The sequence below is a fragment of the Stegastes partitus genome, unplaced genomic scaffold (genome assembly GCF_000690725.1).
Source record: "Stegastes partitus isolate 25-593 unplaced genomic scaffold, Stegastes_partitus-1.0.2 Scaffold326, whole genome shotgun sequence".
Lineage (NCBI taxonomy): Eukaryota > Metazoa > Chordata > Actinopteri > Pomacentridae > Stegastes > Stegastes partitus.
The window spans coordinates 109043-171047 of NW_007578057.1; the positions used below are offsets into that span (position 1 = coordinate 109043).

General features: G+C 42.6%; 4 protein-coding genes across 6 annotated transcripts in view; 3 read left to right on the forward strand and 1 right to left on the reverse strand.

The window, feature by feature from the left end:
• Nucleotides 1–15174: 15174 nt before the first annotated feature.
• Nucleotides 15175–21078, forward strand: LOC103358683 (prostaglandin E2 receptor EP1 subtype-like). Its single transcript, XM_008283741.1, has 3 exons — nucleotides 15175–15372; nucleotides 17019–17938; nucleotides 19999–21078. Exons 2-3 carry the CDS (start codon nucleotides 17066–17068, stop codon nucleotides 20272–20274), a joined length of 1149 nt encoding a protein of 382 aa, XP_008281963.1. The 5' UTR covers nucleotides 15175–15372; nucleotides 17019–17065; the 3' UTR covers nucleotides 20275–21078.
• A 2494-nt stretch (nucleotides 21079–23572) lies between these two features.
• On the forward strand, nucleotides 23573–40893 carry LOC103358684 (interleukin enhancer-binding factor 3 homolog). Of its 3 annotated transcripts, none has more exons than XM_008283742.1 (18): nucleotides 23573–23648; nucleotides 25359–25456; nucleotides 26237–26451; nucleotides 26566–26740; nucleotides 28541–28688; nucleotides 30078–30169; nucleotides 31401–31496; nucleotides 31814–31925; nucleotides 32062–32159; nucleotides 32240–32351; nucleotides 32487–32600; nucleotides 33721–33926; nucleotides 34047–34220; nucleotides 34309–34590; nucleotides 36295–36427; nucleotides 36519–36566; nucleotides 38172–38591; nucleotides 40171–40893. In XM_008283742.1, the coding sequence occupies exons 2-18, from the start codon at nucleotides 25454–25456 to the stop codon at nucleotides 40308–40310; spliced, it is 2568 nt and encodes an 855-aa protein (XP_008281964.1). In that variant the 5' UTR covers nucleotides 23573–23648; nucleotides 25359–25453; the 3' UTR covers nucleotides 40311–40893. The 3 variants fall into 3 exon arrangements, with proteins under 3 accessions (XP_008281964.1, XP_008281966.1, XP_008281965.1); XM_008283743.1 differs by lacking the exon at nucleotides 23573–23648 and adding an exon at nucleotides 24484–24505; XM_008283744.1 differs by lacking the exons at nucleotides 38172–38591; nucleotides 40171–40893 and adding an exon at nucleotides 37093–38040.
• Nucleotides 40894–43365: 2472 nt separating this feature from the next.
• Nucleotides 43366–53635, forward strand: farsa (phenylalanyl-tRNA synthetase subunit alpha). Its single transcript, XM_008283745.1, has 13 exons — nucleotides 43366–43543; nucleotides 43715–43852; nucleotides 45719–45817; nucleotides 45923–46041; nucleotides 49671–49763; nucleotides 50491–50619; nucleotides 50705–50820; nucleotides 50907–50991; nucleotides 51076–51175; nucleotides 51533–51701; nucleotides 52015–52092; nucleotides 52434–52548; nucleotides 53183–53635. Exons 1-13 carry the CDS (start codon nucleotides 43397–43399, stop codon nucleotides 53286–53288), a joined length of 1494 nt encoding a protein of 497 aa, XP_008281967.1. The 5' UTR covers nucleotides 43366–43396; the 3' UTR covers nucleotides 53289–53635.
• Nucleotides 53636–61227: 7592 nt separating this feature from the next.
• The window catches only part of LOC103358695 (glutaryl-CoA dehydrogenase, mitochondrial-like), a 10994-nt gene continuing 10216 nt past the window's right edge, over nucleotides 61228–62005 (reverse strand). Inside the window, exon 11 of the mRNA XM_008283759.1 lies at nucleotides 61228–61238. The gene's annotated coding sequence lies outside the window, so the exon portion shown is untranslated. The remainder of the gene's footprint in view (nucleotides 61239–62005) is intronic.

Sequence of the window (62005 nt, forward strand, 5' to 3'; positions counted from 1 at the left end):
ACGGTTCACCTGGATCGGAAACCAGTCTGTCACAGGGCTACACTTAGAGACAGACAACCAAGCACACTCACATTCACACCTACGGACAATTTACAATCACCAATTAACCTCAACGTGTTTTTGGACCGTGTGGTAGGAAGCCGGAGAACCCGGAGAGAACCCACGCTGCACGAGGAGAACATGGAGACTCCACGCAGTAAGATCCTGGGTGTCCTCACCGGGACACGAACTGGCGACCTTCTAGCTACGAGGCAACGTTGCTAACCACTGCTCCACCTTGCAGCCAATTCAATGAAATTAAAAAAAAAAAAAAAGAAACCTTATACCTGAATGCTTTTTAATGCACGTTACTCCTCTGCAACCAACCAATCAGCTGTTAGATGAGACAGAAAACCCAGAAAATGGAGGATAAGCTTCAAACATGTTGTGAAAGGGTTCTATTTTAACCCAAATCATGTCATTTTCCCAAACTTAAGCACATAGTTTTGTCGTCTAAACCTAATTAAACAGTGAGTGAAAAGAAAACGTAAGTCGTAACCTAATGGTTCTACGTGGGACACGTGTAGAAAATGGAAAAATTGACTTTTTGAAGGAGGAAACATTTCGTACAACGACTCACTGATTGGTAAAATTACACTCCAGTCACTCCAACCAAACTCATTATGCAAGAAAATATTAAAAGTGCTAAACGCAGTATTTGAAATAACCAACATAAAGCATAAATCCAACATCTATGATACTTTTCCAAGCAACCAAACAGGATTATGCTGGAACTGTCAGGTTGTATTTAGTGTGGTTGCTGAAACTAGGTTGCAATCACAGTGCGACAGCTTTCAGCGCTGCATCATCTGTAGGAGATGCAATCTGGTTCACAGGATTTAGGAGCTAGCTTTAAACACAGACGGTTTTCAGCAAACTCGTGGAGCTAATTATAATTAGCTTGCTCGCTGCCAGCAGAAGTTGTCAGTGCCACGGACAAATTTAAAGATCCACCGCTTGAAGTGAAATGTCTTGAGAATGTGAGCGTCTGCCACTGCTCCCAATGGCATATGTGTTGTGCAACAAGTGGAAAGCTTTCCAAGCGTATAGCAAGAAGTTCCAACACACGGAGCAGACTGAGGCACCAGAGTTAGTAACCGCCGTAGTCACATTTTCACCTCAGCACACGGTATCTCCATCTATTTAACACTTCCAGAAATGTAAACGTTACTCCTGCCGTTCGCCTGCATCGGGAAGCGGCAGACGGAGCGTTGGGCCGATGTGCTGCCGAGGGAAGAATCTACGGCATCTGGTCTCAATCGAGGAGGCCGCAGGCAGGAGAGGCCATTACATTCTGGCTGGCACGTGGTGAATGAGGCCTTTATGAGAGGTTTGGACACAACGCTGTGAACCAAAAACAGCCAGTTCAAACCACATTTTGACATTTAAATTAGTTTTTGGCCATGAACATGTCATCCTACCGCACATACACAAACATTTTGGTAGGTGAGTAAGTGTGGCTTAAAAACAACATTCCACTACATACTTAGTGAAGAGCTTCTTGCCTCCGAGGGTTCATCTCAGTTAAACGGCCTCGGTCGCATTAGAACGTGTAAAAATCTGCTCAGGGGGCTGTTTTAACTGGTCGCTGTTGTGTTTTAGGTTTTAACGTGGAGGTGCATTTTTGTGTGCAGCCTGGTCTCGAATGATTATATTTAAGTATCAGCTTTTCTGTTTCTTTCCACATTCCTTGCTGTCTCAGCAAAGAATACTTGCTAAATGGTCTTTTTTTTTTTTTCTAAGGACCCTTCATGACCTTGACAAGCACATAATAAAATATCAATATCACAGATGTTATGCGTTTGTGCTGCAAAAAAAAAAAAGATGGAGGAAAGTTAGGAATGCTAAAAAATAGAGTTAGAATTCTGTGATATAAACCCTGTTCAGGACTTTCATGTTGCCGTAGAAGGTTTTTTGGGGTCCTTTGGACGAATATGTGCAAAATATTTGTTGGTATTCATTATAGACTTTTATACTGTTAAACAAATTTTCCTGATCCTGTAAGTTGATGTATTTTTGGTTCCAGATTCATGACAAATGTCCCTCTTTTTTCTTAAAAAACAAAAAACAATACCTGTCACCTAAACCAAATGGCCTGAGTAGGGTTAAGTACAACACATGACTTTCTAATTTCTAAATCATAATTGTCAGAGAGTTAAAAATGAGCTGTTATACCATCATTAGTTAAATCATTAATTCAAAAATAATAGCAAGTTATAAGCTTAGAAGTGTTGGTAAGTCCACTATGAAGGCTTTAAGGTTCCAGTACAGTCCTTTAGATATTGCAATAGTATGATTGCAAAATGTTTGGGCCACGATAACCGTGTAGTAAATGATTAAAGCAATATATGGACTTTAAAATCAAAGTTATGTAGTAATTCCCAATTTAGACTTTTTGCATCATCATTATTTTCTTACTTATTATTAGAAATAAAACACTTTAGTTCTGGTGTTTTATGTCGTAATTGTGCTTGAACAAGTCCTGACATATAATCAAATCATTTCAATGCGGTCGTGCACTATCTAATAGAATGTTCTATCTCATCTACTTACATACTTTTTGTCTGTTCTTTTCTTTTACTGACGAAAGCCAACCACCCACATCGTTCTGTATCATATCATGTTTTTAATAATAACAGGATTCTTCTCTGTGAGAATCAGACCGGTCGTATTTCTCAGAAACCACTCGGCTAAAATAGTTTCACACTCTAAAAAATAATGTTTTGAATCAACAACACAAATTGTATCAACACTTCTGATGAAATTATGTTCAACCAACAAACTACACTGAGTTACAGGGATTAGCTTTACCATATCCATCAGAGGTGTTTTCAGTTGCACCAACTTAATTATTGGCAGCAAAAACGCAATTATAAGTTAACCCATAAAATTAAGTTGTTCCATGTCGTAGTTACATGATGTTTAAAAGTTGTGTGCCTAATTACCATTATTTTGAATAAACATTTTTAAGATAGTAAATTGTAAAAAATTTGGTTTGCATCAAGGTGAAGAAAAATTAAATCATGTGGCCAATTTCAATCCAAGTTACCTCAACTTGGGTTTAGTTTTAAATCAACTAATGTAGAAATTTGAGTTTAAAATACACAAAATATTAAGCTGATGCAACATTAATTTGTCAACTTAACCAAAAATAATGTTTGGAACTTAAAAGATGATCTAAATCAGGGGTGGACAATCCTGGTCCTCGAGGGCCACAATCCTGCATGTTTTAGATGTGTCCCTCTTCCAAAACACCTGATTCTAATGATCAGGATCGTTATCAGGCTTCTGCAGAGCTTGATGATGAGCTGATCATTTGAATCAGGTGTGTTGGAAGAAGGGAAACATCTAAAACATGCAGGATTGTGACCCTCGAGGACCAGGATTGGACACCCCTGATCTAAATCATTACATTCTTTTTATCTTTTCTTATTGTTATTATCTTCCAACCAGGGCTGTAAGGTGTCTCGGTGGTTAGCACCGTTGCCTTGTAGTTAGAAGGTCGGTGAGGTCGGTGAGGACACCCGGGATCTTTCTGCGTGGAGTCTCCATGTTCTCCCCGTGCAGCGTGGGTTCTCTCCGGGTTCTCCGGCTTCCTCCCACAGTCCAAAAACATGCTGAGGTTAATTGGTGATTGTAAATTGTCCGTAGGTGTGAATGTGAGTGTGCTTGGTTGTCTGTCTCTAAGTGTAGCCCTGTGACAGACTGGTTACCTGTCCAGGTGAACCTGCCTTCACCCTGAGTCAGCTGGGATAGACTCCAGCCTCGTGAGGATTAAGCGGTGTATATGGAGATCTTCCAACCATGCATTTACCTAAATGGTGAGAGCAGCTCTTTTAAATTGCTTTTCTAGAGTGTAGTAAACCATGCGTCTCTCTTTGGGCATTCTCGGCTGATGTGTATTCGTGCAGCTTAGCGGTGAATTAGATTTTCGCTACTGACACAAAGGAGCAGAGGGAGGAGAAGAGGTGTGGCCGCCGACTTCCTGTGTGGTGGGAAAAGACATCCCTCAGGCTGATTATTGTAAATGCCTCCCGGCGATGCGACGCTGTGAGAAATTATGTAATCAAAGATCCTTTCAACGAGGACGCCGACACCATGCACATAGTAATGAAAGAATTTGAATGTATGTTTTTCTGCTGGACGTGTTGATAATTACCGGGGTATTTAATGGAGGGGCAGTAAACACATGAGCGAGTAATGTGGAATTTATGGACTCATTGTAAACTATATAATTACACAGAATTGACTTTATTAGCTCGAGGTATGCTGCACAGTGGACACATACTTGAGGTGAAATGTGCTCTGACTGTTAATCTGGTGTCGAACAACCTCAGAAAAGTGGAAAACTCATCAAAACCAGCTCATTTGCAGCCTTCCAGATCAAATATATTCGCTCCAAATGCAACAAACAACTGGTTAAAACGGCTTTCATCTTCCTATTTCAGTTCGTTGACAGCACCTCAGATGGTGTTACAGCTGCATGTTGTCTTCAGTGTGTTGCACAATTCTAAATTATGTCAGAGGTGGCAACTGCGGTGCAACAATCAACTCGAAAATGAGCCCTGCAAGCTAGTTTTTACTGAGCTGAGTGGAGGCCAAAGCAAACCGAGGAGGTAAGGCAGGAAAAGTTTAGAAAATCTGAAACGCGGAAATGTTTTGAAGATAGTTGGCAGGATTGTGTTTTGCGGACACCGGCGGTATAAACATGCAAAAACACTGAAAATATCCAGAAATCCTTGTGATTAACCAACTCAGACCTGAAGCATGTTATGTATATTTTTGTGGATGAAGCTTGTGATCTCACACAGCGGATGACAAAAAACAAAAGCAGCCGTGTGTTGTTACTGGAATCAGTTCATATCTCGGCCCGTTAAGTGCAATGATACGGAGCGAAGAGGAGGCAGTTTTGCAGTTTGTCAGCAGCCTTGATGTTTATTCAAAGCAAACTATTTGAGAGCCGATAAGTGGTTTAACCGTCTGAGCTGCAGTGTTCCCCCTCAGCCGGTGAGCTTTAATGCACAGGACCAGCTGAGTGTGTTTCCATCAAGACCGGTCTCAAGGCCAGATTTCAACAAATGGGCCTTTAGCTCACTGCTTCGTGTGGCAGAGCTCTGACAGAGTCCACTTCAGTGAATGTTTCTGAAGAAGCTATGTGCAGTTTTTACAGCTGCACTGTGAAACGCTCCTACAGTAACACAAAGCCAAACACAACCAAATATGAGAGAAAATGTTCGTTCTGAGACGTGATAGAGTGTGCAGCCATGCCAGTGGAAGTGTGCACTTGACTTGAACGCTACTAAATGGCCCATTAACATTGCATTTCATTCCCATAGATATTTGCCAGCAGAGACCTCCAACTTGTAATAGGTTTAGTAGGCATTTTATTATCCATTATGATCACTGGTAAACACAAAGTAGCTGCGATAACCTCTTGGCTTTGTGTGAATAGCAGCACGTCATCACCCTGGAAACTTCATAAATGTAGCGTCAGAGTATTTTTTAACCTAAATCATGACACTTTTTCTCAATTTAATCAAGTAATTTTGGTACCTAGACTTAACAAACACAGAGTGAAAAACATCTAATAGGAGCAAAAGGAAAAACAAATCTCAGGTCAAAACATAATACTGTAGGACTAGTCCAAGATGGGACTAGAACCTTCAAATTTGAACTTTTCTTCCTCTTTGTAGGTGCAAAAATGTGGATCCACCACTATTAACTGGAGTGATAACAGCCAACTGAGAATATTAGAAGGTGGAAAAGGTTCCTACTGGTCCATATGTGTGATAACTTCCATTTAAGGGGCTGATGACATCTTAAAAGGAAAGAACTTTGAGCATTTTCACACTGACTCACCAAACACACTGAAGTACATTTGTGAAGTATCATAAACACAAATAACAGCTGAGACTGATGGGGATTTAGAGGCCAATCTCCTCCCCAACTCACACTGAATCTCAAAAATAGACACCATTAGACCATTAGACCATAGCATTGTCTCCGTCATTTTGCCCTTTTCAGGTGGAGCCATGTAACATGTGGTTTATGTGGTGAAAGGATTTTTTTTCAACTCAAACCTTATAAAAAGCTTAACCAAGTAGTGTTGTTGCCAATGTGTGACCAAACAGTGGATCAAAATTAAACTTAGGTCACAAAATTTAACAAAACTAAATGGAAAACGAATGGTCCAACGTTGGACATGAACCTCTTGGGTGATAATCTTAAGAGTTAGACTTTGCCACCAACCCCACTCGTTAACAATGGTGGTGAATTCAAAACTGAAAAAAATCTTCTTGGTCTGTTGGTGTCAGATATTGACGCAGTTGGCAATGATGTCAAGGGAAACCTTCTGTGCAGCTTAGATACACCAGCAGCTTTGACAAAACTGCCGCATTTGACATCTCGAGAATGAGAACGTGTGATGGCGCTTGATGAAAACACTCAAGATCATCTAAGTTACTAAAAGTCACCCTGTTGGGGGCAAAAATGCCTCTTGCCAAATTTGATGGCAATCCATCCATTTGACTAAAAACCACCAATGAAATCCTCATGACTGAGCTGACAGAAAAGTCAGGCGATCATCTCGGGGGACCATGGATACCCAATGGATGCTCAACCTTAGAACAATCCAGTCAATAGTTGTTGCATTTCAGTCCGAACCAAAGTGGTGAACTGACCAACAGACATTGCTGTTCCAACCACCATGACTAAAGATTTATGGTTCTTTAAATGTTTTCCTGCAAAACAATCAGTCCTCTCTGGATGAATTTGTTAGCAATTAGGTGTCATGTTCTTGACGCACAACTGACAAGAAATGATGCAATGAGCTGAACGTGCACCAAACACATTTGTGAGTCATTGTTGACTTTGCATTGGAGCGCTGTTTGTTTGTTGAAGTCAGAATCCAACTGGTTAACTTTGCTTGTTGATGGATTTACTTTTGGATTAGAAACGAACAGCATTACGAGTCGATTAGCTCCGAACACGTTTGGGGACCGCAGATGACCTTTGGGTGTTGCGTAACGTAGCACCTGGACCAATGAGACCTGTCTGCAAAAGTTTCCACAGCCAGTGTTTGGCAGCGCTTTGTGATTAGCAGTGTTTGCTCTGCTAGCATGCTTTGCTGCTGTGTTTGACTTGTGTTGACAAGCATTAAGGCTCTGCACACCACGAGTCTCGCATCTGCACTGCGGAAAAACTGAGAACGGAAATAAAGAAATTGTAATTGCACAGGACAGTTTTGGACTTCACACTCGAATTAGAGTCTTCCCATGATTTCCTAAAGGTCACTTTTATATTAAACTTGATGAGAAGTGCCAGCATAATTACAGAAACCTGTATAAACTATTATACGTGTATTACTTGGTGTTTTGTCATTTGTTTCCCTTTTTAATGTAATGTGGCACTTTTCAAATGCGTAGAACTTTAAGCCAAAAAACTTCCCCAAACAGGAAAAGAAAAAGAGGTTTGGTTTTGTAAGCAGTTTTATGGATAAAGCTGACGTTTGTCTACTTCCTTTGGGGGAACGTTAAAGCTCCTTTTATGTACGACCAATGGATCCATTGGCTGTATGATGCTCATATCATCTGATTTTGCAGAATTTTTTAGTGTTTCTGTGATGGAATGATTGAAACACGTCGTTGAAAAACAATCGCACATTGTGATTTTTTTCATTAATTTATTGGCGGTCTCTATATAGGTCGAAATTAGAGGTCAGAAGTATACATACAGCAACATTAATATCTCGGTTATTGTCTCTGGGCCATTTTCACCTCAGTTAGACATTTCTGGTAGCCGTCCACAAACTTCTGGTTCCGTCTTTGAACATTCCTCTTGACAGAAATGGTCCAGTTCAACTAAATTTGTTGGTTTTCTGCCACAGACTTGCTTCTTCAGCACAGTCCACAGGGTCGTAGTGGGGTTTAAGTCAGGACTTTTGGGGAGACCAGTCTAAAATCTGAATTCTATCATCCACAACAGATAGTGACATATATGCCACCTGCCCAGAGCCAAGCAGTAGACAGATAAAGCATCTGGGGGTCATTACTGGAGCAGATTTTCATAGATTATCCATAACATTTTGTTTTTTCAACTTGTACATCAGCCTCCTTGACTGATAATAATCAGTACTGGAATCGGTCCTGAGAAAACATTTTGCTAGTGAAGCATCATGGACCATTGAGCTGCTCAAAGGTGGTGGAGACCAAAAACAAAGCTAAAAGAGAGGCACAAACAGGACTTTTATTTCCCAGGTGGCCAGAAGCAATGCATTAACTGAAGTGGTGTGTTTATGGCTTGTTGCACTGCCCCACAGTGGCTTTAAGAATCAGCTAAAGCAGCTTTAATTAAAAACTGCTGTTGCCAACTTCCCTTCAAGGGCAAGGGCAAGTAGGAACAAGCTTAAAGTTACTGCCTTGGGTAGAGACGGAGGTTGGAGTTTAAAATAACCCCAACTTCCCACGTGTTAGAATGAGAAAACAAGCTGTGAAAAAAAACAGTGTTGCCCCACTTCCAAGGAACAAAGAGCTGTTAAAGAGTGAAATTCATCAGTAAACTTGTGTCCTGGAAACACTGAATGATAATAAAAATGACTTAGATATAAAAAAAAATCCTTTAAAGGAGATATTTTTAGATCGCTGACCAGGCGCTTGAACTTTGAGTGTCTGATCAGGACATTTTGCAGCAAACGCATCCGTCGGCCTTTGATGATGCGCTGCGCCCTGCAGGTCCGCCATTACATAATCACACATTACACATCACGAGCCTCATAAACCAGCAGTGTTTCTTAACTGCAGACGGACTGAGCTGAGCTGAGACTCGACTTGTGTTGTGCATCGAGGTCCTCTGCAGCGGCGACTTCTCTCTTTCTGCCGCCGACCTTTTCAGACCGAGGCAGTCGCTCTCGCACATTTCGTATTCACTAATGGACTTTTCATTAGATTTTTACAGTAACTAAATGATAAGTGGTGTCTGCTCTCGTGCTGCCGTTATTTCACACTTCACCGAGTCCAGGAAGTGGCGGTTCATTAAGTGCGCCGAGTGAGAGACAGGAATGATAATGTGGGCAGTTCGGTGACGAGGGCTGATTATGCAGGCAGGGCCGGGCATGCACAGTGGACAGCAGGCAGAGTGTGAGTGTGTCCGAACATGTGCAACGCTTTAACATCAGAACCATATTTAGAGGAGAGTGCGTCAGCGGTTAGCAGCGGAGGTCTGACTCTGCAGTGGCCGTCACATGTGACACCCTGAGGATCCTGATGAAAAGGTCGTCTGAGGCGTTACAGATCCTCACCAATTGACACCTCCTGCACTTGCATTTGAAAAGGGATAGAAGCTGCATTTTGTCTTGACTTGAGTGAAAATGTAGAATTAACATCTCTAGTACCTACAGTCTTCAGTCAGTGGCTCACTACACCCTGTATAGTGCACTATGTAGGGTGTTGCAGTGCTGTCTGAATGTTAAGTGACAATTGTTGCACCCTATGTAGTGCATTCAAAATATCCCACAATGCACTGTGAACAGTATCTAAGCACCATGCATTGCCCGAATGAGACGGACGAGAGCGCCAAAGCTTGTCATTAAGAAATTTCCCGTTTCGAATTTGATGCATTTGCACTACGCTGCACAAATCGCAGCTAGCGAGCGACTTAATTAATACCAAGTAGTGTCCAAAATGTTGCTTTGCCGAGGTGCCCCCTACATAGTTCACTGTATAGTGGTCCCTAGAGCAGGAGTAGGGAGTGAGTGGAGGAGTTCGGACACAGCCAATGTCATTCAAACACACTTCAAGTTCAGTAACTGTGAATAAGACAGAGTGCATACTGGTGGGGGGTTTCTGAAAGCTTTCAGACCCCTTGACTTTTTCTGCATACAGCATAGATTTAATTTAAATGGATAAAACTGAAAACTTTGAGTCTTCTTGAGTAATTGTCTACATATGTTGAACATCTGGATTTCAGTGATCCTCTCCGGTCATCAAGTCAGATTGGGTGGAGGCACCTGTGAGCTGCGATCTTTCTCCGTAGACGTTCTGTGGAATAAAACTCTGGCTGGGAGGAAGTCAGAGGTTTGCCCTGAAGCCACCCCAGTGTCGTCTTGGCTGTATGCTCAGGTTCCCGTGGGACCGACAGCAGCAAGGAAACTGTGGTTTCCTGGTCACTCATCGAGGCCATCTTGGATATCCCTTGTGTTTGAGTCAACTCTCCAGGTGTCTGAGAAAGACCTTTAGGATTTTGGAGGGTTTTCTCTCGAGCCTCAGACCCCTAGATGACCCGTCTTCTGCAGCTTTGTTGCTTCACGTCTTTCAGAGGAAGTCTAGAATAATTTTCCTGTTTTGTCTATGTGGTTTCAGTACGTGCAGGGATGCACTGTAACAGAATCAGCAGGAATTTATTTAAGTTGGAACTTTAGAAGTTGGATGATTTCAAGATCAGAACAGTTAATTTGTAAGGACAGATCCTCATTAGGGATTTACAAAACGAGTCAGGAAAAAAAAAAAAGATTAGAAAACAGGTAAGACAGTAGCCTAGACAACGCATTGGTTATGTGATGAGCAGTTAAACATACAAGGTTTAATAAAAAGTAGAAAGACTTGAGACACACAGCTCCCAGTGCTCCTGCTACATTCTCTGGGAGTCTTATTGGGACTATTTGGAGGTGCACATTTGCAGTTTCACCATGGACCCCGAAAGAGAGCAAAGACAAATTCTGTCAGACTGACCTGACCATCATGTCAAAGATCATCACTGGTGATGTGAGTCTTCAGTGAAAGAGCTTCATATCGTAGGCGGGTAGTGCCACAGTTTCCCTACATCATATCTGTTCCCTGTAGCTTCTTCCTCTTGCCTAAACTGTTGTGACACGGTGAAGGTGATCCAGCGTGGCCAGCGGATGATTCACTCACAGAATGGGACTTCCAGGGAGTATCTCTGCACAAGGAGAGTATTTTGAAGGAGATTGTGGCTGAATTTGAATTAATAGATGCAGTCTTGGATGTTCTTAATTGCACCTTGCATAATTTATGTTATGCATAAACTGTAAAGTCATTAGGAGCTTTATATATATATTTATAAAGTTCCAGTTCCCATAATTGCTCACGTAAACATTTTGTTTTTAAGTTGTAATTTGAGACACACCATTAAACAACAAATACCAGTTCCATATTATTAAGAAACTTTGCTTTTTCAAACACAAGTTTAATCTTCACTCCCACCGAAGTAATTTTTAGTCACTTCCGTATCAACTGACAGAGATTATTTTTTTTGTTATTGCAGATATTTATTCTGAAGCAAGTTAAAAGACGTACTCCTTTCTAGAAGTATTTGTGAGTCACTGACTTTTCAGTCTCAAAGTTGTTTGTATTGCAAAGAAATTCTGTCATAGTTTGACCTAAAAAAACTAAACAAAAAAGCCAACCTAATAATAGCGACAGCTTTGTAATGTGATAAGCAGATCTGATTGATTTGTTCTGGTAATCTAAATACAAAAGAAGTGATTTACCAAAACTAGCCTTTTTCGTCAGACACAGAGCAGTTCTGTGGAAGACTCCCTGATTTAACAATGCTCCTCAGAGACTTTAAACTCCATATTCTGTGTCCCCAAAATCCCACAACCACACCGCTGGGTAGGACGGACGGATACGCTGACAAGCTCCGTGGAGACGTGGTTAGGATGAGATCTACTGCTCAGGCAGGACACTTATTAGAACACATGACTTTATTTTTTTGAGACATACAAGTATTGAGACTGGAGCAAGTATTCAGATCTTTCAATACGTCCTCATGTTGAAAGGATTCATATCAACGCAGAATATTACTCGTGAGAAATAAATCCTGAGCGGTAATGATAACAAAAGTGAGCTTGTTTTGTTTAAAGTCTCACACATTTTCATGGTTAGCCCAAGTGTTTTTTTTTTTTTCAGTACACTTTCTTTAAAACAGTGAACAACTGATTGTGTATAAAAACCAACGAGCGTGACATGCATAATTACAGAAAAATGTCCGCAGTGATTATGATATCCTCTGCAAATAAATTCAGGAAGTTTTTGTGGCTGTGTTTTCTTGCAGTAAGTCAAAGAGTGGTTTGACAAGCAGACTGCAGCCAGGAGTATCTGCATGCTGCCATATTCTTCTTCTTCTGCTGCTGCTGTGGATTATTTGAAACTGAAGAAGCGCCTGTCACAAAATGAGTCTTAGGTTAGACCAACAGTGTGAGGCGGTCGAGTGAAACATGTAACTGTAGAAATCAGTCCCATATTTTGCCCCTTTTTCAGCAAATTAGTTAAAATACATGTCCTCAAAATGTGCTTTTCAGTTTTTCCAATTCAAAATACTGCAAAAGTAGTTCATGACACAATGACTGTACAACCCCTGGTTTTACCAAATTTCTCCTCAGGCATTATTTTTATTCTATTCTGTTCTATTCTGTTCTATAGCTGTATCACCACCGCTGTCCCCGCCCCCTTCAGGAAGAAAACCCACTCTGTGTACGTGATTGACAGCGAGCAACGAAACAGTAGCTGACACAGACATTAAGGAGTGTGTGAGACCCGGACTTTCTATCCGAGTGATCATTTTACAGAACAGCTGTTGTGTTACTGGTCATTTGTCTGTATTTCCAGCACTTGTAGGCAAATACTTGGACTTTTCATCTATTAATATCTTTTTGCACATCAACAACTCTCACTACAGACACACAACTCTCGATGCACATTTACAAATAGTTTTGCCACGATAATACCCCCATAAATGTCCCTCAGCTTTACAGCTTCCACAGAGTTCTGACCTGTGAGCATGTGGTCAAAGCTAATGTTAACATTAGCGGCACCACTAAGGATTCTCCTATTGTTGGGGGGTACACTAAGCAATTCATTGGATTTTCAGTTCTGTAGATGCTGGGAGTGCATAAAGCCTTTTGTGTTCACTCTCGCAGCCAACAGCAGAACATTTGGTGCATTTAGAGTTCACAGAAGCAGCTCTAGGAAGTAAATGGTTCGACTATGAGGCAGCTGTTCATAATGAAAGGCTGACCTGGAAGCATTCTGAGGAGTGACTAAAAGTCTTCATAAACTTTTAGTTTGCACCTTTAATCTTCTAAACACAATTGAAACAGATTTTCACTGTGTGGGATCTTTACGCAAACGTGATGACTCTGCAGGAACACAACTTTTTCTGCAAAGGCCAGTGTTTCTGGGGGATTTTAATAGATCCTGAGCTGTGCAATTCAGCCAGGAGAGTTTTTTTCAGGAGCACCCAAGGTCCAAAACATAACCGTCAACAGCATAACTCAGTCAGGTACAGCTGGTTGTCGGAAAGGTTCGAATTATTGCTGACTTGATGTCTGTTGTCGTCCATTTCAGTGTGCAACACAAAACCACCCATAAGACAGCTTTTTTTTCTTTTTCTTGTGGTTTCCTGTCTGCCTGCCTGCGGACAGACAAAGACACACACCCAGAGGTGGAACAAAAACCCTTAAAGCTAAGTGAGTCAGACATGTTATTGTGCTTTGATTTAAACTAGTTAGTTTTGCAAATTTAAGGAAGCTTCCCTTTAAAAATGTTATTTTTCTTACATCCGATCTGAATTGAACACCATTTTGTGGCTAAATAAAACCTTTTTTTTTGTGTGTTGTAACCGTCGTGGGTTATTCAGAAAGCCTTTAAAGGAAAACATGTTTTTGACTTAATGACTGGCAGCACAAACACTGTTTTTACAGCGCTGTTGTTGCAGAGCTTAAATAGATTTTGCGTTGCTACCTCGTCTCACCTTTCTGCCTCCTCTGCTGTCACTGCATTAACATGGAATGGGCCTTTGACTGACATGTTGCACACTTTGTTTTGCAGAGCAGACTGACTGCCTGTCTCCGTCTCCTAATGGCTCATCCTCCCCTCTCTGCTCCCGACTCCATTCCATTCACCAACATGGAATTCTTCCATTTCGCCACGTCAGGTTTAATAGCACGGCGGATTGACAGACTGCATTAACCCGGGCTAATGGCGCTGCGGCTGCACCTGTCTCCAGTGGCATGCTGGGTAACTCTTTGACAGGCTTTGCATTCATACTTGCAAAAGCAAAACTTAGATTTTAATGTGCACCTTTTTAAAGCAGCATTTTTCTCTGGCGGCACACACACACACACACACACCAGGCCTTGCTTCGCTGCACTGCCAGTCAAAGAGGACATTTTTCCACACACACAGCTGCAGTGTGTGTACGAACAAAGAGCCGTATTGTGTACATTAGCATCTTACAGCAGGTCTCTGTTTTGACAGAAGATGACAGTGAAATAAGACGACCTTTCACCGGAGGAGGAATGTCAGATGAGTGCTCAGATATGGCTGATTTGGGGACGATGAGACTCTGAGCAGCTCCAGACTTTTTGTCATAGTTTTACCCTGCAGCACTTTGTGTATTTAATCCATCTGAAACGAGCGCCGGTGCTTCTTCTCGCTGAGGTCAAGGCTGGAGCGTTACATCCTAATGTCCCCCCGTCAGTGGGAGTCTGGCTGCTCTTCTGGAGAATCGGAAAATCGTTCGCAGTCACAGCTCCAGAGTGATGCTCGTAGCTGCACAGCTGGTTTGCATTGATGGGAGCTCGAGGCTGTGGAGGGTTACTCAGACGAGTGTTCTAATTTCTAAAGAATTAGCAGATAAGACAAGTCTCTTGAGCAGGAAAAATAAATATAACCTGCAGACAAGTTGGAAAAACCTGACATACACCAGCATGTTCAAGCTTGTTATCGTCCAAGCTGCTACGCATGAGGTCACGTTTATTCCAGTTAAAACGCCATCGCTGCCCATTAAAAGCGATATCTGAAGGGCCTGGTGGAGGTCTGCCCTCAGATTTTAAATATGGCACGTCATTACAGGCTTAACACTTGAGCCCTTGATTGTTTGGTGAGGAGGAGTCAGAGCAGATTCTAAATATTCATCCTTCTTTGGGATTTCTCTGAGTGTCTCCTTCACTCTGTATACTCCAGAGACTCTCTACTCCGAGGATAGTACTGGTTCTCAGTGACGGAGACACCCAGAGGCGATGCGAGCGCGGTGCAGCTCTGGAGTATAAAAGCAGCCACTCAGGCTCAGAGTAACAGAGAACATGCTTGTGCAGTGTAACAGGGAGGCTGCTTGTGTTGAGAGAGGAGTTAGTCGCTGCATCGTCTTAGTTGCATAATGTGGAAACACCTCAGGTGAAGGAGACTTCCCACCACGGACAGACCCGAGACGACATCGAGAACAAGCTGGATTAATTTATTTGAAGAGGCGTCAGCTATGACTACATTTCAAAATCAAAGTGTTTCTGAGCATCTCCATGGATTCATTATTTCAAAGGTGGGTAGAATATATTTTATTCAGTCATGAGTTCAAGGACAAAATGTTTCACGTGAGGCTGTTTTTCCAAACTCATTTGTTTTTTTTTTTAAGTTTTAATCTAGTAAAATGTTAACATTGGTCAACAAAAAGTGGATTTTTTAAACTTGTTCTGACAAAAGTCAAGAGCGAATGTTGACTTTAAAGCATATTTGGAGATATTTAACAGAAAAATTACAATATGCTCTCTTTTTAACTATACTAAAGTACAAATTGAAGGATAAATGCTTTTTTTAATTGTATAAACACAGATTACGTGCATTATTATGTGTGTATCATTATCCATTATTATCATTCTGTAATTTTGTTCAATTTGTTGGGATTTTATCATGTTCATAATGAGATATTAAGAAGTTTTCCTTAAAAAAAAGAAACTAAATGTTCCAGAAACTAAAAACCTGGAACTAAAACATAAATTCTAATAAAGAAAATGAACTTTGGTGAAGAAAAAATAACTAAAATGCAAAAACTAGGAAACTATGCAACACAATTATAGTGTATAATCAAAAAAAATAAAATTTACAGTTTTCTTTACTGGATATGAATTCCATTATGCACCTTACTATATGGGAGCCTGGTGGGTTTGACTCTTCACAGATGATCAACAGGTCATAGTCAGCCTCTCCAGGTATACGTGATGCATTAGTTGATCTCCTGCATGTAAATAAATACTCAGTGTATCCCAGCAGTTGGCACGTCTACATGTATTATTTGATTTATCGCGGTGACAGTTTTGTTGCTGCTGCAGGACTGTAACTGCGTTTTAAAGGAATGTTTGCAGAGTCAACAGAAACTGTCAGAACTTGTTCAGACTCCCTCTCGCTGCCTTGTATAAAGAGAAAACAGCAGAGTGCTGGGAACTGTTTTAAAAAGGAGTCCAGAGCAGCTTTGCTCGCCCAGAAACAGAAGTTATTCCCCTGTGAGAGGGTGATACCAGCCTAGGTAGAAGTGATTAGGGTGAAGTGGTGGATGAGGAGAGGAGAAGGTTATTTAAAGTCTAATTTTGACCACAGGGAGGGTAGTTGTCTGCCAGGTGGGGTGTGGATCCTGGATGTTTTTTTCCTCTCCTGGATTTAAAAATAGCTCCATCGGGGGGTGATGTGACTCAGTTGTTTTGTGGGTAACATGATGTACAGTCACACATACGGGACACTGCTTGACTTAGATGCATTAGATTGTAATTTATTTGATATTTATCTTCAAACTGTTAAATCTGGGCGTGGTGCAAATTCCACAGCTTCTATTCTTACCTAATGATCAGTAGTTTGCCATGAATCTGTCAATTTTGACATCTAATGGCTTGTTTTTTACTAAACAAAAAGAAAGAAAGCACAAAAAGCACAGCGGATGTATTGAAACAAGGATGAAGTCGTCATAATGATTCCAACTATGATAGTAAAATCTGTTAAATGCATGAAATGTATTTTTATTATTTGATATATTTTCAAATGTGTTTTACTTTTGTTTTAAAGATAATTATGTGCAAATCAGGGACAGGTGCTTCTTTCTCCACATTATAAATATGCTGCAGAAGGTGTTGCGTTGCCACAAAGAAGATTCAGCTCATTAATCGTCCACATGATAACTGGTCCTTTTTTCCTTCTCAGGTTTCTCTCGGCTAGAGGAACCACATCCGGCCCACAGCCCGGCGGTGATGCTGGCCATGCAGCGCTCCAACTCCTCGGGCATCATTGCCTCCTTTTCCCTCTCCAACCACACCGCCATGGTGCAGGAGCCGGAGGTGGAGGCCGTAGTGGCTCGTAACGCCACCCGTTCGCCCAGCAACCCCACGCCGGCGGGCCTCACCATGACTCTGGGCATCCTGTTCAACGTGGTGGCCCTCATCATCCTCGCCAAGGCTTACAATCGCTTCCGGCGGCGGTCCAAGGCCACTTTTCTGCTCTTCGCCAGCTCCCTGGTGGCCACGGATCTGGCTGGACATGTGATCCCCGGTGCTCTGGTGCTGAGCAGATACTCAACAAACACCACACCCGACCCCATCTCCAGCTTTCGGGCAGATTCTGCAGATCCCGACGCCTCGTGTCTGTTTCTGGGAGGATGCATGGTGTTCTTCGGCCTGTGCCCGCTCTTTCTGGGCTGTGCCATGGCCGCCGAGCGCTGCATGGGCGTCACCAGGCCTTTGCTGCACGCCCGCCTGGTGACCACAGCACGGACTAAGATGGCCCTGACCCTGATCTGGCTCCTGGCTTTATGTGTGGCCGTTCTGCCCTTCTTCAACCTGGGGGCCTACACCAACCAGTACCCGGGGACGTGGTGCTTTATCAGGGTGATGGAGGGCACGACGGCCACAGATCTGGCCTTCGTGACGCTGTTCACTGGACTGGCTTTGAGCTCTCTGGGCCTGGCCTTCGTGTGCAACACCATCAGTGGGATCACGTTAGTGAGAGCTCGGCTAAAGAAGAGGTCGTGCTCCCAGCGCTGCTCGGCCAGGTCTCACGACACCGAGATGGTGGTCCAGCTGGTCGGCATCATGATCACCTCCTGCATCTGCTGGAGCCCTCTGCTGGTGAGTGTGGGGGAGAATCCAACCACATTTAAAAGAGGAACGTTTCAGTAACTGGTCCAAGATTTGATTTGTGTCTGCTTTCTAAAACCGCACATCGGTGTTGCATGAGGATGGGAAACACTCTGAGTTAGGGAAGTGTAAATAACTTTGATTATCAGCACTCACATGATGGGAAATGTATGTTTCTTTAAATGCAGATAAGCAAGTCAAAACCTCACAATAAATATCTGATTACTTTCATGAGCAGAGCAGATTTATGTCAGTAAAATACCTAAAGTCAATGCACATCCTCCTAAAACACAGTGTTGGGGGGCCTATATTATATATTGTGACTTATTGGTGTATTTGCTGAGGACAGATAGAACGATATGGTGATCAGAAAGGTACAATATCTCCATTTTCATTAATGACAAGCTGCTGTTTTGCCACAAAACTGAACTTTTGTGGATTTGTACAAATATCTGCTCCTACCAGCAGACATTTGAAACCATCAGTGATTCCTGTCAGGCATCAGTACACCGTGCAGCTGGAGGTTAAAAGCTAAAAAAGAGACTTTAAATTACAGCAAGCTGTTCAGTACAGCAGGAGAACAGGGAAGCTCGCAGTCATACTAACAGACATAAATTTCCGTTAGAGAAGCCGCTGTCTTTAATATCGCTTCAGTTGATCTGCACACGAGCAAAGGTAAAAACATCACACACTAATATCTACGTTTGTCTCTCATACTCCTCCCAGCAAAGGAAAAAACAAAACGGTTGTTCTCTTGAGGTTTTGTCTGGCTGTTAGATCCACTAATAAAACACTCCAAGGTCTCTCCAGAGTTATTTGAGTGGACCTTGAAGATAAGACTTCTCGTTCACTCAGGGTCAGACTGACCGAGACCCAAACAAGAGTGGATGAGAGGCAGAGCTTCCCATGAGAGGAAACGCAGCTAAAATGTGAAATATGCTAAAAAAAAAAAAATCCAAACATTTACAAACCATTTCAAGTTCAGTCACTCAAAGCAGGAACAGATCTTATTTAAATTCATATCACTGAGAGCCGACAGACTGTTCTGTCTATAACAATATTAACACTGAGGAGGTTTATTGCCCTAAAATAATTTAACGTTCCTCGTACAGTTTCTCCTTTTTGATAAAGTATCTGCAATGCAAAGGCAAGTAAGAACAAGTACAACTTTAGTACTTTACAGATTTAAAAAACAAAACAACGGCAGGCTACATAATCAACAAATAAGTAATGATGTAATAATATAAGTTAAAGCTTTGCCTTTACCAACCTGAACACATTAATGCCTCCATATTAATAACCCACTAATATGTCTTATTCTGAAATATGCCATTCTGCATAATGGTTCTGTTTTACTTTTTAAGTACATCTTGATGCTCACATTTCATATCTTTACTTCATTTAAATGCACTACTGTTATTGTTAACAGAGTATTTCTACACCATGGTGTCGGTACTTTTACTTAAGTACAAGATCTGAGTACTTCTGCAACTTTAGCTGTCAAGTTGGAAAACTCGTCTGACTCTCAACTCCCTCACAAGAATCAGATTTATATACCGTGTGTCAGCATCTAGGATTTGCATTTAATGCTGCACTGGATTCTACATTCATAAATGCACTATATTATACACATGGCAAATTTAAGACTAACATATCTTTGGAAACTTTGGGATCTTTAGCAACATTTAAAATAAAGTTCTGAGTGTTTGAACAATGCTTGGCTGCACAGCTTGGCTTCGTGATGCCAAACCCACCCTAGATTTCTCCAGATTAGTGAGATTAAAGGTGGAGAACAATAGCTGTTGCTGTTTGAACTTGTGTAAGAGATTCGCTTTTGCTTGCAAAGGAAAGAAGCTGAATAAAATTGAATCAAACTGATGAGCAGCACAGTTAGTTTCCATGATTTGGTCATAGTTATTGAGCTCATAATCATATCTCTTTCTTCAGGAAGTGAGCTCAACATTATCACAACCAAAAACCAAACATCTATTTGCTCTGGATCCATCAGACGATACAGGATGAGCCTAAAGCTGTTTTTTTTTTTCTTTCAGATCTTTGGACTGACGTCGGCCATGCGCTCCTACAACGGCTCCCTCCACAGTGACTTAGACACTTACAGAGGCCTCATGGTGACGGGGGTCCGAATGGCCACCTGTAACCAGATCCTGGACCCGTGGGTCTACATCCTGCTGCGACGCGCCATCCTCAGAAAAATCTACCGCATCACTAAAAAGCAGGCCAGCTTCAAGGGGAGCACGTTCCGCTCCGTCCGCTGGGACGTCAGCCCCTTTCAGAACTCTGAGAAAAACTCTGTTAATAAGATTTAAGGAAAGAAGGGAAGACTGGATACGTGGCATGAGTCTCTTTTTGAGGGATGATCTTTCACCTGTCAGTGCTGAATGCAGCTTTCAATCATCTGGATGTGAATTCAGTATTAAAAAGCCTTTCTGTCTTGACTGATGGGAATACGAGACACCCGGTTTCTGTAAATGAAGTATTATGAGAGTGGATCCAATGTTCCAGATCTGAAATATCAAGCTGAGGATGACCTCTGAGGTGGTTCGACGGAGTGCATGAGCCAATGTGACACTAAGAAAGTGGACTCATCCTAAACTGCTACTAGCGTACATGAGAGTGCAATGACAGTCTGTCCTCTGTGAGAGCAGATGTAAATAAAAACGATTTTGTCAGTCGGACTACGATGTGTTAACCTCCTGACAAAGCGGAGACTCCATCTCGTCTTAAAGCAAACATCTCAGCTCGAAAGCTTTGTCTTTAAATGCTCTGTTCTCACACAATGTAAAAGTCAATGACTTGTGTAAATGCTCACCTGAGCACAAAAAGAAAAAGGCTGTGCTTTTACCTCAGCATGAAGATGTGAAAAACGCTGTGTGTGTGTGTGTGTGTGTGTGTGTGTGTGTGTGTGTGTGTGTGTGTGTGTGTGTGTCCAGCGTGGCGCTACGACATGAATGTGAGTCTTTATTGCGTGTTAGTGAATGTATCTACAGTGTATGTATCCTCCCCGAGTGTCTGGGGACCGAAGTGAAGCTACGTGTCGCAAAAGCTAACTCAATGTGATGTTGTTGAGAAAAAGGGAATGTAGGATTATAGAATAAATGGCTGTCGATGAATGTTTCGTGTCCCTCTGGTTTATATTTGATATAACAACTTCACACTACCAACATATTAAACACACAACTAGATGCCAAGAATGAACGGCTAAAAGAAGCAAAATATGAACAAATTTCTCATCAAAATATTCTTAATTATGTTAATTTTATCACCTGAAAAGAAAGATGGCTACAGGTAATATACATGTTGTGTAAAATTAAGATTTTAATATAAATTTCAGCTTTTATCCCAAAAATAATCCACAATATTACTTTAAACCTGTGATTCTGGTTTCATTTTTCATTTTCAGTAACATCAAGTAAACTTTACTTGTGTTATATTTATATATATATATCAAAACTTCTTGCCATTGCTGCTTAAAAATCCAACAACATGCCATCTGAAACTATGTTGTAAAGCTGGGGAAAGATGTATTATAGGCTGATTACAACAATAAACTCTATAGAGCTCTCAGATACAGAGAAAACCTCCTCAAACCTTTCTACTTACAGACTCCATCGTCTCTCCCACTACCTCTGAAGCCTCAGAAATACTTCCCTTTGTGCTTTTTAAAAAAATTCTAATTACATGACGACATGTCAGCCATATGCATGACACACTGTTTTAATCTGATGTTGTAAAACAGAACAAAAACATCCATGTTCATTGTCAGAAAACATTTTATCGTTAAACTATGTTTTGTATTTTTAAGTTCGATCACCCGTGTGTCGACCGAGCACATGAGGAGATTTATGTCTGTCTCATTCTAAATGACTAGAAAAAAAAAGATAGAATAAAGCACCTGTGAGATATGACCGTAGGTTGAAGATTAAACAAAGCAGCTGCTGGTGCTTCAGCTCCTCTTTAATTGTCCAGATGGAGCCATAAAACTGACTCCGGACTGTATTCAGCTCGGTCTTCTTACAGAATGAATGTCAATATTTATGTTTTTGACACGTAGCCAAGTCTGAAAGCAGCTCAAAGCTCATGTTGGTTGTCTTGCGGTGTAAGCTTCATTTTTTTCTCTTTTATAAATCCTCGGGGTCAGCTGGCGTTACGTGAGCACACCTGGAGGTTTGAACTGCAGCATACAGCTATTCATAGTTTAGCTCAATGTGACTTGTGGAGACATGTTCACATTTGTGATACAAAGTCTGTCAAAATCTCAGACAGATAAGCTAACAAACATTATAACCACACATTTTTTTTTAACCTTTTCAACGTGTCCATACAGTGTTTTTGTGTGCCTGAAAGACACATAATGAGCAAAATAAGCAGTCGATGCTGTGGCCTTCCTGCCTTAGAGCTTGTGGTGGCACTTTCTGTTGAATAAAGCGCAAAAAAAATTTATTTAAAGTTTAATTTAGCATCTGCAGATGGACTCACAAATGACTTTTATACAACCGACAGTGATGAAGGTCAGCGGAGGCGTAGCTTACACATTCTGCTCAGCTGATAACCAAACCAGCGTAGTGGAAGATGATACGACTGTGTCCTTGCACAGAGTGGCACAGAGGTGAAGAGACTAACGCCTGTTGTACACAAAGATGCAAAAAGAGTTTCTCTGTATCTTCTGTTGTGACGCGTTAACAAAGTTTATAAATGCTAACAGTAGTCACCATGGATGGTTAATAGGAAACATGCATGGAAGTATAATGTGATTGCAATTGTAGATTCAAGTATAATCTGAATATTAACGGTGTCTAATCTTTTTTTCAGTCTGGTTTAACAGTAGCGTGTGTAGACTGAATAGGAGGGCCAAACAGCCAAATATCTGACCTGTAAATTACACACGGAGATAATAGTTTTGCAAGTAACACCTAAACCAAAGAATGGGAATGATGGGTGGATTTTTCACTTCACATCCCTGTTAAATATTCCAGTGCTTTTGTTATTCAATAAATAAGCTGCCTCATTGCATGAACTGCACAGTTTTGTTCCAGCAGTTAAATTACTCCTGTGAAATAAAGTTATTCAATCTAAAGTCACAATAAAGAAACTGATTATAACTTTTAATCTCATCTTCTAAACCTTCAAGTTTATGTCAATCCCACGCAGCTCCTAGTCATATTGTTATATCTTTGCTTTATCAGTCAGCACAAGAATGTAAGTCTTTTCTTTCTCTGAACATATGTTATATAAGTCACCACACATTTTTTCTTTATGCAGCATTTTCTAAGCCAGCGGCCTCTGGCACTGCACTAAACTGTGTCAGTGTTCTTGGAGGTAAACAACAGATTTGTCACACAAGCGCTCATGCGTTGAAACTAAATAAGATAAGTCTGATGTAATATAGTAATTATTACTACACTGTTGTGTTATTAATTGATACGATAAGGAATACTGCCTCCACACGCTGGATGAATCAGCCAGCTGTTGACTGGAGACAAATCCACTCAACTCCACCATTAATAACCACGCCCCTGGTTCGGTACCCCTGTCCTCCAATTGGCTAGAATCGCAGTCACGTGGACAATCTGTCCAATGAGCGTCCTCACTTTTCAGATCGTGGGCGTGGCTCTTTGCACTCCTGCTGCTGAGACCGGGAGCTAGCGTGCAAGCTCGGTCCATTAGCAGTAACGCCACAACGGTAAGTAATGGGAAAATATCTACATTTAGCGAATAAAATATTCAAGCTTGAGCGGAAGGAAGCACGTTAGCACCACGACGACTATCGAAGCTTGTATTTGTGTTCTAGTGTGGCCCCGTGTTCCCGAGAAGTTGATATAATTGCCTTTGTTCGGCAAAGCTAACCTGCTAATGCTAACTGTGGCTGAGGTCTGTGGTCTCGGTCTTGTCTCCTCGACCATTTTGGTGTCTGATAAGCAACAGACCAGTATCTAAATTAAAAGCCGGGCATCTGTGGAGTGACGAATTTTAAACGGAGTTCCGCGGTGGACAGAAATAACAGGTGGCGTTCGCGTTTTTTGCGGTTTGGTACGCATGCCGGCTCGGCGCGGCTTTAAACGAGAGGTGAACGGCTCTTCTTTTTTTCTTCTTTTTTTTGCCGTCGGAGCCGTTAGCTAGCCGTCGCCAGACAGAAGCTCTGCAACGAATTAAAATGGCGTCTGTTTTTAAATTCCCCCCTCGATGGAGCTGTGGGGTTCGGGTCCAGCTGCGTTTTTAAAACTCGCTCATCGTCCTGAAATAACGACTTCGCTGCGGTGCCAGATTTAACAGGTGTATCGGGAGGTGTTTGACGACAACAGGAGGCTCGGTGCCACGCTTCGCTAACTTGTTGACAGTGCATGTGTTTATGCTCCAACTTCATCCTCCTACCTGGATGCTCTATGTGAGTTTACCTATAAACAAAAACAGGGTGTGTGAGCATTGTGGGTGTGACAGGATAAATGAATGAAAGTCCTTCCCGCCCCCTAACGCCACTGCTTCATCTTGTAATTGCACAGTAGCCAGACAACACAGAGCAACAGCCAGTCAGCCGTGAAGGTAATGTGTATGACCTCTGCTCAGATCCACCGTTTCTCATAAGTACTGCCTTTTAAATCAATTTGTTTGCTTTTTTCTAATGGCATATTCTCACATCCAGCTGTCTCAGACCTGTGTGTGTGTTGGAGGGGGATCACTTCTAGCTTAAGAAAGAAAGCTTCCTGAGAAACAAGGATCTTCCAGCCTTGTCTGGTTCTAACACAGTTTCGAAGATGAATGTCTGCAGCTTGTCGACACAACATAGCCAGTTGGAGTGTGCTTTTATTTATCACTGTGAACCACATTCCTGCCTGTGAAAGTAGGCCTGTGTTTATTGCCTGAGGCATTTGTTGCCGTGCCAACTATGCCGCTGCACCTGGTGACCAAGTTATTTCACCCTGAGATCTACAGCGACGGAGTGTGAATTGTTTTACTGTATTAGGTGTTTGTGGTATCAGGAGTATTTATTGTATCTGCAAGACAATTTTTCTGAAATCAAATATGTGCGCCATCTGTTCTTTGTTGATGCAGCCAGTTTTCCCTTGGCTTTGATTCTGCCCACAGAAGGGCTGAAACTAATGATCGTTTTAATTGTCGATTAACCCTCGATTATTTTCTCAGTGAAGGTGACTTCACATGTCTTATTTCGCCACATGAACCAGAGACGCTCAGTCTGTTGTCATAGAGGAGTAAAGAAACCAGAAAATATTCAGTGTTAAGAATCAAAAGTGTTTAGATTTAATAAGTTACTCAAACCGAATACTTGTTCAAAATAGTTTATAGTTAATTTTAACAGCTGACAGCTAGCTAGTTAATTGTTTAATCGCTGCAGCTCCAGCCCACAGTGACATTTGATTTTGTTTTCCTCCTGCAGAGACAGACAGCACCATTGTCATCTACTGCCAAGAAGATCTTTATAATACTGTCAGTCACTGGATTATAGCAGTCACCACGGTCTCCAGAACTACAATGGTAAAGTTTTAATTTCAGTCTCAGCGTACGTATCTCAGTGTCGTGTGTTTGTCACTGGACAAAAGGCCGGCGAAGCAGAGGACACACTGGTCTTTGTATTAAATGTCATTGTTAACGGGACAAATAAATGTGTCAGATCTAATTTAAGTCACAGGACTGGTGCCAGCTTGTTATCATTCCAGTCTGCCTGGGGCTTTAGGAACACATGCTGCTGCTTCCACATCAGCGCTCTCCTCTAAATTGGCTTTGGCTGCCTGTGCATACACTCTGCTTGTGTAATCACTGGTGTTAGAAGCTTGGCCTAGACATGAGGTCCTGTTATTCACTGTTTTAATTATTCAAAGTCAAGTGTGTGACAGGTAAAACAGGTCTTTCAATATAATCAAGTGGAACCTTTTAACCTTGATGATGGATGCTTTCCAGGTTGACGGAGAGCGTTTCTCACAGAGGCAGGATGAGTAATGACAGTTAAATAACTGCTAATAAGTTAAAAGAGTAAAACCTGAAGCATTTTCAAACATGGACTGAAGCTGATCCCATAAATAGAAATAATCAGTTGCTCTAGTTTCCCAGCTCCAGTCACAGTGAGGTGGTAATGCTTTATTAAAAGTAGATGTGAAGTTATGATTTGAGTAAAAAAAATTCCCACTAAGTCTTTGATAGCATTATGCAGGTTATGTGTAGGTGTAAGCTAGTCATTACTAACCCTACTGCAGCAGAAAACTTCCAGATATTTCTCCTTTTAATTTATGATCTTGTTTTTTGTTTTTTTTTTTTCAGCCCCCTATGCGCCATCGCTCCATGCGTGTCTTCATGAATGATGACCGCCATGTTATGGCCAAGCACTCCGCCATCTATCCAACTCAAGAAGAACTGGAAAGCGTACAGAACATGGTGTCTCACACAGAGCGAGCCCTCAAGGCCGTCTCTGACTGGTTGGATAAACAGGAAAAGGGGAAGCCTGACTCCGATGGCACAGACACGGATAAGGAAAGGTGAGGACATGTCGGGGAGGTCGTTTCTTGCAGTCAGTGGAAACTTAGTAAAACAATACCTCTTGGCTACTGACCTCTGACTTTATGTCTTTCGTGTACTTTTTGTCCTGAAAGTGAGCATAAAGATCAGGCCACCCGCTCTCTGCGTGGCGTAATGAGGGTGGGTCTCGTTGCAAAAGGCCTGTTACTGAAGGGGGACCTGGACCTGGAGCTGGTGCTGCTCTGTAAGGAGAAGCCTACAATCAGTCTGCTGAAGAAAGTGTCTGAAAACCTTGTTACACAACTCAAGGTAAGAACGACAAAGTAGTGCAGTAATGTTAAATTAGAGCCTGGCTGATACAGGACTTGTGTTTGAGGTTTTATTTTATCCATGAATTGTGCTAAAGAAGTTATGTTTTATTACAGCAATTATTACTTTAACTTGTTAAAGGTCAAACAAATAATAGGAGTCTCATCTTAAAGCATGGCTCTAGACTGCATCTGCTGGGCTTTGCTTTGCAACTAGTTGCGTTTCATGGCGCCTGTGATTTATTTCAAAGCTTTCACTTGTTGGCAGAGATGAAACACACCACTGGGTCTTATCCTCCAGCAAGCACATCTAAAAATATTGTACCTACAGCTGATAGGACGGTGTAGAGAAAGTGGGAGACATGAAGGAGCTGGGTAAAAACAAAAAATACACACTGTGCAGGCTGTACAGAGTGGCTCATGCTGGCGACGCAGTGAACTTATTTTAAGCAGGAAACAGTAAAATGGAGACACCTGCCTGAAAAGTAACCCCTCTTCCTGTGTGCTAACCGCATCTGCAAGAAAACTGAACTCTGTGGCAAATTCCCCATGACATATCCTATAACCAAAGACGAGACACCTTTTTATATGAAAATTAAATCAGAAATTCTTGTTCAGGGGAGCAAAAAATTACTTACTGATATGTTACATGCATTTCAGTTTTGTCTAGGGGGATTGTTTCCTGTGTGCTCATGACATCTGTCTATGATCTGAGGTTTGCATCATGCTCCACAGAGGTGTTACACTTCTAATGTAAATCTCATCATTTGAAGACCCCTCTAGATACTTTTTGTGCAGCTCGAAATGTGCGCCTGCCTGTATGTGAATACATGTCTATACCTCCTGCACATGTATGTAATAGAGTCCTCCCAGCTGACTCCACAGATGAGAAAGTAATAGAAGAGCTGTGTGTCTGTGATGACCGCAGGTGTCTCTGTGTGTTTTCTCAAGGGAGTGTAATCACGGCTTACGTAATGACTGGGCTGACCTCCTGAGGGAATGGAGGGGGAGAAACTGTTGTTAGGCTCAGGTTGACCCCAACCATACGTGTCAGGTTCATTATTTACCCAGATACCTAAAGACACAGCATCTTTAGCACACAGCAAGACATTAGACGTTAACTTGGCCTTTAAATCTTGATGCTAGTCAATTATTAAAGGTTCTGTGTATGTTATTCTGAAAGTTCAGTCACTGACAACCAGCCAGCTCTGGCCTGTCAGCTGCCCATGCAGCTGTTATTGGGGTCCTCAGTGTCATTCAGCTACCTCTCCAGTCAGTCTCTCATCCTTCCAGTCCACCGTCTTGGACTGCAAACTGGTTGGTGTGGCTCTCTAGCTCACAGTGGATCTTGCAGAGAGCACAACGAGGCCTGCCAGTCGCAGTCCAAGACGGTGGAGTTGAAGTCTGTCCACAGAGGACACTCTGAATGACACTGAGGACCATCACAGCAACATGATCTGCTTGCAGGGCGGGTCTAGCTGGTTGGCAGCGACCAAACTTTAAAAATAAAATACTTACATAAAGCACCAGTTACAGGCTTCTTAAAAAGCAATGGAGGTAATCGTTGCTTTGACTGTGTCATTTAAAATACATACAACAAAAATCCTGATTTGTTAACTTCACAGATAAACTTTTATGAAAACGAAATAAACCAAAACAGTCAACAAGATTTTGCTCTTTTCCTACAACAACACAAATGTATTCTTTTATGCTAATTTCAGTCTGGAGTGCTGGATAGTCGTATCTTAAGCACAAACATTACTAAACAAATCCAACATGTGGTTTGTGTGCCCTGACACAGTTGATCACAGAAGACAAGTATGTGGTGACCCAGCACATCCGCGAGGCCAGCATCGTCATAAAGAACACCAAGGAGCCCCCCCTCACCCTCACAATTCACCTCACATCCCCTGTGGTTCGTGAAGAGATGGAGAGGACTGCAGCTGGAGGTAAGCGTCTACACAAAGGCCTCAGTATTTCCTTTTTTTTAGTGGTGCCCATCCTCCAGCAGGGAGGCCAGGCAGGCAACCAGACTAGACAGATATTGTTTATTGGGCCTTCAATGGAGCTAGGGGACAAGAACGCACTGTCACATAATGAAACTGTGCTATGCTTATAGCTCTCTAGACACTCTCGTAGTTCCATGTAATGTAATTGTACATTTTTGATGGCCCAATATACAGTATAGGGCAGGTAGTTTACTGATTGCTGAAGACATGGCTTTCTCTTCCCCCATAATGATCAAGGTCACCAACGAAATGAAGGCTTACTGAGAATTTAAACAAATACAAAAAAAAAGAGAGAGACCACTTTGTTTGCATGTGTTTTATCATTGATGATGAAGAACGGTTTGCATTGCAGCAAAAATGAGTAGCAAAACATGTGGCGACGCTGACTTTGGTTACTAGACCCACCAGTGGGCTATTGACTGTCTCTGATGTTCCTCGGCAGGGAAGGCTCAGGGTTGCAGATAACGACAAGGGACACCTGAATTCGACGTCTGATTGTTAGGCTGTAACGAATGTAATTAAACATCTATTGAATTTCTTAATTGCAGCTTTACGACAACAAAGTTTTTATCCCGTTTGAGAGCTCTCAACACCAGTGAGGATCTCAGTCTCAGCAGGTGTTGAACACCTTGACCTTACCTGTAGCCCCGTGCGAACAGTGATGCCCAGTTTGGGTCTGTTGTTTGTTTGTTGTTTTTTTTTTAAAAGCCATCAGTTTTGCTGCAGTGTGGACTTGTTTTGATACCCACCTTTTGTGCATCTGATAACTTCTGCCTGTGGTTCCAATTCTGATTCTCTCTGTCAAGCCTTCTAGTTTGTCAATTTTTAGGGACGCTGGACCTTTGACCAACTGGCCGCTCTCTGTCTCGGAAGGGGCAAAGTGCAGTGTACCCAGTATAGGGGCAAAGGGGAGGGGCTCTACCTCCTGCTAACGTCAGAAAAGACAAGCAGACCTTTTCAGGCACTCAAGCTAAAGCATCCATTTGAGCTGAAGCAAGCATGGAGAGACAACCTCCCATTTGATACAGCCTTTATAAATTAACTTTTTTTATTTTTTTTGTTACATTAGGGCTTTTTTTTGTGATGTTTTTGTCACTCCACAATCCAGTCTTTCTGGTGGGGTTTGAAGTAATTGCTGGGTGCCGGGCCGCGGGAAACCCATATTAACTGGGAGGTTGAGAGCGTTTGGTGGTTCTCCAGTGGAGGGGTCCCCCTCCCCTTCCCCCTCCTGCCTGTGGTTTGGGAAGGCTGCCTGTGTTCCCCCTGGCCGCCTGACAGAACTCCCCTTGGTCAAACTGTACCTTGTCTTCTTATTCCACCTGCCAATAGAAACGCTTTCAGTCAACGATCCCCCGGATGTTCTGGACAGGCAGAAATGCCTAACTGCCTTGGCTTCTCTACGCCACGCTAAGTGGTTCCAGGTTTGGACCTTGTCTTTATTTGTCTCTAAAACAGAAGTAGTTTTCAGTTTGGTTTTTATGCTGTTTGTTCTTTTGTCTTTTATTTGGGCGTTCCATGTGTTTTATTTATTTATTTATTTATTTACTCTTTCGAAGTGTACCTTCTGTAGTAATACTTGACGACCTGGATGTTTGTTTCTTAGGAAACCTTTGTCATTACACTGTTGTAGAGTTGCTTTGCTCACTTAACAGGTTCTATCGCAGCACCATTTTTAAAACAACAGTTCATTGTTGCTTTTTTTAGTCCCTGAGTTCATTAGTTTCTTCACTTTGCTCAACCGGTTCCTAACTCAAATCAGTTAAAGAAAAACAGTCTGGGACTAATACATCATGTGTCCAGGTGCAATATTTCTATAATGTCAGTGTTGCTGTGAGTGAGTTGTTGTTATTTTCATACCTATGCAAGCTACTCGTAGAGCGCTCTTTTGCTGCTCCATTTGGTAGTTTCTGAAGAGAAGATGTTCTTTGTAGCTAACCATTTTTTTTTGACGATAATTCATCGTAGTATTGTCGCCTGTACCATCTCTGGCTTCCACACTATAACAATCAGCGCTACATCTCTGCGGCTTGTTATTGTAGAGTATGTGGCCTCAACTTTTCCTGCTCTCTGGCTGTTTCTGTTACTCTGTGTGCCACAAAATCAACGGGAATATTGCACCTTGAGTCATATTTTAAAATTCTTTTTGCCATTAATTCAACTACGACCTGTTTCAATGACAGCACACGTAAGCACACCCCCCTTTTTTTTTTTTTAAAACAGTTCACTTGTCTCTCACATTAAAGCTGGTATTAAGTTTGACGTGGCTTTCTTCACTCTTTTTCTCCTGAACTTGAAGTCATACGCATGTTTTCTTCCTCACAAACAAATGTCTTACATCTGATAACCGCACCGTCACCGCTATTGGCTACTGACTTAACAGACATGAATGTGATTGATTATAATTCGAGTCTTTCAACAAAGTGATCAAACGTTTATTCTATCATCTAATCTCTCTGGACATTTTCCATAATGACAAAGCTAAGCTGTTATAGTCTGTGTGGCTTCATTTTTCTTTAGTTCTATTTATTTGGATGTTTATCTTGCTGTATTTTTCACACGGTCTTCTTTTTTTTTTTTTTTTTTGCTAAAGCCGCTTATCCACCTTATGCCCCTCCCCCCCTCCCTCCCCCCCCTCCCTGATTGTGTCCCCAGGCCAGAGCCAACGGGCTTCGCTCCTGTGTCATTGTCATCCGGATCCTAAGGGACCTGTGCGCCCGAGTCCCCACCTGGGCCCCGCTCCGTGGCTGGGTGAGTGAAAGAAACCTCCATGTAGGCTCATTCTAATTGAAGCTCTGCTGATGGCTTCTAAATATATGAGATGCAGTTTACTCAAGATTGAGTTCCCTGCCCGCCCAAAATTGCCCAGACTTTTTATTTTTTATTTTGTAATTACAGCGCACAGTGTCTTCGGTAACGCTTTGTCTGTTTGGATACACACACAAAAAAAATCAAGGCACCACAATCACACTATCTAATGCAGTGACCTAAAATCTCTCCATGTTAGTGGCCGCGCTTAAAAATAGCATCGTCAAACAAAGAGTCTCCCTCTCTCTCCTGCGTTGCAGCCACTGGAGCTGATCTGTGAGAAAGCCATTGGCACAGGGAACCGGCCCATGGGGGCAGGAGAAGCTCTGCGGAGAGTTTTAGAGTGTCTGGCTTCAGGAATCCTCATGGCAGGTACGCACGCGGGATCTCTCCTCCAAAATGTTTGTTTTAATTGAGCTGTTGTAATGTTCGTTCTTTCACCGTACGCGCTCGGTTTGTTTTCTGTGTTGGGAACGCAATCCCAAACTGTCATTTCTTCACGTTGCAGATGGTGCCGGAATCTCCGATCCGTGCGAGAAGGAAGCCACAGACGCCATCAGTCATTTGGACCACCAGCAGAGAGAAGACATCACAGCGAGTGCACAAGTGAGCGCGACTACACAGTGCGTGGACATTTGAACAATTCAGTGAATGTGTAATTTACACCACGTCCCGTCTGTCCTCAGCATGCCTTAAGGCTGTCGGCTTTCGGACAGCTTCACAAAGTGCTTGGAATGGATCCCCTTCCGTCTAAAATGCCCAAGAAACCTCGTAGTGAGACTCCAATCGATTACACAGGTGAGTCAGGCTGTGTGTTTGAAGTCGTCTACAATTATCACAGTAAAGATTTGTGTAATATTCATTGTATAGATCTAATGCAGTTAATTGCTTTTGTATGTTCTCGAGGCCTCATTCTGTGTGTTTGTGATTCAGTGCAAATCCCACCCAGTACGGCTTACGCCCCTCCAATGAAGAGGCCCATCGAGGAAGAGGAGGGCACTGACGACAAGAGTCCCAATAAAAAGAAGAAAAAGCTGCAGAAGAAATGTGAGTGTTCTTTAAGCTCTTATATTTGTTGAAACTATGATGAAAGTGAAACTCACTCTTGTCACTAGTTGATGAAAAGAAAAAAGAATCAACAGTTTTGATGATCAGTTATTCCTTGTAAGCAGAATAATTAAGGTGCTTTTTGATTCGACAGAGCAGGAAAGTCGGCAAGTTGGATCCGTAGCTTGTTTATATGTAATTAAATGTATTTTATACCGAGGACGTGACAGTAAATGAGTGTATTTACAGAAAGACATGTCTTCTGTCTGCATCAAACTACGAATTCAGCAACTGACAGGCTCAGACATCACCTTTAGGATGAACTGTTCCTCTGCAGTCTGAACAGGACGTCACAGAAACACACTGATTAATCAGAATGAGATTAATTATGACAGGGCAGCTTATTAAAATGTGATTAGTGCTTTTTTTTTTAACCCCATATTTTAACCTCAATTTTAGCTGAATTCTCAAGCAAGCGAGCAGATCTGTCTCATTTTTTTGTACTTTTTGCTAGTAATCTAGTATTCATGGACATCTCATCTCAAACGTTTTTCACTTCAGCTGATTGAAATCGGACCAATAGATTAATTGATAATGCACAGTCTACCTTTATCCCTTTCTGCCAGTCACAGCTGTAGCCAAAGGCATTATGTCTTCATTTTTTCCTTCAGCCTCGTTCTTGTAAATCTCAGGAACGCCTTGAGTGAGCTTCTTCAAATTTGGCACAGACGTTCTTGAGTCACTTGGACTCAAGGATGAACTGATGAGATTACTGTGGTCAAAGGACAACTTCACTGAGACAACATAGCGTTCTGCAAAACACTTTCCTGGCCACTTTTCAACCGAGCAGAAGGGAAGATTGTGACCATATGTCATATTTAGTTGGATACTGAAATGGTGACAGTAATCTTGTATCCTCACCCTGAAACTGTGGGGGATTGTACAGATCGTCTGCGCTGAAGATGCGCGTGAGAGATCCACCTTTCAAAACTTGTAATACCTGTTGTTAAATTCTGGACAGAAAACGATGCTACCTAGTTGGCAGAGGCACAGAAGAAGTGGTGATTCTCGTTTGCCTTTATTGCTTCTCTAATCCTCTCATTCACGTCCTTTCCACCAGCTCCCGAAGAGAAAGCTGAGCCTCCCCAGGCTATGAATGCCCTAATGAGACTCAATCAGCTGAAGCCAGGCCTCCAGTACAAACTGATATCGCAGACTGGCCCAGTTCATGTGCCAGTTTTCACTATGGCCGTAGAAGTCGATGGAAAGACATTTGAAGCTTCTGGTCCATCCAAGCGCACTGCCAAGCTACATGTAGCTGTGAAGGTGAGCACAACATGTACTAGACTTCATCGTAGGCTCAAACTCCACATCTTTTAATTCCAGTAGTTGTTTTTATTAGACATTTTGTTAAACCACAGTGAATCTGTGTGTGTTTGCTCTCAGGTCCTGCAGGACATGGGCCTGCCCACTGGAGTGGAAGTGAAGACTGCTGAGCCGGTAAAATTAGAGGAGGCAGTAGTAGCAACCGCCGTGGAAGAATTGAGGCCAGTGGCAAAACTCGAAACGACCGCTGCTGCCACAGGAGCAGCCAACGCAGACAGCACTTTCGCCGCAGAGGTATGTGTGTCAGCGAAGCAATGTTTGGGTTTGTTCCCGTACTACAGAACATTCTTATCTTACCGCGACCGTCTCTCGTTTCCGTCAGACTGCTCGCCAACAGGGACCAATCCTAACAAAACACGGCAAGAACCCCGTGATGGAGCTGAACGAGAAGCGCCGCGGCCTCAAGTACGAGCTCATCTCGGAGACCGGCGGCTGCCCCGACAAACGGTTTGTCATGGAGGTGGAGATCGACGGACAGAAGTTCCAGGGGACGGGACCCAACAAAAAGGTGGCCAAGGCTTACGCAGCTCTGGCTGCTTTGGAGCGACTCTACCCCGAGGGCTCTGTGACTGAGGCTGCTAAAAAGAAGAAGGGACCGCCCATGGTGAGCAATGTTGTTGTTGTTGTTTTTCAAGTCCTGGCTAGAATTGCGAATGCATGTTTTACGTTGAACTAAAAGTGAAAGTTCAGTTTTACTGTCAGTATATATTAAAACTGTACATGTGTGTTTTGGCTTTTATATGTCAAAAACGTAATTATAGGCGATAAAAGTAGCTCAACAGGGTGAGCACATGGCCTTTTGCTGCAGGTCCTTCCTCCATTCTTCCCACTTTCCTGTCTCTCTATTGTCCTGACAAATGAAGTCGAAAGGCAAAAAAAAAAAAGTAATTATATGCCATGTTAGTGCCCGCATATATCAGGGTTATTTGGGTGTAGTAGTGATTAATTTATTTTTTGTTGTTGTGGTTTGTTTCCTGTGATGATGGTTATGCTTTGAGATTCGTCCAGTGAAATTACTCGCGGTGCAGCAGATCAACAGTGTTTTCCAGGATGACAGCCAATGTTGTTAGTCATTGTTTTGTACTATTTCTGATGCCTACACTTATTACGTTACTCTCTGTGTTACATACTCCCTGTCCCACAGACTGATCAGCCACAACATTAAAACCACCTGCCTAATATTGTGCAGATCCCCCTCGTATTGCTAAAATAGTTCTGAACAGTTTGGGCCTGGACACAGGACCTGTAAGGGTGTACCGTGGTGTCTGGCACCTGGGCCTTGGCAGTAGATTCTTTGGGTTCTTTAGTATGCGGTCCATTGATCAGATCCATTGAAGGCAACCTTCAGATCTTCAGTAAGAGTAGATAACGAGGCTCGGTTAGCATCTTGGGCTCTTGATCGTATTCATCGAGCAGCTCCTAATGAATTACTGCAGAGTGAAAGGAAGCTGCTGCCATCAGGGGTGCCCTCACCATGAGGGGGTTTGCTCGGTCTGTAACAGTGTGTAGATTGTCTGCATTACAGAATGGTCCGGCTGCACTTGTTCATCACTCTGCCATAGACGGGACAAGGCTCTAGTTTGTTTGTTTTCTATTTTGATAAACTCACAACGGTATCACGGGGCACTAAGCACAGGATGCGACTTCAGTGGTGTTCCCTCAAAATACTGACGGGGGAACTGTGATTATAATGGCTAATTCACTGAGAAAAAAAACAGCAGCCCCGTCTTAACTGCATGATCCAAATCCTCTGAGAAAAATAGAAAGTTTTAGCCGAGGTTTTCTGTAGTGAAGTGGGTTTTAAAAATAGTAGCGCGCAGATAGCAGAAGGGAAGGAGAGAGCCTTGTACAACATGCAGGCACTCTACACCTGCTGAGTAAGACGACACCCACACGTGTAATGTTGTGGCTGATCGGTGTCCATAGTTCTGAGGTTACAAGACAAAACGTTGCAGGTTGTTGTCGACTCATGAAATGGAGACCAGCAGATCCATAGACTCACGCACAGCTCAGTGGTGTTGAGATAACATAACCAAAGAGTAGTGTCCTGTGGAATTGAAGCTGAAGTTGGCTTGCGAGGCTAAGTCTGTTTCCCATATTGTTGAAATTTAATGTACAGACTATTTAACAATGTGTGACTGTCATGGGCAGCTCACACCAAGAAGCTTGAATCTGTTTTCACAAAGGAGGCACATTATCACTTTTATCAAAATAGAAAAAGCACAATCTGTGTGTTATCATAGTTTATATAGCTTTGAAAGTTAGAAATATTTACATGTCAGTTTGACTTTTTTTGTTTCCTCTTCAGCACAACACAGGGTTCGGCATGATGGGAGCTTCTGGAGTTGGAGACGCAGCTGCACCCAGGGGCAGAGGGAGAGGAGGACGGGGTCGTGGGAGAGGCAGAGGCTTTAATAATGGAGGAGGATATGGCCAAGGAGGTAAAAGAACACTTTGACTGTATCACGCTTACTGTATGTAACTGAACAAAGTTTGCAGAGACGCTTAACCTCGTGCGTGTCCTCCTCCCAGGTGTCTTCGGAACGTATGGTTACGGGAACAACGCTAACTCCGGATACAGTGAGTATTTATCCCAACCTTTCTCATCCTGCTGTGCTTGAGGATGTGCTCTTAGTCTTTCATTTTGTGAGAACTCCAATCAAATTAGTCTGCCGATGTGTCAGCTTACATGTGAAGCGTCCTGCAGCGTGGTACATTTGGTCAGGACTGTGAGAATGTCACGTAAAACATCCTCTCTTCACAATACTGTGTTCTACTGTAGTAGTACAACATTGCTGGGATGTTCCCAGCTCAGTGATTTTACATTTCTCTGCTTTAAGCCACAGGATTGAATCTGTTTTTTGACAAGCCCCCCTCTTATGAGAACCCCTTTCTTTCTTCTGGCAGCCTGTTCTGAGGACTGACCTACCTGAGCGTGACAGGAGCAGAGAAATCTAAAAAAATGACAACGAATGACTCAGTTTAAAAACAATCTGACCAAACAAGTCATTGAACTGCTGCCACCTTTAAGGCAGATAAAAACAAAACAAAATAAACAATCTAATTTTGATATTTTTTCCCTTCTCTGCCCTGTCTCACTCTTTAGGTGACTTTGTCTCAGACTGCTATGGCTACCACGAGTTTGCGACATAGATGTTCCCCCAGTCTTAGAAAATCAAAAACTAGAGAGGATACAAAAAAAAAAAGAAAATGGACAAAATACTCAGTAGTGTTCCAGCCGCATCACGAACACCCTTCACCACCGAGTCCACAACCCTGGGAGTAAAGTGACAACAACCCTCTGCCCTGTCTTGCCAATTCCACTTGTCATGTCCTGACACCTCGGGGGAGACGATCTGCCACTGCATGCATGTAGCCATAAGACATCTACTGTCCCCCCGCCCGCAACTTGCCGTGGATGTACCTGAACAGCTGGACCTCCCCAAACTGCAGGGCTGGTTTAATGCAGAATGTCTTCATTCGTCATACCGGGGACGGGCCTTTGTTTCTGGAGCATGATTAAGTGAAGGCCCGTGGGAGCTGGACAACATACTGCCTTTTGGATTATTGTCAAGACCACAACAGCCTGGTCTCTACTTTTGTCTCCATACTGTTTACTTGGATGAGAGATACTGAGGAAAATCTTAAATGTGATCTGTTTTTATTTCTTTCTTATGCCTTTCTGTCACTTCCAATCATAATTAAGCTTATTTTGTATTTTACGTTTTTGCTTTTTAAAAAAAAAAAGAAAGAAAAGAAATGGCCACGTTGTTTTGTGTAAAATCTGTTCCTTTGTCATATCGGCGACACTGTTTAGTCACAGCTACACTGAATGCATGATGGTCTTGCTACGGCAGCGTTTGGTAGTCGGAGTGTCCCATCTGTTCCAGCGTTAGGCGTCGGAGGACCGAGGCTGTTGGCACCGGGTTTGCACACACAGACTGGAAGAATCTGAAAAGAATCTGATGTATATTTGGGAGGGGAAGACTTCTTGCTTTAGCTGTTTTTATATGTTTTGTTTTGTTTTTTTAATAAATGTGACATCACTCATTACTGTGCTACTACACGGTCTGATTTCATCTGAGTGCATGAAAACAATGTATTCCAAATAATACAAGCAACATGCAAGCTGCTGAAGAAGCCCTTCTGCTCGTTTTAAGGCTGTGCCGTTCTGTTATTTCCCAGATTACTACAACAACGGTGGCACAAACGGAGGCGCCGGAGCATCGAGCAGCCCATCGGGCGGTCCCCCAGCCAGCCCAGCACCAGGACCAGCACAGGGCTCCTACGGTTCCTACTACCAGAGTGACGGAGCCTACACTGCCGCTTCTGCCAACAAAGCACCCAAAAAGAAACCCCCTATGCACAAGGGAGGGAAGGCAACCTTCCCGGGTCCCCCAGGGGCAAACAGTGGACCTGCAGGAGGCTACCAGTCCAGTAGCCCCTCAGGGCAGGGCTCGTACAGCCAGTATGGCCCGGGTTATGGACAGGGAAAGAAGAGTTTCAGCCAGAACCAGGGGGGCGCAGGAGGATACTCGTACAGCACTGCCTACCCGAGCCAGGTGACAGGAGGCGCTGGAGATAATCAGGACTACAGTTATGAAGGCAAGTTACAAAAAAGAAAAGAAAACATATTTATAATCCTCTGAGTGGATTTGAAAGTCTTTTATTTCCCCACTTTGCGATGGTTCTTGGAGTCCAGATTGGTTTCATCAGGAAAATACAGCAAATCGAAGCTTCATCTATAGCATCTTATTTTATATCTGAAGAGTTCATTTGCAGAAACAGATAACTGCATCTTCACAAACCTTCAGAAAACCCACTTTTCCATCGTCTACCTGAGACAATATCAAACTCAAGTTATCTCTAATTTTGTCATTTCTACTGAGTCAAATCCACTCAGTTTGATTGATATTATCTCAAGCAAACAACAAAAAAATGCGTTCTCTGAAAATCTACAGAAATAGAGTAATCTGTTTTTGCAAATTAATTCTTCATGTCTCATTGAAAAATAATTAGTGTACAGGCGTCCTGGTTGAGCGGGCGACCCATAAACAGGAGCTATAGTCCCTGACGCAGCAGCCATGCATACGAATCCAGCCCATCTGCTGCATGTCCTTCCCCCACTCTTCTCCCCACGTTTCCTGTCTCTGTCTCCACCTCCGGTATAATAAAGGCTAAAAAAGCCCAGAAGAGCTACATATTTGTAGTGTGTAGAGCCACCAATTAATTTATGTGTAGTTAATTCCATATTTTTCTATTTTAGTGTCAATAAAGAAATTCTGTTTAATGTTCTTTTATAGGAGGTATGGCATTAAAACAAGCTCTTGTGCCATTTGTTATACTGCACAGAAGACAGTTTGGAGTTCTCTGTACGTCTATACATGAAGCAGAAGCACAAAAGCTCACTTGATCTTGATTTTCAGTTTGAATACAAACTGTGAAAGCGGAGCCTTGCGATCATTTTTGGCTTTTGGGGTTTTAAGCAAGAGCTGACCAAAAAGTTGCCGCAGGAATAACTGGCTTATGGCAGACAAGCGTTCATAGAGATGTCAGTTTTTGATCCTTCGATATTGACTTTGGTGGTTAGCACCGTTGCCTCGCAGTTAGAAAATCCCTGGTTTGTGTCCCGGTGAGGACACCTGGGATCTTTCTGCGTGGGGTCTCCATGTTCTCCCCGTGCAGCGTGGGTTCTCTCTGGGTTCTCCAGCTTCCTCCCACAAGTCCAAAAACATGTTGAGGTTAATTGGTGATTCTAAATGTGAGTGTGCTTGGTTGTCTGTCTCTAAGTGTAGCCCTGTGATAGACTGGTGACCCGTCCAGGTGTCCCCTGAGTCAGCTGATATTGACTCCAGCCCCCCCGCGACCCTGTTGAGGATTGAGCGGTGTATAGATAATGGATGGATGTCGGCTCTTCCTGTCATTGTGAAGCAGAATTCACCAAGCGTCTGACTGTTCACCCACTCATAGGGAACGTGAGCTGGACTTAGACAGTTGTGAGACAGATTAGTTGCACCTCCTGTGTCCACGGAGGTGCAACACTTAACATTGCTGTGAAAAATGATCCAACCGGATGGGAGGAAAAAAACACCCAGAAAGCTGCTCAGAAGTTACAGCTTCATACATCATTTGTTTGGATTTTTTTTATTTTTTTGACTAATTTTCCCACACTTTCCTCTTGTAGGTTTCAACAACCAGTCCAGTTACAACTCACAGGGAGGTGGAGGAGGCGGCAACCAGGGCTTTGGCACCAACCACTCTCAGTACCACAACCCAGTGGGCTACGGCAGAGGAGACAACAGCATGAACTACCAGTACAGATAGACTGAAGCGCTGCGGACGGTCGGCACCAAGCACCCTGCATCAGTGTCTCAAGCCTTCTCCAAAGAAAGTGATCGACGGCTTGCCTGTGCTCTCTGCCTTTTCCATGTTTGCTTCTTATGTGCTTTTGGGTTTATATGTAGCACACGTGGGCACAATTGAGATGTCTGGACTTTTTTAAGTGTCAGAGCTGAGCCGTGGCTGAATCTAGTGGTCTGTTTCAGTGGTTCTGGTCAGTGCTTAGTCTTGTGTTTTTAGGTTATTTTTATTTTTTATTTTTTAATCTATGCTACCAGTCCTCATTCTCATCACTAAATATGAAGGCTGATGCGACAGTTACTTGCTAGCTCTGACTTGGTTTCCTTTCTTACTAAAGAGTTGTGTGGCAGCGGCATTTTTTCTCCATGTGAAACTAGTTAAATCTTGTAGTTTTAAACTACAAAGGTTGTTGTATTTTTTGTAACGATTCAATGGACCCGAATAGCTCGTTCTTCTCTTCGATGCTTGTAATTTTGGCTTATTTTGTAATTTACCTAATGTGATGTAGTTATTTTAATAAATGGTTTTGGAGATTAACAGGAACAAACTCGTACATTCTGGTGCTGAATCCACGTTTCTGCTAAAACACAGTGTGTTTGTACTTTTTATTTTAAATTGAAGTCTTAATGTGAGTTTTGGCATAAAGGATGAAGTACTTATAATGATAGAAAATAAGAAATGTCAGTAGCTTCCCTGAACTAAAAACCTGGTTGTTAATTGACTGACTGTACTGAATGGGGAGTGGTTGTGCTGTTAAAATGTGTAAGTAGGGGAACAACAGGTATAAAGTGGATCCACAAAGAAGTTCTGCTGGAAAAATAGTAGTTATTGGATGTAACTGAAGTTCTGTTTGGGATTGAATGAGGTGGGATGACCAGCCTGAGCCTCTACTCCTGTTAATGTTTTTTAAATAAATACTGTAAGACATACCTCATTCCAATTTAAAGCAACATTAGCTTTCTCATTCTGAACCCAAACTCTCTCTTCTGATCCAGATTCATAAATTTTCTTAAGTTTGATCACCTGCACGTTTCCTCCTCACGCTTCTCCTAATAGGTCCGTCGTCTTCTGAATTGTACAGCAGCAATAATAGACCTACTAAAGTCCTGTTTGTTGCTCAGAGCCAGTGTGTCAGATACTTTCCTCTGACTTTATTAAATACCAGCAGCAGAAACCATCAGTGCTTCTCTAAACTAAGAGCAATGTTTGCATTTACACACAGCAGTGGCAACTAGATGAACTCAGGATCTGACAGTAAACAATGTTTGGTGTTCTTCTGCACAGAAACAGATCAGCTGTTTCACACTGACTCCAAGTTCATAAGGGGAAAGTATTTGTACTAAAGCTCCTCTGGATGGCTCCTGAGCTCCATCACAGCTGTCAGAACAGTTTAATTAAGATAAACCATCATTACACACAAAATTACATTTCAGTGTTTTAATTGTGTTCTGAGAATGGAGTTATCTGGTGCACCCAGTCTCTAACCGAAGATTACATTCTTATATAAATGCATGTAAAGACAATAAGCGGCTGTAATGCACTGATGTGTTGATGTGGTTCAGCTGCAGATGTAACTGGTCCTCGTGTTCTGACTCAGCATGATGGACGGACCACAGTGATGCTGCGTGTGGACCACCAGCTGCTGCGGCGCTGGAGGATGGCTTTAGTTCAGTCATTAGATTCTCATTTAGTTCCCACTATTATCCTTCAATCAGAGGCTGATCTTGTTAGAAAAAGTTCATATAGTGTTTGTACTAGATAACTTTGCAAAATGTGAGCGCTGGAAATCTGACGTCTGGAGATCTGAAACACATCTGAAAAACTGAACTTAACTGTAAAAAATGAGAGAAGAAAAAGAAGAAACCTGGAGAAAGCAGCAGCCAGAGAGGAGCAGCTGCTGTTTGGAGGTCTGTATGCAGGTGAGAAACTTCAACTCATGTTTCTCCTGCAATAAATTCATTATTTGAGCTGCTTGAATGGGTTAGAAACATTAGCAGCACAGAAATGAAAATAAAGTGTTGAATTTGAAGTTTTACAGGACACAGATTTTTTTTTGTTTGAAGTCTGGTTGATACTGACGTTTTCTTGGTGGAAGGTTTTTATTTTTTCCCTGAGTTTTTCTGTATGAAAAGTCCCTGAAACATGTAGGCGTATGTTAATAATGCTGTAGTTGTTTAAGAAGAAATAAAAAAGGATATTTAGATTTGAGGGCATCAATTTTGTGCAGTTAGGCATCGAAAATTTTTTATCAACAAGATGCCAAACGGGGCCATTTTTCCTAAAATGCCCACAATATTATATTTTTTTGTAACCATGGAGACGACGGAAGCCGAACCGAAAGACGTTCTGACGTCATGACGCTTCTCCGAACAGCTCCGTCGTCTCCATGGTTCCCAAAAATATACATTCTAAGCATTTTAGGAAAAAAATGGTTCAGTCGTCATGTTGTTTCCGAAACCTTCGACAAAACTGATGCACTCAAAACAAAATATTATTTTTCAATTATATTTTTTTCTAAGCGCTACAGCATCGTGAACATGTGTTGACGTTTCCTCCGTCCGGTCCATCGTTTCCATGGTTACATACGATATACATTCTAAGCATTTTACGAAAAAAATGACCCAGTCTGAATTTTGTTTGCCAAACTCTAAAAACGGATGCCCTCAAACCAAAATATTATCATACCAACATGTAAATTCAAGTTTTGTTTGTTTCTTTTTTTCCCGAGTTACTAACTGTAAATAAACAAGAGTGGGAGGAAAATGTGTAAAAATAACTGTAACTTAAAGTGCAGCGTTTCACAAAATTCTCCAAAAAACAAGCCAAAAAAAGTGGGCTAAATAGTGAAAAATATATGTAAATGGTTTATTGATCAAAATTTTGTTTACAACAGTTTTAAAGGGAGTAAACAAATCTAAATAAAATCAATGCTGTGTTTAGTACACTACTACAGTATTTACGGTAACTCGTTTCGTCGCTATTCGAGCATTTTCGGCCTCTGGGACGCTGACGTCACATTCAGCCTCTTTCGGGCCTCGCAGGGATCCAGCATGGCGGACACCGGGGTGGTGGAGACGCTGCTACAGCGGGTTGAGAAGGTGGACGACGGCCTGGACAGCCTGGACGTGGCGGCCAGCCTCGGGGTGGACCACCAGGTCATCGTCGGAGCCGTGAAGAGTCTGCAGGCTCTCGGCGACGTGAGTTTCCCGGGCTGGGAGGCGGCGAAAGGCCGACTGTCACCGGCAACAGCAGAGTGACTGATGCAATCAGGAGGCAGCTTTAGAGGAGAGCCGTGGAGTGAAGCTCACTGGGGCAACTGGAGAAGAGTCTCTTACAGGTGTGCTGACTGTTTGTTCCCTCTCGTCCAGATAATCTCAGCCGACCTGCGCTCCGCCAAACACTGGGAGCTGACGGGGGAGGGAACCGAGATAGCCGAGCAGGGCAGCCATGAAGCCCGGGTGTTCAGCTCCGTCCCGCTGGAGGGTCTGGCCCAGAGCGAGCTCATGGTGAGTGGGACAGTGGGGGTGACACAGCCAGTGGGCGGTAGGAGGAAGGATACCCTCGACCTTGTTGGCCAAAATGACCAGAATCCATCCTCCTTGTTCAACTGCCATCCTCCTTGTTAAGCTGGTATCCTCCAGTAGCAGAGAGCAGGAACACTGGGATGCTTCAGTTAAACATCTCAGTGATTTTTCATTCAACTCATGCTTTTGTTGTGAGACACCTGTTTTCAGGCTCAGTTTCATGCAGCTCAAATAATCTCACACCCAATAGGAAGATGCCCCAAAGCCCCTCTTATAGGCTAAACAAGGGTTTCAAGGCTTTTTCCCCACATTTCAGCACCAGTTTTGCACACAGGCATGCCGGACCCTCATGAGTTTACAACAGGGGTGTCCAATCCTGGTCCTCGAGGGCCACAGTCCTGCATGTTTTAGATGTTTCCCTCTTGATTCAAATGATCAGGATAGTTATCAAGCTTCTGCAGAGCTTGATGATGAGCTGATCATTTGAATCAGGTGTGTTGGAAGAGGGAAACATCTAAAACATGCAGGACTGTGGCCCTCCAGGACCAGGATTGGACCCCCCTGGTTTACAAGACACCAATATTCTAGCATTGCTGACATACATCTAAAACACATTATTCTGCTGTTCAGTGTCTAAACTAAATACGTTGCTTCTATCGCTGAAATTCTGCTCTGAAAAAGTTTCCACCTTCTGAAAAATAGCTCGGATTTTTCATGGTCGTCCAACCAAAAGAAACGAGCATGAACAGAGGACATGCTACCTCTTTTATATCCTCATGTACAGGACAGTAAAACACAAAATGAACCTCATTCACAGCAAACCAAACCTGTCCTTCTCCGGGGCAGCACTGAGCCTCCTGGTCTCTGAAGGCTGACGGTGATGAACCTCAGTGTAACTGTGCACACAGGGATCTCTGTGTTTGGCTTAAATTATGCTTCACATAGGGTTCCACACTGTGTCTGTTCTTTATAAGAGAGTAAGTTTGTAGTTTTGGTTTATACCAAGCAAAACATATTACGCCTCGTTTCCTGAACATCACAGAGTAACCTGAGTAACCAGTTTAGAAGCTACAGTTGTAATCGTTACATGTCAGAGCTCTACCAGCGCTGTCAGGACGTTATTTTACTGTTTGAAAAAGTCTGATGCATTAAATAAAGTCCGACTAAATTCACTGATAAGAATTAAACGGAGCACAACAACATTTCACCTCCTGAATCAACACCGACACCTGGATCCATGTCATTGTTTTGTTGAGCTGCCTCTTAGGAAAAATAATAGGTACTTTTTTTTTTTTTTAAAACAGACAGAAAAAAGTTGCTCAAAAGAAATATTGGTAAATAAATAACTGGCATCTCCATATACTGTAGTGGATAGTCTATTAAAGGAAAAAAACTTTTGCTTCTTCCAAAGATGATTATGTTTTCTTTCTCAATTCTAAGTTGTTGTTTTTTTTAAAGGATTATGAAATGGAATAATAAGGGGAAAGGGGGGGAGACAAAAACTTACCACCTGTTTTTCATTTTCTTCTTTATAAAACCCAACATTTGCATTTTATTTTGTTCATTTCATTAAACTTACACTTTTTAAACTTCAAAAAATTCTCCATGTTTTTCTTTTTGGTTGACTTCTAATTTTCAGCCTTTATGTTTGTGGTTAAAATTTAATATATTTGCCTAAATTCTGCAAATGTACTAGTTTTCTTCCAAGTCACGTTCATTCACTGTTTTCTGCAAACTTAAAAGCAGCCTCGCTAAATCCAAATACAAAGCTATGAATAGATTTTGCCATCTTAATGTTATTTAATTGTTTAGTGCCACGACTGAACCTCTGAATTTGTCCCTGTGCAGAAACTGTCCTTTGGGAAGATCGGCTTCAGCAAGGCCATGTCCAACAAGTGGATTCGGGTGGACAAGACCCACGAGGGCGGCCCCAGGATATTCAGGGCTGTAGGTCTTCCTTTATACTAACCTGCCCATCGTGGCCTTTTCTTTAATTCGACGCTTGTTCTCGGTGACGTGAGCCAATACGTGTGATTCTGTGTCGACCCTCAGGTGGAGAACATCGAGGACCAAGTGAGAGAGAAGCTGCTGCTGGTGCAGAAAGGCGTCTTCACTCAGCTGGAGGAGAAAGAAAAGAACGAGCTGAAGAAGAGGAAGCTGCTCTCTGAAGTGTAAGTCACCACACGGTTGGACTTTAGTGATGACGGTGTAGATTTTATACCAGCAGGTGGCAGCAGAAGGTTTGTTGTGGCTCCCTTCTACTAGCAGGCAACAACATCAGATTTACTGAGAAGTCCACACCTCTGTAGAAAGTCCTGAGGATGCTGGCTGGCAGGGAGAGAGACTTGTTCCAGCCTCCTCAGGAAATGCAGTCTCTGCTGGGACCGGTTGATGATCGCTGCGGTGTTCTTAGTCCAGCTCAGGTCCTGTGAGATCTGCACTCCGAGGAACTTGATGTTCTCCACTCTCTCCACTATGTCACTTATCTGAGTCCAGCTCGTGTTAATTGCTGACAAAAAATATGATATAAATCTATATATTCTGGTGAATTACTGTCAGCAGTAGTTTCAGTAACGGCTCGATTGTGAAATAAGGATCAAATCGGATCCTGTGTGGTATGAAAAAGGTCTTTAAAAGTCTAATAAATGTGCAGAGACACCTCAGAAAATCTCTTTAATCAGATTAGGTTTCATTGAGATCTAATTTTCAAGACAGATCTGGTCACATGTAAAATATATATATATAGTGAAGAGCAATAATGTGTAGTAGAGGAACAACAATAAACTGGATGATGAGTGTCAAATAGTTCTATGTAGGATTATCACAGCTACATAAAATCTAATGAAGTGAACAAATGTGTCTCTCGTACAGCACAACTTTGTCACAATTCAAACAGATTAAATTTTAGGATTGTTTCTGTTTTGTTCAGGGTCAGCACATGATTTAAAATGTTCTGGTAGTTTAATCGTAGCAACTGCTTGACTTCCTTGAAGACGTTCCACCTCTCATCCAAGAAGCTTAATCAGTTCTGACTGACTAGTTGGGAGTTCCACATACTTATTAAGGAGCCATTAACACCTGAGTTTATTGCTCCTCCCCCTCGTTATGTGAGTCGTTAGTGCTCCCCCTGCCACAGTGGGGTTCGTTAGGGTCTTTTGTGGCTAGGTGTGGTTTCATCTTCCTGGGGAGAGATCTTAGGACTGAATTGTAAACGGGTGAGAGGTGATGCCTCAGACCTCCACCTCTGTTGAGGGATGGTCTTTCCAGTTAGATGGCTCCTTTCACTCCTCTCTAAAACCGTCCCTGGCCAAAATCTGTACGTTGTTGTCTTCAAATGAGAGCCCTTTGTCCTTAGATGCAGGTGGACTGCTGAGTCCTGTCCTGAGGAGCTTCTGTGCTCTGATGTACAGGTCTACGGTTAATCTACCAGAATAACCGTGACCTGGATGACTGAGAATCCTCACAGACATGATTTAAATTAACCAGCAGCTAATTTACGTCTGTTGTCTCAGGGCAGAAGACAAAAACAACCACAATTAAACCACATAAATACACAAAAGTTCATACATGAGAGCTCACAAATAGATAAACAATAACCAACACAAGGCGTTTATAGGTGGTGGCACTTTTCTGCTGACTTCACATAAAGCCTGAGGCTGGCTTCAAGCGCTGCAGACTTTTATGAGTCTCTGATGTTTGTGGGTGTCGAGTTCCGCCTCCCCGCTGCTTGAACCGATGCAGCAGATTGGCCACAGGCTGTCTCTCTGAACTGCTGTCACCTCTAGTAGCAGCTTTGGTTCTGCCAACGCTGCCGGGATACACCTTCTAGGAGATCACGGATGATTTTAAACATGTGGTCAGAGGAGAATAAACAGCTACCACAACAGTAGAGATGAGGTTTTTAAGGATGACACAGTGATCGTGAACTCCTGTTTCTTTTATGTAGGGTTTGTTTTTTTAAATGAGGCTTTAACCAGGTTGCGCTGCAGCGACACAGATGGGGATTAAGGTGTCCGCTGGCAGCTTCAGTTGTTGTGGGATCGCCTGGACGCCCCCATATGTTAGCGAAAAAGGTGGAAGTGTTTAATTTGCCTCCTCTTTGGAAGCAGTAGCCTTCTAGGAATAAACCCAGACCTTGTTGTTCCACTTTGTAATAGAAACAAAGCACCTTTTGCTGCAGGTTTTGATTTCTGGATGACAGAAAAAGAAAAAATCATGTATATTAAGTGGAATTACTGAGTGTCTTTTAATGCTTATAAAAGAGCTAAAGCGATTTGACGTATGGGTTTGGAAATGATTTTAAGACTTGCTGCTCTGTTTAGTATTTTGGATGCTGATGTGTTCATGGATGTAGTCATTAGCATAGCTTGTGAACTTTAACCATCGCTGCTCAAAGGTCCAACTTTATCTGGTTCTTGCAAGAAAAAGGGGGAATATTTTCAGGCAGTAACGTACAATAGAAAAAAAAAGCACATTTCATTTATGGCAGATTTTCCTTTCTGGGCTCTTTCTGTTCATTCTGTGTGCGTTAATTACGATACACAAAGATACTCATCATGCTGTTGCTTCATTTTGATCCTGTGGCCTGCCAGTTTAAAAACAAAATAACCCCAAATAGGTGATTTTTTAAAAAATTAGTTCTCACAACAACTTTCCTGTTCTTGCCACCCACACACCTCTGCTAATATATATGCAGCTGTTGGATTGGAAAACTCTAACCCATCCCCCAACTCCAGCTTCCTCATCCATTTGCTAGCTTTGTTTAGGAATTTAATTCATCTACTTAATAAATGAGGATGATAACATTTAGATTTTGCCGTCAGATCGCCCTGGATCGACACCAAGGTGCATATTCTTCCAAAATCCTCTTACTCAGGAAGCCATCCCTCATAAACTGGCAGCCAGACTGCAGATGTACAAAGCTGGTACAACTAAACAACCTTGCTGCTGCTTAAGGACAACTTTATCCTACCAGGAAACACCACGGGGCACAGACAGCATGGCTGCAGTTCACATCTGATGCTTTCTCAGTGTTCAAATCCTCCTCATAGGTGTACATTAGACATGCTTCTACTCACATTCTGTTTCTGTTATTGCAGCAGGTTTTTTATTTATTACACACGTCTTCCAAACACTCTGACTTCTCATTTACAATGACCTCAACATTTTTTCAGCCAAAAAAATCTCCAGCACTCTTGTCAAACTCATGTGTGAACCTTAGATAAATGTTTTTGTGTGTTTTTTAAAGTTAATTTATCGTTCCATTTTGGGCTGCTCGGTGGTTAGCACCGTTGCCTCGGTGCAACAAGTTTTGCATCTCTGTGAGGACACCCAGGATCTTTCTGCGTGGAGTCTCCATGTTCTCCCCGTGCAGCGTGGGTTCTCTCCGGGTTCTCCGGCTTCCTCGCACAGTCCAGAAACATGCTGAGGTTAATTGGTGATTCTAAATAGACTCCAGCCCCCCATGACCCTGGTGAGGGTTAAGGTGTAGAGATGATGGATCCTTCCGTTTTCTTCTGCTTTTAATTATTTATTGAGATTATCAGTAATTATTTTATATACAGCCAGGAGAAATGTTGTAAAAAGGACAACATGTGAATGTGTGTAAAAGATTCCAGGCCTCATTATTGCTGCTAGTTTTCACTGATACCTCTGATACTTTGACTGCACCAACTGCTAACTACTAACATTTCATCCTATGGGGACACTTCATGAAGCGATTACACTTCTTTGCTTGGTCAGACAAACAAATGCATAATGTGCATCCCTCACTGTTTGTGGGTTTTGTTTGTGTGTTTAGGACGGTGAAGTCTTACTGGATCACGAAGGGAAACTCCTTCAGCACCACCGTCACCAAGCAGGAGACGGAGCTCACGCCTGAGATGATCGCCTCGTGAGTACCGCCTCTTTTATTTACCAGAGGCTCAGAAGATGTGTCCGGTCTGCCTTCCTCTGTCGGTCAGTGACAGTGTGCGGTGTTTCAGACTGAGGACGCAGAGAGACTTCTGCCCAATAAAGGGGACCAGTCCAAAGGTGTGGATTTGGTTCTAAAGGCAGGGCAGGACAAAGTGAAGAAGGATTTAACAAACCAGCATAACTGAAATGATTCATTTAGACTGGGATGAGGTGGAGTGATCCCAGGAGTCTTTAAGTCCTGAAAAATGTTGAACAACTAAGACATTTTTTTGACCTTCAGAAAGTAAAAAACATTATTTATGCTGCTCTTCTTTTTCTGTTTTTCAGTGACAGTAACCCTCTGATTGTCTGTTTGTCGTGTAAAAATCAAAATATATTGAATTTTTTTTGGGCGTCTTGTCATTAGTCTTCCCACAAAAAATAAAAATGGAATAAATGAATAATGGACTCATAATGCTGTTGAATGAGGCATATAAATGGCAGCAGAGTGTCTCAGGTTTGCATGAGATCACATCACTGAGGGGATTTAGCTGAACACAGATGTGTCCAGATGTTCTTCTCAGAACACAAACTGATGCTGCTCTGACTTGTCGATAGACTCGGTCGTCTCAGCTGAAAATTCAAAATGCTTAAATGAATTGGGAGGAAGCTACATCCAGTCCTGGCCTTCCTCCTGTAAGCAGCTCCTCTTTGTCGTGTTTCAGTGGCAGCTGGAAAGAGAAGAAGTTCAAGCCCTACAACTTTGAGGCCATGGGCGTGGCTCCAGACTGCGGCCACCTGCACCCGCTGATGAAGGTGCGAACGCAGTTCAGGCAGATCTTCCTGGAGATGGGGTGAGCAGCAGTGAACGCTATGAACAAAACTCTTCTCACACACACACGTGAAAACAAACTAAATCAACTCTCGCGCTGTCTGTAGTTTCACCGAGATGCCGACCAACAACTTCATAGAAAGCTCCTTCTGGAACTTCGACTCCCTGTTCCAGCCCCAGCAGCACCCGGCCAGAGACCAGCACGACACCTTCTTCCTGTCCGGTGAGGCTGCGCGCCGTATAAATCCTCCGTCAGAGTCCGATCCACGTCATGCTCGATGCTCAGTCGCTCTGAACGTCATTTTTCAGACCCAGCACTTGCCCACGAGTTCCCACAGGACTACCTGCAGAGAGTGAAGAAGGTCCACACGGAGGGAGGCTTCGGTTCCCAAGGGTGGGACACAATCACACGACAGTAACAGCCTCTATTACTGCATCTCACGTCTTCAGTGTGAGTAAATGTCCTCTCGTGTTTCAGGTACAAATACGACTGGAAGATAGAGGAGGCTCAGAAGAACATCCTGCGTACTCACACCACGGCAGTCAGCGCTCGCATGTTGTATAAACTGGCTCAACAGGTGAGCTGATGTGTTTGTGTGGGGCTGGAATGAAATGCAAGGAATGCCTGTAAACTTGTCCTAATGAGCAAGAACACCAGCATTTGTCCCTTGAGTGTCCTAAGACTTACAGCTTAAGCACACAACTGGCTTTTTGAACTCGGGATTGGAAACCTGACAGGGAGCCAGGCCTTCTGCCCGACCTCGCTAATGCTGTTGTGTCTGATGGCAGTAAATCCCCGCTGAGAGGTTACAGGAGACTGAAGGCTGCTACAGAGGCACATAGCTGTAGGCTGACGTGTTCGACAACCACAAGTGTGCGACGTTAACATGCGCTGAACATCTGTTTGTTATTAACCGCGAACATCTGCCCACCAGGAGAAGTTCACCCCCGTCAAGTACTTCTCCATCGACCGGGTGTTCAGGAACGAGACCTTGGATGCCACCCATCTAGCCGAGTTCCACCAGATAGAGGGCGTGGTGGCCGACTACGGGCTCACACTGGGGGACCTCATGGGCGTTCTGCATCAGTTCTTCACCAAGCTAGGTGGGGATCTACTGGGAACTGGACTAAATATATAAATGTTAAGCTGAATGACTTTAAATCAGGACTTGAATGAGCGATGATCCTGAGGGATAGCTGAGTGTAGATGGATGCAGAAAACATCAAAAGGGCAGAATCGCAAAACAACAGTCTTAGTATAGTTTATTTATTCTATATTTTGCTGCTATAGTTTCCCTACATGCTTTATAAATGGTAACAGAAGACAGTTTTACAGAAGCACTAAAACAAAAAATGGAGGTTTTGTGCCTTTAAATGTTCAGCCACATAAATCTGAACTTTCTCGTTTCTCTTTCAGGAATAACCAAACTCCGCTTCAAGCCCGCCTACAACCCGTACACAGAGCCCAGCATGGAAGTGTTCAGCTACCATGAAGGTACAAGTCCTTCAGATAGTCCAACAAGAAATCAGAAAAATGGAATTACAGCTCATATGATTTCCAGTTTTAGAGTAAAAAAAGCAAGAAAAGCTTCGTCTATATGAGAGTTTGTGTGTGTGGTCAAGCTATATGTATATGCTTTTGGTTGAATAAAATTAAAGACTTTTTTTCAGACTAAGAGTTGCATCTGAGCCGTTTAAAGGCAGGAAGGATTGTTTTCATGCAACAAACACACAGAGATGATGTTTTTTTGGGGGTTTAGTCCATGAGCTGAATAATCAGTCTCTTCTGTTTGGACTGTTCCACCAACCACATATCGTTTCCCTCCCGACATACAGGACTGAAAAAGTGGGTGGAAGTGGGAAACTCAGGGATCTTCAGACCAGAGATGCTGCTGCCGATGGGCCTCCCTGAGGATGTGTCTGTCATTGCGTGGGGCCTGTCTTTGGAAAGGTAAACACACACAGAGAGAGGGAATACACACTCTGCTCAGGATCCCACACAGCTCTGAGAGATCATAACCGACCTGTTTGTTGTTTTATTGTGAAGTTAGAAGACGATGTGGGCGTAGGAAGTGGGATCTGTATGTCTGTAAAAAAAAAAAAGTTCCATTCAGGGATTAAAGGTGCCTGATTCAGACGTCATCGGTCTTCTAGCTGAGCTCACGTCTGACCCACATTTCACATATCTAGGGTTTGTGGGATTTATCATGTTAGTACATGACATCATGTAATTGCTTCATGTCCGGTCATGTGACACTCTGTTGTGTTAGCTCACCGCATTGCATTTCTTTTAATCGAGTTCAGTTCCACAAAACTCTCACTTGTCCCGGATCAACCTCACGCTCCAGGTCGTCTCCTGGTCAGACCGCTGACGACTCCAGAGTACTTTGTGTTTGAGTTTTAACTCGGGACAACTGTCAGGGCCAATAGTTTTGCCGCGAGTCAGCTGGGAAATGCTTTAATCAGTAATCCTGCCTCCACCAGTTGTCTCTCCTCTGACCTGGTCATCTCAGAACAGACACAACACAAACACCTCGGTCTCTGTTGTCGCTGCTGCTCACTCAGCCCTCTGCTCCGTCCCACAGGCCGACCATGATTAAATACGGCATCAACAACATCAGAGAGCTGGTGGGACACAAGGTGAACCTGCAGATGGTCTACGACAGCCCCATATGCCGACTGGACTCCTGAGTTGTTGTTAATATTATTTTGGATGGACCTTTTTTATCTTCAGCACCTCATTTCTACATCCCTCCACCCTCCTGGTACTCCACCTGTAGCTCATAGAGGGTCTGTTTTTTTCTCTTAAGACAGATCTGTAAGTATTTTTCAAAGGGCTTTGTCACACAGGAGCAGCGTTTATATGAAGTCCACAATCTGCTGCTATGCAAAACAGGAGTGCAGGTCCCAACTTTACAGACAGCAGTTGTTTTTTACATCACCTGGTCTCAGTTAAAACAAATGACCTTCTTGTACAGGAAAAGATACGACTTTTGGAATTCAGCAAAGGCAAAATTAAAAGCTTTTTCCAACTTCCAGTACAGTCTGACTTGTTTATCTTTTTCTATTTAGTACATTTTACTTTTGTCCATTCATGGCCATACAATGAAGCAGCAACCTTACGAGGTGTGTCAGAAAACTTCCAGGACTGGTGTCACAAAAGATATATTTCAAATCCAAAGTACAAGTTTCCCCCTTCCAAGTAATCCCCCTGGAGTCTAACGCACTTCTCCAGCCTTCTCTTCACGCCGTCATGCACTCCTGGAAGGATTCATCCAGGATCCTCCTCAGCTCTGTCGTCACAGCCATCTTGATGTCGTCCACGTCTTCTAAACGGGTCCCCTTGATGACCCCCTTGAGCTTGGGGAAGAGGAAACAACCCCACAGAGCCAGGTAGGGAGGTTGCTCCAGCACGGAGATGTTCTTCTCAGCCAGGACCTGTGGGATGCTCAGGGCATTAAGCAAACGTCGCAGAATCTCTTTGTGCTGGTTGATCGTCTGGAGGGGAAAACTCGTAGTTTGTAGTTTGGGTTTGAAATCTATCTTCTGTGACACCAGTCCTGGAACTTTTCTGACACATCTCGTATAGCGTGAAAAATAAAGACAATGCAGAATTGCCAAACACTGCAGTTCTTCAAATGTCCACTTGAGTCTGCTCCGGAAGCGTGTCAGTCCCCACAGATGCTCATGTTTAAATGTCCAACTTTACAGCAGAAATAAACTTATTTACAGCCTGGTTTCCACCTGATGACAACTATACAGGGGGTGAGTTTCCCCATAACTCACCTGTTAATAACTAAATTCATGCTTGAAGTTGTGGCTCATCAATGGCGCTTTGAGCAACATAGGTGTGCTGTTACAAGACAGTAGTAGTTTGTCATAGTCCTCTGCTCCACTCACGTTCCATCTCTTTGCTTATTTTTGGATTAGTCCAAAGTTACGAGTCAGGTGCTACCAAGATTGTATTATTTTTTCAACACAGTATCCTTTAACTTGAATGCACTTGGTCCACTAATGTTTAAGCTTCGCTATCCCTTGGCTAAAGAAGGTCACATCTTGAGCCTCCAGGTACTCCTAGACAGCATGCATGACGTCAACATTACTCTGAAAATGGTGACCAATCAAGTGAGAAATCAGTTTGGGAAACAGAAGTCAGATGGTGCCAGGTTGGGTTAGTTAGCTTCACGGGGCAACAAGTCAAAACCACATTTTGCCGTTTCTGCCACTTGAACTGTGGACGAACACGTTGTCGTGGAGCAACCGGCTCAGAGCGTTCCTCTCCTTTTTTCTTTGATTGCTTTGATCATTTGAAGGTTTTTTTGTTGTTGTTTTTTTTACAGTGTTATTAGACTTTGTAGTAAACGGTCATGCCCCAAAATGGGAGTTGCGCTGCTTGTTTCTATGAGACCAAAAACTTTTTTGAAGTATCCTCGTTGGTGCTGAACATCATTATTATCAAAATATTTAAAACAGCCAAAACCATCGGGTACCCCTCGCTTGCTGTGAAGCCTTTATAAATGTATTTACTAAATGGTTCGATCAGCAAAACACAGGCTTTGAAAAAGACTTGCAAAAACTGGTTTCATTCTGGTGTTTGGAAGTCTGTGAACCCTTTGGAATATTCTGTATTTCTTCATAAACACACCCTAAAACATACTCACGCACGTTCTAACAGTAGATTACAAGAACCCAGTCAAGCAAACGGGCTAAAAATCTGATTATTTATTTAGTGAGGAGAATGACTGGTGGCCGACCACGCCTGGGGAGGAGTTCCGACTCTTTAGGGATGATTTTCGAACCTTTTCCAGCCTGATGAGATCTTCACAAATCTCTTTTGTTTTATATACTAAACAGGATATACTTCTACAAACATAGTGTGAAGATCAGACTCCGGTAGATCCCTGTTCTTTAAGGAAAACATGGCGCCCACTCACACCTGACTCCAATCTCACTGATTTAAACCACCAGACTCTACTTTCACCTTCCACTGAAGTGCAACCCTACAGGTATACATCCCCTGACCACTCAAAGATTTACATAAACAAGCGTAATATTTGCACTAACTGGGTTCTTCTTTATCTAAATTTAGCACGCTTTAAGTTTCATGAGGTTTTAGGTCTTGTTTATGCAGACGTATGGAAGCTTCTAAAGGGTTCACAATCCAAGTATCCTTAGTCGACCCGTTATGTTGACCCATACGTATCTGCAATGTCAACACTTTGGACGTCAACATGGAAAAACCCACAGATGGCAGATATAAATGTATGTTGTTGATATTTGATTGTGTTCATTTCAAGGTCGGTTAAAGACATGGTCAGTCGTCAGTCGTCTTTGGGATCACTTCCAAAGACTACCGCTGACCTTGTCTTTGCATGTCCCGTCCATTTAGGTATAAAGACATCTCTGGACTAATATTTAGTGACAGCGGGGTTTTTTTTGTTCCTAATATCTGAACATTGAATACAGCTCATCACATATCCAGTGAAAGTGCCCTTTTCTTCATTTCACACAGCTCCAGACCAAAGTTCAAAGAAAGCTCAGCGCTCGAATTAACTCGCTAAGCTCTTGCTGGAGGAACCATGTGACCGAAATAGTTTCTTGGACCCAGTGTTCCGATAATCTTTTCACTTCCAACTCTCTGGGGGAAACAAAAACACTAAAGGCAAACAGACTATTTTGGATTTCGTAGGTCTGCATTTCAAATCATTCTTAAGGCCTATTGGAGCTTTAAATTTTGAATTGATTGAAGCAGCATCGAAAGCCACGGCTGCAAAATAAGCTGTGATTTCAAATATTCCCCTCGCCTTATGCTGGTATCGGAATGAGAAATGAACTTTCCCACCATTCCTCATATGCTTTTGTGCTATAAGACGCATTATTAGGTTTTCCAGACAGGAGGGGGAATCCATGACTGCGTGACACCTGTGATAAAGGCTCCGGGATTAAGGCGTCTTGTGTACGTACATGTTGAATTGCTGGAACTCCGTTAAGTCTTCCACTTATGCTAATCCCTCTTGAAATAACGTTTTACTGAGGTGTGGGAGACGACCAGCTGCTTGTTTACAGGCTCGGTGGATGTCAGTCCCTAGAAACTGGACATCTATACCTTTTGGTCTGAACATAGATTACCGGTTAACAAATAAACAAGTATATCTTTCACATTAGGCGCGCCGAATTCCTAGAAAGTTGCAAATCTGTGAGCTGACTTTACAGCTAATCTTGTGTTGCACAGGTGGATTACAATGGTACAACAGATGGACACAATCTCACGGTGCCAGGACAAACATCACACTAAACACTGAGAACTCTTAAACAGCGTCTTGCTAGGTTTTGAGTTTTATAAAAACTTTATTACATCCACAAAAAAAAGGTTTGCCTTACAGTGCTTACGACAACATGTCCTAACTCGTAGTTTATTAAGTTTCGCTTAACATGTCAAACTTCTCGTTGAAAGTCAGGCACACAGAGACAATATTCATTCCTGTTCTCCATCCTTGTCTTTGCTCCCCTTCGTAGTTTGTCGGCATCTCTTCATATGACGTGCAGGAGAGATCACAGTCTTAACTCATGTGGTCTAATGCTCTCAAATCCCTTCACATGTAAGAGACACTATGATAGTCTTTGTAATCGGTTTCCCAGTGTTGGCAATAAATAAGGACATTGGAGGGGGTTTCTATATACTGCATGTATCACAACCATCCGGTTACAGCCACATGTCCCCAGCATTGGTCCTCACAAGTCGTGTCTGCTTGACATCAAAGTCACCGTGTGCTTCAAACACCGGGATTCAAATACTTTGTGGCTCGTCGTCAAGGCCGTCCTTTCTCTCTTCATCTTAGTCCTCGTTGAGATCAGTACTCCCTCAGGATGGAGGTCTCCCTGGCCGGCCCCGGGCTGTTGGAGAAGGCCAGCGAGCTGTGGCTTGTTGGACTGTGCGAGTGTGGGAAGAAGGAGGGGATGTAGGGCATGGCGGCCAGCAGCAGTGGGCTGCCCTGGGGGCTTTCGTCAGGGGACAGAGGGATGACCACGTCGTCCTGGTCCCACACGTGGAAGGCATTGTGGGCGAATGGATGTGGGGGCGGATGGCCGGGTCCCCTCAGTTGAGGGTTGTTGTCCTTGTCTTCGTCCTCGTCACCAGCTGGACCCAGTAGACAATCTAAACAAGGAAGACAGGGGTCAGCGGAGAAGTCTTAACAGTTAAAGTAATGGAGGACAGCAAATGGTGGAATAAGGTTTATTACTATTATTATTGTTGCACGAACAATTTTGAAAGTTAGCTAAAAGTAATGACTATCTAACTAAATGGTTGAATTAGCCGTTGGTAATTCACAAATGGGTATAAACGAAGCAATAGAAAGAACATTAGAAAGAGTAGGCTGGCAATTTAAAAAGTTAGTTACAAATCAAGAGTATAAAGGTAAAAGTAAAGGACAGATGGTGAAGATGGCTAAACTTAGCTAATTGATAAATGGTGAAAAGTTAGCTAAATGATAAACTGGTCAAACGGTTAAATGAACTGAGAAACTGATGATATAACAGATTTGAAAAGTTAGCTAAAAGTTGTAAGTTATTAACCAACATGAATTCGCCATTGGAAGTTCAAAGATGTTGGAAAACTGAGCGATAAGCATCAGTTATGAACGACGGCATTACTAGACGGCTACATGTAGCTAATGGATAAACAGTTAATATATTTAAAAAATAAAATACATAAATGGTAAAATAGTTTGCTAAACAGTTCTATATGGCGGGTAAACGGTGAACTACCAGGTAAGGTCAATAGGTGAACAATTTGAACGTTAGCTTCAATGAATTAGTGAATAACTAGCTAATTGAAGCCATTGGTAATTTGTAATAATAATAATTATATATATATAAACACACCACCAAATGCAAAGGACAAATTGGGCAACTAGGCAGCTAACTGTAGTTAACAGGTAAACATTACTTGGTCAGATGTAATGGGTAAATGGATGAAATAGTTATTAAAAAGTGACGGTAAACAGCTGGAACTGGTCCATGTATTGGATAAATTGTGAAATAACATCAGGTAATATTTAAAAAGTGGACAATTTAAGAAGTTAGCTAAAGGTAATGTGTAATAGGTAACTAACAATAATGGATAAACATGAATTGGCTGACGGATAACCTAAAACAACAGACTCATGATTTAAAAAACAGACAGTAAATGCACTGTGACCAGCCCTGAGTACTGCCTTATTATATTATATTATAATAATTCACCCAGATGTGTTGTGTTTCTCTCTCACTTTAACCCTGCTTTAGAACAACAACTACAATCAATACATTACAAAAACAATTTAAAAAAAGACTCTACCTGCTATGTCAATGGCCAGATCCTTGATGAGGTGTCCAACAATGGCATAGGCAACTCCAACAACCACCAGAGCGGCCATGAGCAGATACACGACCCCCTTGGGTAAAGGGATGAGGTCCTTGGGTGGGGGTTTGTACTGCTTGTACAGAGGCTCGTCTATTGAATACGGGTAAGCTTGTGCCCCTCCTGTGCCATTGAAACCGGTCAAATTATAACCATTCATGGTTAAGGACTAAAGGTTGCGCTTCTTCGTCACTTACAGCTGGTTCATTGTCCAGAGCGGTGCTCTTTACGCAGAAAGGTGACGGGAACCACTGAGCGGACAGGATCTCCAATTCTGTACAAAACGAGAGGAAATGACAAAGTAGATTAAAATCGAGTTTGGTTGAGCATTGGGAGCATTGAGTACTTCAGCGTGGGACGTATTTACCTTGTTTTCGAGCTCCGCAACCATCCGGTCCATCAGAGCGCACGACTGGCTCCGGCTTGGTGTCCGCTCCTTATGTGAGGGATCTGGAGCCGCTGCTGCCTCCTGCTCTGTCCTTGGTGCTGAAGCGAACCGTGCCAGCAGTTGTGAGCTGTCGGGTCCGCCCACTCGGACCACTGTTCCCTCTGCAGCGACTCGCTCCACTCGGCGCATTACGCACCGCTGCTGCGCGCCCTTAATTCCTTGAACTTACCGAGAAGACGCCTCGTTGGAAATCTAGTCAAGTCCTTTCCAGTGGCTATTTTCGCTCATCCCAAATAGTTAGAAAGTTTCCGGACCTCTATCTGACGCTGAAGGTGACAACTTGCCTGCCTCGTGTACTGAAAGCTCACAGCATTGGAAGCATTGAGCAAATAAACAAACAAACAAATGTCTCTCAGCCTCTTCTGTGATTCTCACACGAAGAAGATGATTGATCTTATTGTGTTGCATGCAGGACTTGAACACTTTTACTTTTTTAACTCTCTCTACCTACTGTCAGTGCATTTTTTGAAGGTTTTTGCAAGTTTCAGGAGCAACATGTGATCTCTAAAAGCTGCCACGTTTCTAATATTTGGATGCATGTAAACTCCCTCTACTCACTATCAATATACATCTTTTTGTTTGTTTATTTGTTAATTTTTTTAATCTGCTGGTCCCTGTCCTACCTACAGATTCATTGGAGGACAGTTTAGATCTTTCATCCAAATCAATCTGGTTTCTCAGATGGAAAAATGGCACAGCTGCATTGTTGTAAAGATCAGGTGTTGATCAGCGTGTGAGCCACAACTTTAGTCGTGTTTTTTCGTCTGTATCTCTTCACGTTTTGCCAAACTGTCACTTGAATGGTGTGGAGCTTCAAAGGACATTTTTGATCCTCTTGGTGCCAGCTGAAAATCTTATTTTTGGTGATCTGCGGTAGTTTACCTTCCCATCTTGGTGCAGTGATAAATCAGTGTGTGTTACTGACACACACACAGAGTGACGTGTTGGTTGTAGAGCCTAAAGAGGCCGGTGCTGCTTTGTCCTGCTGGTCAGGGTTTCTTGAACAAACATTGATGTGGAGGTTTGCAATTCTGGAATAAAAAGTCAGATCCTTAAGTAAAGGTACCAATAGAGCAATATAAAAATACTACATTACAAGTAAAGGTCCTGCATGAAAAATCCAAGTTAAGTAGAAGTACATACTAGCAGCAAAATGTAGTTAAAGTATTAAAGTCCTGGTTTGGTTCCTCTGACTGATACATATTATTATATGACGTGATTATAATATTGGTGTTGGTGGAGCTGGTTTGAAACTACTTTATATCCAGTTTTATAAGCAAGGACATCAATCTGAGGGCTACAAACATGAATAACGGCAAAGAAATAGAGAAAAAACAAAGTCCTGAAACACTAATCTGTTGTCAATTTGGATTTTTTTCCCCTCTAGTCTTTGATTTTTGCCGATATTGGATCATTTGAATATTTACTGAAATTAAACAATTCAAAGTTTAGAGGGGAATCATTTGATGAAGCTGTTAAGACCTCTGACATGTGAAATGTGACTCATTTAATCTCTACCAGTGTGTTGTAGTTTATAAACTTGTCATATAACTGCCTGAACCCGTCCACCTTCAAATCACTCACTGAAACTCAACACAAATGCTTTTAATATATGATTGTGTTTAAATTCACTCGATGCTTCTTGCTTTCTTCTGTTTTTTTTGTTTTTTTTGCATGTTGTTCTTATTTCTCGTTGTTTTTATTCACTGTGCAGCATCTTCGGAAAAGCGCTTTATAAATAAAATGTACTATTATTACTATTATTATATAATCCGTTGTTTAAAATGTACGTCTTAAAAGCATTTAAAGCTGTCAGACGTATGGAGAAGAGCAGGAAATCTAGAAACTCCCTCTGAAATACAGTGAAGTGGAGTTAAGTACAAGTATCCTAAATGTTCTTAGTTATTTGTGACCAAAGCTTTGATCGGGTCAGCTGGTGAGGGGCTGCAGTTGCCATAAAACATGCTGAAGATCGTCCACAATGCGGTTCCTGGTTTGCATGCGTTTGTAAATTCCATTTCTTGTCATACAGTATTTCTACAGACTGCTGTCGGTCGTACGTAGATCGATTCGTCTCCTCGTGTTACAGCTCTGTCAGTCATTTTACAGGCACCTGCTGACTCCTGTTGTCTGCCCGCTGGTGCGAGCCTTCACACTGATAGACGTTTATTTAAGCTGCAGGTTTACAACAGATTCTTGGTGAAAGCGAGTGTAACCTCGACTAATTCAAGACTGATGTAGAATATTAGAAAATCAGCAGCAGAAATCGTTCCCATGGGAGGAGGTGTCACAGCTGTCAGTGCTGTTTGTGTGTAGCTAGGTGTTGCGTGTCCTATTTCCAGGTTACGACCCTGAGAAGCAGCGTGTCAGCGTTCAGGTGCACGTGTGGTCACTCAGGAATCAACAAGGGGCTTAAAAGCCGAGCTCGTACTCACTGGTGGGCCATTCTGCAGCTTATGAGCCGTGTCGTGATCTTTGTGGCCTCCAGATAAGCTTGTTAGAAGAAGCTCACCTTACGTTTACCTTGTTTACTACCTCATTGGTAATAATCGTCCTGGC

Excerpts from the sequence above, each read along its gene's own strand:
- LOC103358683 (XM_008283741.1), top strand. The coding sequence starts at position 17,066 with ATGCTGGCCATGCAGCGCTCCAACTCCTCGGGCATCATTGCCTCCTTT. Across the intron at positions 17,939-19,998 it reads TCTGCTGGAGCCCTCTGCTG|ATCTTTGGACTGACGTCGGC; the intron begins GTGAGTGTGGGG and ends TTTTTCTTTCAG.
- LOC103358684 (XM_008283742.1), top strand. Across the intron at positions 30,170-31,400 it reads GCCACGCTAAGTGGTTCCAG|GCCAGAGCCAACGGGCTTCG; the intron begins GTTTGGACCTTG and ends TTGTGTCCCCAG. Across the intron at positions 32,160-32,239 it reads ACATCACAGCGAGTGCACAA|CATGCCTTAAGGCTGTCGGC; the intron begins GTGAGCGCGACT and ends GTCTGTCCTCAG.
- farsa (XM_008283745.1), top strand. The coding sequence starts at position 43,397 with ATGGCGGACACCGGGGTGGTGGAGACGCTGCTACAGCGGGTTGAGAAG. Across the intron at positions 51,176-51,532 it reads TGTATAAACTGGCTCAACAG|GAGAAGTTCACCCCCGTCAA; the intron begins GTGAGCTGATGT and ends TCTGCCCACCAG. Across the intron at positions 52,093-52,433 it reads AGTGTTCAGCTACCATGAAG|GACTGAAAAAGTGGGTGGAA; the intron begins GTACAAGTCCTT and ends CCCGACATACAG.